Below are 54,897 nucleotides of genomic sequence, written 5' to 3' on the forward strand. Positions count from 1 at the left end.
AAAAATTGTGTGAAACAATATCCTTTGCATTTGTCGCAGTGATTCCTTTTGCTTTTTTTGCATCTTCAATACAAGCATCCCACTGAAAAAAACACAACAAATTGACATGAGACTACTGAATGTTGAACATGTCCTCAGTCCAGAGTTATCAAAAATCAAGCAATGTTAAATCATAATAAATACACACATGAATGATCGTCTCGGTTACGTATGTAACCCTTGTTCCCTGAAGGAAGGGAACGGAGACGTCACGCTGTGACCGACGAAGTAGGAATCCCTACCAAAGCGCCACTGGAGCTGACCCTTCCGGTGTCTGCATAAAGCCATCCAAATCCACTAAGGAGACGGAGAATTAGGTTTTAAGGCAGAAGGCCGGTCACTACCTGTTCCATTACCACAATAGTGACAGCAACTGGGAAGCAACCTACCTGAGTGGAATAGGAACACTAACACGTAGGTTCGCGAGAATGCAGCTAGTGAGAGGCTGGCAGCCGATGCTCCGCAACATCAACTGCCAAGGCAGCGGAGGAGGGTCAAATCAAACCTTTACACATTTTTGACCGGATGGCCTTCCATACTGGTACTACGGTGTAGCGTCAGTAGGAGGCTGCAAGCCGACACGCGAGCTAGTGCTCCCCCAGATGAGGAGAGAACACAAGAGGAGACCGGCTCGATACGAACACTGTAAAATCTAATGAACGTATAGGTGTCGCCCAACCAGCAGCTCTGCAGATGTGTGTCAGTGAGGAACCACGAGCAAGTGCCCAAGATGAGGCAACACTTCTGATGGAGTGCACTCTCAAATTAAATGGACATGGGTTGCCCTGCAGTTTATATGCAAGGGCAATAGTGTCTACAATCCAATGAGACATCCTCTGCTTGGTGACAGCTTTTCCTCTCTGCTGCCCACCGTAATAGGATCTGAGGTCCTGAAACTTTGAGTTCTGTCGACATACAACCGCAACGCGTGTACGGGACATAACAAAACCATGGCTGGGTCTGCCTCCTCCGGTGGCAGCACTTGCAAGCTCATCACCTGATCTCTGAAAGGAGTGGTGGGAACTTTGGGCACATAGCCTGGCCTGGGTCTCAATGTTACAGCAGGTCCAAACTGAAGGCACGACTCGTCGACTGAAAATGCATGGAGGTCCCCTACCCTCTTAACCGAAGCCAGTGCGAGCATGGTCAGAGTTTTCACTGTGAGAAACTTCAGACTCACAGACTGCAGCGGCTCAAAAGGGGCAGCCTGCAGGGCTTTCAGGACCATGGACAGGTCCCAGGGAGGAATAACGGGAGGGCGCGAAGGATTCAGCCTTCAGGCTCCTCTTAAAAACCTAATAACCAGGTCGTGCTGACCCACTGATCTACCGTTTATCGGGGTATGATGAGCGGAAATCGCAGCAATATCAACTTTAATGGTGGAGGGTGACAGCCTACCATCCAACCGATACTGAAGATACGAAAGCACGACACTGACGGGGCATTCTCGGGGGTTCTCTCGTTTAGAGGAACACCAATTGACAAACAGGTTCCAGTTGAGCATGTAAGTGTGTCTCGTAGACGGCGCTCCTGCAGCAGCAATAGTGTTAGATACCGCTTGCGGTAAATCACTTAAAACCTCTGCGTGTCAAGGGACCAAACGTGGAGATTCCACAGGTCAGGGCGTGGGTGCCATAACGTGCCCCCTCTTTGAGAAAGAAGGTCCTTCCTCAGGGGAATCTGCCAGGGAGGGGCTGTCGCGTGGAGCATGAGTTTAGGAAACCAGTTCCTTATGGGCCAATAAGGAGCAACCAGTAAAAGTTTCTCTCCGTCCTCCCTGACTTTGCACAGGGTCTGTGTGATAAGGCTCACTGGGGGGAATGCGTATTTGCGCACACCCCGTGGCCAGCTGTGTGCCAGAGCATCCACGCTGAGGTTGCCCTCGGTTAGTGAATAGAACAGGCCAAAACGCCGAAATGCTTCCAAATCAGCTGAACCGTCTGGGGGTGGAGTCTGCATTCACCAGGGCGGGCTGCTTGTAAAAGTGCGTCTGCCGCTGCGTTGAGCGAGCCCAGGATGTGAATGGCACGAAGAGACCTCAGATTCTTCTGACTCCAAAAGAGGAGAAGACGGACGAGATGCGACAGGTGACAAGAGCACAAACCACCTTGGCGATCGATATACACAACGGTCACAATGTTGTCGGTGCAAACAAATACATCCTTTCTTCGCAGCTCTGATCCGAGATGAACGAGTGCTAGATATAACGCCCACAGCTCGCGGCAATTGATATGCCAGGGCAGTTGGGGTGCTGTCCACACCCCTGAGACTGCAAGCCTATCGTACTTGGCCCCCCACCCCGTGTTGGAGGCATCTGTGTGTACTACAGCATGCCAGGAGACCTGTCTCGGGGGCACACCTGCCCTCAGAAATGCTGGATCTGACCACGGAGTGAAAGTGAGACGACACGCAGGTGTAATGGTTACACGGTGTATGCTGGTGTGCCACGCTCTCCTTGGGACTCGATCGTGAAGCGGTGTCATATGGAGCAACCCCAGCGGAGTCCCCACCGCAACTGCAGCCATATGCCCCAGGAGCTTCTGAAATTGTTTCAGCTGGACCACGCGAGTGGAATTAACGGCACTACCGATGTCCCCGCGGTGGGGCAGCCGGGCGGAACAGGTGAAACTGCCAGTGTGTGGGCCATGACAGCACACACATCTACAGTGTGTGGTGTGACATGGACCTGAGACTGTGAGGGGTGAGATGGTCGTTTGGCCTCCGAGACAAAGTGTCCAGACTCTGAAAAACACCCGCTGGCGATAGAGGAAGAGGAGGGTGAGCTGGTGTGTGCACGCTCTCAGTCTGCTTTTGTGCCGCGGAGAACTGCTGGGCGAAGGACTCCACGGACACTGGAGCATCCAGGAACTTATTATTGTCTGCGTCCTTCAGGTCAGCCAGACACAGCCAGAGGTGGCGTTCTTGGACCACCATGGTGGACATCGCACGACCAACTGCCTGCGCTTTGACCTTGGTTGCCCGAAGAGCCAGATCAGTGGCAGCTCGGAGCTCTGAGAAGGTGAGAGTGGAAGGCTGACACGGTCGTAAATGCTTGAGAACGGCGATCACCAAGTTCTAGTCAGCTCTTCGTGCACCTCAGGGAATAATGGCATGGGAGGTGTGGGCTGAGAGGCCCGGGCAGCTCCGAAGTACCAATCATCCAGACGGGACGTTTCGGGAGGAGGGGGGTTAACCCACTCCAGCCCTACCGCCTCAGCCGCTCGAGTGAGCATGGCCGCCATCTCCGGGTCAAACTCCGGCGCCGCAACCCGACCATAGAGAGGAAGGACGTCCGAGTCCGCTTCAGAGGGAGGGGACATTTACATGGACGAAAAGCCATCCTGAAAAGGACGCTGATCTCCGGATATACAAGATAGTGGCTGTCTTTAACAAGACACAAAGCTCTCTCTATCACTCTTTCAGGGAAAATCACTTTTATAGGTGCTCAGTTGATGATGCGCACAGGGAGAGGCAACGCACACACTGGAACTCAAAACAAAAAGAAGAGCAGTGGAAACTGCAAGCTTCTGCTGTGGTACTGCTTGTCCAACCAACCTCAGCAACCGTTCCCAGAAGCGCGGAGTAAGTAGCTTCTCAGTAGGAGATACTGCCGGCTTTTGAAGCGAAAAAGCGAATTTTGGTATTCTGCACCTGCTGCTTATCTACGCACCTGGCGGGATAGCGCCAGCATTATGCAAATACCTGCATGACAAGTTCATTGGCGTTTTAGTAGTTACTCAAAGTAGACTGGTCTCTCTAAGCGAGTGTCCAGTTCATCGGTCACGACGTGACGTCGTAGTGACCGACTGAAAGGGAACATATACAGAGTAAAAATTTAAAGTTCAAAATTGTACCGCTTTCAGTAATGTTATTTTATATTACACATAATTACCAAATTTCCCCGTTTGATTGTGATGTCCTTCTGTTCAATCTTGCCTCCAATATCTGACATGAAAGCAGCATTCACGGTATCTGCACTCAATAGCATCTCCTCATGTAACAACAACGTCAATGAAATGTAAATTGTATTTTAGTTGCTGCATATAGTGAGCTCGTAAGTTTGCACAACATGCAGAAACCTTGTGATTAAATATTGCATTTTGCTTGTTTTTAGCTCACCATGTTTTTTGCACGTTCCCTCTCTGTCTGAAAGTTTTAAAGCTCCACTGGTTTCCTTTGTGCAGGGGATGCAAATTGGTCTGCACAGATAAACAGGATATTTTAATAATATGCACTTTCTCATAAGAGTAAAATCACTTCATCAGCTGTGTTTCTTACCGAATATCAGGACTCATGATTACAGGATCTTCCAGTTGAAGAAGGGCTATGTCAAATTCATAATATTCTGAAATACCCTTGTCACGCTTTGCGGCAACATTATAGCTAGGATGAGGTATGTACTCTTTAACTTTTATTCCTTAGGGTGGAAAAGGAAAACTTAATCAGCTGGGAAAAATACTATTTAAGATACAACTGAAGACATACAGTAGAGTAGGTTACCTTTAGACTTTGATTCCATGTCAACAGTTATCCTATCAGCTGTATCACCAAACTTGAAGCAGTGAGCCGCTGTCAAGATGAAGGTCGATGTGACTAATGACCCAATGCATTTTGAAATTGTTCCATCACTACGCTGCAAAAACAATAAAAAAACCCCACAGTCAAATTAATGTGAACAATAACAAATGATTGAAAGCACTTCATCTGTTCTGCTTTTGTTTAAGACAAAAAGATAAAGAGATGCCCACAGTCACACTGATCTTTGCCAACCAGGGGTATTGACGACGCTTATGGGAATTTGAGCCATCATCATAATCTTTGTAAAGTCCACACAGTTTTACACTGGTACCCTCATCTGTTAAAGAAAGATGGTAAGATTAATTAATATATATTAAAGTTTATAGGGTCACTTACTCATTAATTACATTATTATTTTAGAATAATAGTAAACTTGTCAAATGATGAAATAACACCAGCGTTAATATACATTTTAGCATCTTCAGTGAATTCACCCTGAAATGCTTTTTAAACAGTATTCCCATCTAATCTGGACTCTTACTGGCTGCTTTTTCTTTATTATTTAGTCCAAAATAAAAAAATGTAATGTAGGATTTTTTTCTTTTATATTGCTTTCGGATCAAAGGCTTTTAAGATCATGAAAAACATTTCAGTCTAGTAATCACAAACTTTTGTATATTAACAGAACAAGATAAATTGAGAAATATGATAACATAATACAGTACCAATCATGGTGTCAAACGTCTCCTTTAAATCATGCAGATCTCGAAGTTTGAAAAAAAACTTTTCGTTTCCTCTGTCAGTCTTAAAATGATTTATATCCTCAGCATTTACATCATCACCCATTCCAAACACATAAAGGTCTGTTAAAAAAAAATCGCATGAGTAATGGACAATATAATACTATAAAAATCTTAAAAATCAGTAATTTATGAATAAATTTTTCTCAGTTACTGTGCTGCTGTTTTTTTTTTACAAAAATAGTTTTCTGCTGAGGTGCAAATGCACCAAAATAAAAAGTAGTTCCCTTTCAGTCTGTCACTACGACGTCACGTCGTGACCAACAAATTGGGAACGCGTCTCGCAGGACTAATCTACTTTTGAGAGACAGGTGCAGTTACCAAATTAGCTTTTTTCGCTTTGAAAGCTGGCAGTGATCTGCTCACGAGAAGCTCTCTACCTGAACCAATAGAACTCTGCGTGTTTGACTTGGTTGGACAAAGGCACCACAGCAGAGGCTCGCAAGTGTTTCCACCTTTTCTTTTTTTATAATTCTCTCTCTTTTGAGTTGAGTGTGTGTGTTGCCGCTCCCCTGTGTGCTTCATCAACTTCAGCACAACTAGTGTTTCCTCTAAAAGAGTGTGCAGGTGAATTTGTGTCTTTTTAAAGGCAGCCATTCACCTGCACTGCGGCGGTTAAAGCGTCGTTTAAAAGATGTCTTTCTGTCCGTGTTCAACTTTTGGATGTGGCAAATACGTGGGTCTCCATGATGGCAACGATCACTGCATCTCATGTCTCGGCATCCAACACGCAGAGACAGCGCTTGTGGGAGGTTCATGTTCCACCTGCGAGAACATGACTCTTGTGGATCTGCAAGGTCTGATGGCGTTTCTCCAGGACCATTGCCCTCCTCTTCCATTGCCTAGTGGTACCAAAGGTGCGGCCATGAAGCTCCGGAAGGACAACCTGGGCATCACGGTGCTGAATCGGTCAGCTGGTTTGTCCAGTGGCTCTCAGCACCTCGGATCCACGACCAGCGGGGAGCGTGTGTTCTGCCTCTCTTCCTCTGTCGGGCCTCCCGAGGATTCAGTGTCTGTCGTAGCATCGGAGGGGGGGCGTCCATTTCAGACGTCAACCAAGAACCTCTCCCTCCTTCAGGGAGGGAAGTGGAGCCTGTGTTTGACCCTGAGATGGAGAGTACCTGCCCCACCCGAACCATTCCGCCTAAATGACTGGTACTTCGGAGCTCCGAGCATCTCACAGCCCCTCCACCTGTACCATTCTTTCCCGAGGTGCATGACAAGCTGACTTGGTCGTGGAAAACCATGGTTTCCTCCCAGGATCGATTGCATCAGCTGTCACCCATTACTTCTATCGACGGCAGGGTCACTAGGGGCTACGCTGGTATCCCAACAGAACGGCGGGTGGGGATGCAACTGTGTCCCACCGGTGCTGTCTCCTGGAAGGACCAGCCAACCCTGCCCTTGCAGGCCTGCAGGCACTCATCATCCTTGACGGGGTCTGCATACAGGGCCTGTGGGGAGACGGCCTCTGCCCTGCACGCCATGGTGCTACTGCAGGTCTATCAGGCTAAGGCTCTGAGGAATCTGCACGAGGGAGGTCACGATTCAGCAGTCTTTTCAAACCTGCGTGCGGCCACCGACCTGGCGCTTCGTGCGACCAAGGTCACAGCACAACCCGTCGGTCGTGCCATGTCCACCTTGGTGGTCCAGGAGCTGTCCTCTGTGCCTGGCGGACATGCGGGATGCAGACAAAATCCGGCTCCTGAATGCTCCATTGGCCTAGGCTGGCCTGATTGGCAAGGTCATCGAGAACATTGCACAGCAGTTCTCAGCCACCCAGAAACAGCCTAAGGCCATCGCTCAGATCATGCTGCATTGGAAGAGACCAGTTCCTCGCCCGCAGACGCTGGCCCCTCAGTCTGCCCCTTGCCTAGGGTGTCCTGCTGCAGCAGCCTCCGTTCCTCCCCGGGCAACTTCTTTAAAGAAGAGAGGAACCAGCAGTCAGCAGCCCACCCGCTTACCCCTCTAGCTGTGGTGGAAAATCCAAGACCAAGCGGCCCTAAGACAGCAACCTAGAGGTGGAGAGGATCGCTCTTCAGGAGATGGTGAAGGCACCACTCCCCCCACCGGAGGCGGGCTGGATGGGGAATCCTTGTTTTTTATTTCTGTTCTGCTGGTTTTTCAGCCGGCACCCACAAAACCACAAAAAAAGCGAATTCCTTTTCCTTCTCTAGGTCTACAGAGGTGTTTGGGAGCGATGGATTGGCTTATAACCCTATGTCCTCTCTCTCCTCTATCGCCAGCAGATGTGCCAAACGGCCCGGGATCTCCACAACAGAGTCTTGTCTACTCAGCCATAAAACAGCGAAGCCAGCAGAGTGTTACGTTACACAAAACTTCTGTCGACTCAGCCAAAGAGCGCGCATCGACAAGCACCCTTGGTCCGCTCACCGCGGGTACACCGGTCGTGCCTTTAGTCCCTTTCGCAAGGTCTCTGGAGGCATGGCAACAGCTTCCCAACCCGTCGCGGTGGCGTTTATGCACGATTTGTCTCAGCTATGCGATCCAATTCACCCGGCGACTCCCAAAATATTCGGGCATTTGCTTCACTACGGTGAAAGCTGCTGATGCACACATACTCCATGCAGAGATTGCTGTCCTTCTGGCAAAGGACGCGATTGAGCCTTTCCCTTCAGTCGAGATGAGGTCAGAGTTTTACAGCCATTACTTCATAGTACCCAAAAAGAGCGGTGGGCTGGGACCGATCTTAGATCTGCATGTACTGAATCGAGGACTTCACAGAATGCCACTCAAAATGCTGACGCAGAGGAGCATATTTCAATACATCCGCCCACGAGATTGGTTTGCAGCCATCGACCTGTAGGACGCGTACATTCATGTCTCAATTCTCCCCCGACACAGGCCATTTCTCCGCTTTGCATTCGAGGGGGTGGCCTATCAGTACAATGTCTTACCTTTCAGGCTTTCTCTCTCTCCCTGTGTCTTCACGAAACGGGGCTTTAAAACCCCTGAGAGAGAGCGTTTTGCGCATTTTAGCATATCTCTAGACGATTGGCTCATAATAGCTCAATCACGTCAGACGCTCTGCCAGCACATAGACCGTGTGCTCAAACACCTGCTAGTTTAGGTCTTCAGGTCAATTGGGAGAAGAGCAAACTTTGCACCGTGCAGAGGATCTCTTTTCTTGGTATGGAACTGGATTCGGTTGAATGCACGGCATGGTATATAGAAGTGTGTGCACAGTCAATACTGACTTGCTTGAATAGGAGAGACTTGTCCGAGGAGAGCATGGCACAGCAGTATCCACCGGGTTTGCAGCCTCGGGGGTTTGGTGCTGCACTGGCACATAAATTGCCTCAATGGCTTTATATCTTGCTCTCGTCCATTTCAGCAACAAGCTCTGAGGCAAAGATGTATTAGTTTGCACCGACAACATGTGACTGTTTCGTATATCAATCGCCAAGGTGGTTTGCGCTCTCGTCAACTGTCGCATCTAGCCCGTCATCTCCTCTTATGGAGTCAGAAGAATCTGAGGTCTCTCTGCACCATTCACATCCCAGGGTTGCTCAACACAGCGGCAGACGCACTTCCACGAGCAGCGTGGCCCGGCGAATGCCGACTCCACCCCCAGTCAGTTTTGCTGATTTGGAAATGTTTCAGAAGAGCGCAGATTGATCTGTTCGCATCTCCAGAGACAACCCATTGTCGCCTGTTTTATTCATTAACAGAGAGAACACTCGTGTGGATGCACTGGCTCACAGCTGGCCGGGGGTCCACGCAAATACATATTTCCCCCAGTGAGCCTTCTCGCACAGACACTGTGCAAAATCAGGGAGGACGAGGAGAGCATTCTATTGCGCCATATTGAACCAGAAGTTGGTTTCCAGAATTTAAGCTCCTCTAAAACAGCCCCACCCTGGTGGATTTCCCTAAGGAAGGACCTTCTTTCTCAGGGAGGGGGCACATTATGGCACCCGCGCCGCCAATAAACGATAGATCAGTGGGTCAGCACAACCTTGTCATTAGGTTTTTAAGAGGTGCACAAAGGCTGAATCCTTCGTGCCTATTCCTCCTTGGGAACTGTCCATGGTGCTGAAAGACTTACAGAACACTCCCTTTGAGCCTCTGCATACTGTGAGTATTAAGTTTCTTACAATGAAAACTTTAACGCTCCTTGCATTGGCCTCTGTGGAGAGGATAGGGGACCTTCCTGCATTTCCAGTCAACAATTCGTGCCTTCAGTTTGGGCCTGCTGAATTCAGTGTAACACTGACACCCCGGCCTGACTACATGCCCAAATTTCCCACCACTCCTTTCAGAGACCAGGTGGTGAAACTGCAAGCGCTGCCTTTAGAGGAGGCAAACCCAGCCATGGCTTTGTTATGCCCTGTACGTTCACTATGTGTGTATGTGGATCGAACTCAAAGCTTTAGAACCTCAGACCAGCTTTTTGTCTGTTACGGTGGTCAGCAGAAAGGAAAAGCTGTCACCAAGCAGAGAATGTCTCATTTGATGGTAGACACAATCACCCTTGCTTATGAAAAGCAGAGCACTCCATGCCCCTTTGGTTTGAGAGCCCACTCTACAAGAATTGTGGCATCGTCTTGGGCTTTGGCTTGTGGTTCCTCGCTAATAGACATTTGTAAAGCTGCCATCTGGGCTATATCTAACATGTTCACTATATTCTATAGTGTCCGTATCGAACCGGTCTCCTCTGGGGTTCTCTCCTCAAACTGATGAGAATACCCAGGGTAACCCAGGGCTCCTGTGTCGGCTTGCAGCCTTCTTTTCGGGGCTGTATGACCGCACCATTATGGAAGGCTATTAGTGCAAAAACGTTACAAAAACTGCTTTGTTGTACTCCTCCACTGCTTTGTGGCCGATGTTGCGGAGCATCGGCTGTCAGCCTCTCACTAGATGTATCATTGAGAACCTGGGTTAGGCTAGCACCCACATTGCGTCCCCTTGAGGGTTCCGGTGTGAGTATTCCATGGAAATTTTTCTCTTTACCATGTTTCCCTTAGCGGGGCTCGCTCTGTGCCTCTCTAGGATGAGTTATTACTAAGAGGGTTTCACGTTATGACCTTGAGTCTTCAAGATGTCACCCAAGTGGTACCTTAGAGGATAGTTCCGCAGTGTTCCTAGTCCCGCCTGGCAGGTTCGCTTCCCAGTTCGCTTGCTTCACTATCGTGGGTTTAAGAACAAGTAGTGACCAGCCTTCTGCTCTAACCCCATTTCCCCTCCCTAAAAATGGGAGAGTCGGGGGGTTTACGCAGGCACTGGAACGGTCAGCTTCAGTGGCGCTTTGGTAGAGATTCCCAATTCATCGGTCACGGCGTGACATCGTATTGACCGACTGAAAGGAAACGTCTCTCTTATGTATGTAACCCTCGTTCCCTAAAGGAAGGGAATGGAGATGTCAAGTCCCATCGCCACAGTTTGCTGTTCCACTGCTGATACCAGTCGGGCACTGATGCTCACCTTTCTCAGCAAAAAGAGCTAATTTGGTAACTGCACCTGCCTCTCGTTAAATACTCACACGGGGCGGCGCCGGCAGATGCAAAGACCTGTATGACAAGTTCATTGGCTTTTTTCAAGTTTCTCGAAGTAGATTGGTCCCGCAAGACGCATTCCCAATTCGTTGGTCATGACGTGACGTCTCCGTTTCCTTCCTTGGTCCCTCCCGAGACGCTTAGATGGTAACAGTGATATAACAACAGACTAAAGGTTCCTGTAAAAACAATACATTTCAGATTTATCCTCACCAAGTTTTTCCTCACGTGAAGGATCCTTTTGTATCACAAGATCTTTTATTTGGTCCACCTTAGGTTTGGGATTTCCACCCATGTTGGCTTGACCTACAGTGCGAAATAAGGTGTAAAATACATTGAATATATTATACATAACTTAACATTATTAAATTTGTCAAATTTCCACTTTGCAGATCTGCGGCACAATTTTTTATGATTCCATTTCACATCAAAAGCCCTTAAACACTGCTAACCACTTGGAAAACAAGTCTACATTGAAAAAAGTAAAATATATCCAATACCATCAGAGAACAAGATGACAATATGTTGAGTCTCAAGAAAGCTCTTTTTATCAATTTCCTTCTCAATTAGCATACTCTCATAAATGCTCCAGTAAGCTTTGGCGATATTAGTCCCGGTTCGTTTCCCTTTACCTGTTAGGTACAAAAACACAGGGAGATTAAATAACGATACATACAGCATCACTCTTAAAACTCATTTAAGTGCTTATCCAAACAAAACACTTACTGCTATATTTAAAATCTCCTAGTTTATTAAGAATTTGTAAGAGGTTATCTTTTTGACCAATCTTAAAGTCTCGCATAGTGACAATCCTGGTAACATCTGTGGCAAAAATCAGGATCTCATAATTTGGGGAGACCTCATAGTAACTGATCTGTGGGTAAAGAATGAAGTCAAATTAATTTTAATTAGGTCCATGTACAGTTGCACGTTACTATAATAAGAATATACAGTAGTACACAATTATGCAATGTTACATGAGTGCTGTTATACTAAAATCTTAGCACAATTTATCATGAGATATGTGGTAAAGAACAGAAATGCAGGAAATACCTTTTCTATGAGTTTACTAATGACACCTTTCGCCTTTTCAAACTCCTTTTCATCTATGCTATCAGATACATCCAAGGCAATGTAGATATCAAGCTTTCCACCTTTATTCACTGTTATTCTCTTTCCTTGCTGAACTGAAGAAATGAAGAATAGGTTTCATGCAATGTGCGGTGATAAAATCTCTCATTCTGTCAAAACAAACTTGCAGAGGAAGATAACAGTACACACCTATTTCTTCATCCTGTTGAGAAACCTGTAGATTTGTCTTGAGAGAAGAGCTGAAACTCTCGGATGCTTCCTCTGGGGTGTCATATGTGAAATCAGCTGTATTTACAAAACAACAACAACAGCATTTGAGTCCCAGCACAGACAGCCCATGTTCATTTTTAGGAACATTTACAGTCAATGTGGTACAAAGGTCACACGCATGTACAGTTTTTGTGAAGGAAGTAAGAAGGTTTACCGTAACATTCCGGTTCTGTCCCTGACCACAGGCCACTTTCCTGACAGACTCGCTCACGGGAACCAATCAAGATCAGTTTACTCTCACAGTTGTATGTAACTTTGTCATCAATATTAAACATATTGCCTGACCTTGTAGTGCCAGGGGGAACACCAGGATCAGGACAGTGATCCGCTGTGAGAAACACATATGACACAACTTATTATTGACATGATTTTGTCAAGCAAAGTAAATTCAGTATCGTCATTCACAGCTCCCACTATCTTGTTTTTTGAACTCCAAATCCCAATTTACAAAAAGACTAGTTTAAAAGCTAACATGTAAAAAACATGTTTAAACATTTGCAGCATCAGCAGCATGCAAATAGTTATAAAACAGAGCTCAAGTATTGCAAGTTTTCATTCATTCGTGTTTTCTCAAAATGTAGGATATATTTAGGATTCTCATCTAAATTGCATTATTTATTTATTAGCACTATTCCAGTATCCAGGGCTATATTCATGGCGAGAACTGATTGATCCATACACCAGGAAATTCACAGACAAGTCAGGAAATTTGGCATCGCCAATCCACCCTGCTTGTCTTTGGACTGCAAAGATACACAGGGAGAACATGCAAATTCCACACAAGGCCTCTCAACCCAGCCGAGCCTCGAACCGGGGAGCCTTTAGTGCTACCCACTGAGCCCCTAAATTGCATTACTTGTTACTTACAGTTTCTTCCACAGATTGGTGTGCCACCACTCCACTTCCCATTAGGTTGGCAGATTCGGGACACTGAGCCACTGAATGTGTAGCCAGATTGACACGAGTAGCTGGTTGTGTTGTTCACAAAATATCTCTGCTGATAAGGATAGACCTCCCCGTTTTCAAAACCACGAGGATCGGGGCATGTGACCACTAAGATACATAGACACAAATGCAGAATATATAACTCGAATGATGTTTTTGTTAGTTTTTAATGAATAAGAATGGATTATAGAGGGATACAGATGTCATACTCTATTGCTTACTCTTGCACTGTGTTTTCCTTGTTGGTTTTGGGTCCCATCTTCCATTTTTACACTGCCGACTCTTAACAGATGGGTAATAGCCTTCTGGACAAGTATATCTCAGAATGCTACCTTCAGAAAAACCATTTGAGAGAGAAAATCTCCCCATACTAATGTCCAGATTCTCATTAGAGCACAAGGTGGAAGTCGGAGCACCTGTAGGAAATATAAAAATTCAATACAGACAAGTATACATTGAAATAAAAAATCATCATAATGTGATGTAAAGTGTATCTTTACATACTTTTGTCATTTGCAAATGTTGAAGTTTCAAGACACTTCATGTGTATAGAACTTGACCCAAAATTTAAATGTTTCTGAATTTTTATATATTTGAGTAAATTAAATATATAACATAAAGTGTAAATGTTTTTAAAATAAAATGTTGTAAAATAAAACATAAAATTATATAGTTAATAATAAAAATATAGTTATGATTAATAATTAACTTAATTTAAATCATTCAGTTACAAGACTTTCTGTTGTTTTAAGAGATAACTCGATGTTTTGGATTATAAAGCAGTGCAAGAAGACCTACCGGTTATAAGAGCACATAAATTTGCAAGTATGAATAGATGAAGTGCTTCATACTCCATGATGCTCTTTTTTGTCTCAACAGTAAACGAAACAACAGAGGACGTTCATCGACATATTTATACACCAGTGAAAGGAAGTGACTGTAGGCTGTGGACATATTTAGCATGTAACAAAGAAAACATCCAACCTAAGCAATAATCATTGTCAAAGTTATTACTTTGTACTAGTTTGACATTACTTTTGTTTATAGATTATTTAAAATGGTCAACCGTAAAAACACAGTCAATTATGAAAATGCTTTTATTAAAAAATTTTAAAACTTTTAGTTTACACTGTCTGCTTTCTTCTGGTGTGTTTTCGTAGTCCTCATCAGTATTTTATTCATATATTTATCTCATCAGAATAACCACCACAAATAATAATCACAAAACCATCTTGAAAGTTCATTTTAGGAGGAGTTTGAGGCAAAAGGGAGTTGGCTGTTGATCAGATGATGTTGAAATGTGTGTGCCAATACTGTAGGTCAACTCAAATTAAACGCTGATGTTATCTCAGTCACATTTTTACATTAATTGGTATACAAAATTATGAGATAATTCCATTAGAGTGAACTATGAAATTGACCTTATAAACTGCCTGTAAGGATCCCTGGATCTATATTAAGTAATCCAAACTAATCTTTTGCAAATACATCTTACATCAGCAATACAGAGAATTGGTTCCTTTATTTAAGAAATATAAAAAACCCAGATGACCAAGTTATATCAACTGGGAAAGCCCAGCATGTCCACTTTTTTTAAAATGAATGCAAACATATACTGTTGACTGTAGGCCTACACAAAAAAATTAAACAGATCTAATCCATCTTACTAAAAGATACAAATATTTAGCGTAAAAACAAAGACAAGCTTGTATTTTACAATATGTGATGTGGAAGACGAGTTTTCTATGCAAAGATGTGTTTTGGTCTTTGATTCAGTATATGTTAATTGTCATGTTTTGGGAAATAAAAAAGGTTCACAACCAAAGCGCTGTGATGAAATCATGTAAAAGCCCGTGTGTCGCAATTTTCAAAAAGTTATGAAATACTATAAAAAGACTCTAAAAAACTTGAATCATTTTATAGCTAATTATGTGAATAAAAAATTCTAATATGTGTGACATTTTTGGCACATTTTAAGCATTATAATTTAGAATGACAACGGTCTACCAATGTACCGCTTTTCCTGGATATGATTTGTCATTCTTTTATTTACTGTTTTGGTTCATTTAAACAACATATTTAGTTTGACGTCCTGAAGTTGAGTAACACTTTCTTAAAGTTAAGCGCAGTGACTGCTCTTCCGAGGGGCGCTGATTAAAAATAAGGTGTTTGGAGTGTCATGAAAAAAATTAAAGAAAATCATAATAACCCACGTTTCCTCTTTAGTACAGTTGCGAAACTGACTAGAAACAAAGAACAAACAGAAACCGATACTGTAAATAGAACTACAGTCAAACAGGCCTAGGAGATAGAATTAGGGCTTGAGATTGATCCAGATAGTTGGGAGGAAGGGTATGGGGGTAATATGATGCCAATATTATTGAAAATGGACAGACTAAAAGTCACAAATAGATATTACAACTTGTAAACACAAAACCCAATCTACAAATAAATTAAAAATCCACACACACGTTCCTCGTGATCCACAAATGTAAAACAAGATCTACGAATTGTCTTTGTGATCCACAAATATAAAGCATGATTTACAAAAAGAAATCAGTGACTTGTATTTGAAAACCAGAATTTGAATGAATGTAAAGTGACTTTTTTGCAGACGAAAATCATTTTCTATTTGTAGATTGTGTCACATTTGTTTTCAGAATTCTGACACTATTGTTTCGCTTTTGTGACAAAACAACGCCATAATCGTCGAAAATGAAGAGACCACAACCTGCAAACACGAAACAAATCCGCAAATGGGCTCCAAATCTGCAAACAAACTCCTCACGATCCGCAAATGCAAAACGAGATCTACAAATACATAAAAATCCACGAACAGACTCTTCATGACATACAAATATAAAATGCGATTTACAAATAGATTTAAAATCCGTAAACCAACTCTTTATGATTCACAAATAGAAATCATCGACTTGTACTTGACAACCAGAACTCAAATGAATGCAAAGTGATCTGTCTGCGCATGAGGGTCATTATTTGTTTGTAGATTGTGTTGCATTTGTTTTCAGAATTTTGGCACAACCGTTTCGCTGTTTTCCATTAAAAAAATCTACAAATGCCCTCCTCACAAATTTGCAAACAAACACAGTCTAAGTTGTATTTTCCAACCATTGTAAAAAGACATTCTTACACATTCTGTGCAAAGTTCAGAATGCAAGTGTTGAATCTGTGTTTGCAGATAACAGGGCATTCACGGATCCTTTTGCACACGTCCACAGATCTTTTTGGCACTATCTTTCCGCAGAGTTTGTCACTACGATCCACGCGTGTCGTCAGCCAATCAGGAGTATTGCTTCAAATTGATGCCACGCCCCCTCAATAAGCTCTTTTCAAAATAAAAGCTGGGCTCGCTGCCATTTACCGTTGCCGGTGTCACAGCGCTGAAAGGCGGCCAGACCGGGTTATCGATATTATATTAATGATATCAAAGCATTTAGTATAGCATGGCAAATATGCAGCAGCAACGCAAACCAGAACAAGCCCTCGTTTAAGTCATTATCAGTGCCTGACAATTCAGCTGGTTAACTGTACGCAAGTCTATTATATTTCCACGAAATTGCTCCTGTGAACAACAAATCCGTGTTGGAAACAACACAGCCAGCAAGCGGCGTGCAGCTAATGTAGTGTGTGTTTACAACTAAAAGCGTTACCTCCGGCTGGTGCCCAGTGCCTTTAGTTTAGGAGGCTTCCACCGGGAGACGAATCAACACCGAGGTCACGTCCAAAACACACGGACCCGGCCATCAAATCGCCAAAAACACTGCATGAAGCGGCCCTACTCCCAAAACATCTGTGTCTCCCCAACGAACATTTGCCGAGCGTCAGCGAGCCACAAGCTGGATGGAGTGGAGCTGCTAAGGTGACGCAGCTAAAATAAAGCAAACGGGTGCACCGATAATGTTGGATGTAACTTGCAGTAATTAACAAAAACATGAGCCTTATTTGACAGCTGCACTAATTGAACTATTTGACCATATGCATTTGATATACAGACCGTGGCCGGAATGCACTCACAAATCGCGCTGTTATTAGAAACATTTAACTGTTCCAGACTGAGCATGGACACAAACAAGCACAAGACCGTTTATAAAAGCAGCTGCCTTAGCGTGCACGGAACGAAGTCAAAACGGTCTCGGCTCCCAGACCGGCGGTCCGCCCGTGCCACCCCACCCCAATCCCGACTGCAAATGACACGTCAATACCATATCCACCATTTACAATCCTTCCTTTCGGGTCTGTTCTGCTTTTAACAGCTCAAAGCTATTACTCTCTGTAGCTTTTGAGTCCGTAGGCTACAGGTAAATTTTGCAGTTGTTTTAGTTAACTTTGCAGCGCATTTTATTGTCGGAAATGGTCCTGGGCTGGGTTTTCCTATAACGATTGAACTTAGCTCTTAAGAGCGCTTTCTACGAGCTACTTAAAATGATCGCTCGCAGCTGGGTTTAAGTGCTACTAACGAGTCGCTATCCGTTTGTCAAGTGCTGAAATGTCACCTAGAATGACTCGAATTTGTAGCAGAAGCTTGTTTAGGCTAATGATCTTCAGCTGATGTGCACTAGTGTTTTTTTATAATATTATTAATCATTTTTCAATGAATGTTTTAATAATTTGTGCATCATGAAATGATATATGTATATGAATAATAGCAGCAGTTAGGAACCATTTATCAATTTGCTGGTGCCAACTTTTGCCAAAATTGTACCCAGGACATGTTCCTTCTTTGTTAATTTATGTTTAGTCATTTATATTTGATTTCTCATTTGAATTTTAAATATGTTATATGAAAGTAATTTAAACAAAGAAGAACCCAATGGATAGGTATACATTTGGAGCATTGCATTGTCGTCATTGCAGGAGTGCGGGTTGCTGGTTGTCCTGCGGGTGACCTTGTGGCTCTGTTGTCTTGCAATGCACTTGTGGATTGGCGATTGCTTCAGAGCACTCGTAGATTAGCCTAATATTATTTAAATAAATTAATAAAAGATATACAATTATGAATTATTGTTGAATTATCCCTTTTTCCAAGTATGTCATTCTGCACAATGTATCAAACTTTGAAAATGAAACAAATACAATAACTTAAAAGTTCTTTTAAAAGCAGTAGTTATTAATGACATAACTGCATATACTGTACATTGTATATTTTGCACGTTTCTCATCCTGTTTTTAATCCTGCTTAACTGAAGGCTTCTGTTAGACCGTTTCTCGTTTGTCGTACGGTTTTTGTACATTAAAGCTGTAGAGTTTCTCCCGCGGACTGTCCCCCCTCGCGCACGGGCACGCTGTCTGCACGCACGCTGTATATGAACTTGAACGCACCACCTAAAGTCGAGGTGGCAGGGCGAACACTTCTAGTTCTAAACAGGTTTACTGAAAGCACAATCACATTAAATGAGCTGTCGCTTATGTCTTTTTTTTTTTTTTTCGCAGACGCGCACATCTCCAGTCAGGACACATTAGCCAGTTTTGTATATCAGGAGGTTCCAAACTATTGCAACCCAATACGTATTTACAAGACCTACATTTTTTTTATAGAAATATAGGGGAAAACACATTTGTTCCCTTTTAGTAGTTTTTTTAACAAGTTTACTTGAATAATATTAAAATATAGGGCTGAACGATTATGGCAAAATCATAATTGTTTAGGCTACTGTATTTGCACTGAATTGGAAATGATATATTTGAAAAAATGCCTTTCTCCCTTATATGATTAAAGGCTTAAATGTCATTTTTAAAACGAAAGCACATGCTTGTCAAATTTATCCTGGCTGGATAAATGCAGAATCAACAATATCTTAAGGCATTTTCATAAAATGTCATGTCATGAAATATTTGATTTATTTGTTCGTATTCATCGACACTTTTTTCCTTTTTTTTTCTTGTGCCAATTAGCACGATTGTCTTTTTCCTGTCACTCAGCACGAATTTTTATAGCCTATATTGTTTTCCATGAACACAAATACATATATCAAATACTGCCTGACGAAATTTTGTGACCGAGCCAGCATAAATTTGACAAGCATAAACAATCCGCTTTCGGTTTAAAATTGTTTTTAAATTAAAGATTTTTAAAAATTACATTTAGCTTATGTTCCCCATGATTAATCTCCTCATCGCAAGGTAGAGAGGCGTGTCGCCTATGTTCTACACGTTCCTTGTTGTTCTGCATTTGCCAATAAATAAACATATTTGCTAGATAATAATGGCAAAAAAACGTATTTATTTATCACTAAAGGAAAGTTCCTTCAACGCCACAGCCATAATTTTGGTTAAATTCAGAATATGCCTGCCTATTCTACTTTTTGTAAAATGCAAAAGGGATTAACTGAAAATAATTAATCAATACTTGATACATGGCTAATGAGTCCTTACTAGAGCTGTGTGCCAGGCACATTTCAAACGAACAGGGCAGGGCCGGGTTTTTTCAAAAGCATCGTAACTTAAGTAGCACTTGAAAATCATCGTAGATCTACGAGTGCTCTGGAGTAATCGTTCATTCGTGGGTGCATCGTGGGACAGCGGAGTTGCAATTTCGCCGGCGGGACGGCCAGCGAGTTGCGCTCCTGCAATGACGATGGTGTAATGTTTTAGGTGTCTATTTATTTATTGGGTTCTTCTTTGTTTATTTGTTTGAATTATTTTACTGTGGTATATTTGAGATTAAAATGAGAAATTTAAATTACTAAGCATAAATTAATAAAGAAGGATAACATGTTTGGTAGGTGTTGGTGGAGGTTGGTGCTAGCAAATTGATAAATGGTTCCTACAAATTGCTTCTATAATTAGTCTACAGTAAAAATAATTGTTTTGAAGTGAAATGGCATCTGATTAAGGAAACCAAATAAACATGTACGGTACAATGCAATAATCCCTAATAATAAATAAACATAGATAATAAAAAACAAATAATAATACTAATCTAAACTATTACATAAAATACAGAAGGCATTTCGCAGTGGGACGAGTCCTATACATACGGAAAAGAATATTTCATTATGCACAAATTATTAACACATTTAAATAATTTTAAACAAATAATTGTTTAATGACTAAATTTTATAATATTTATTCATTAAACAATAATGAAAAATATTATAAAAAGACATTGGTGCGCATCAGCTGAAGATCATTAGCCTAAACAAGCTTCTGCTACAAATTCGAGTCATTCTAGGTGACATTTCAGCACTTGACAAACGGATAGCGACTCGTTAGTAGCACTTAAACCCAGCTGCGAGCGATCATTTTAAGTAGCTCGTAGAAAGCGCTCTTAAGAGCTAAGTTCAATCGTTATAGGAAAACCCAGCCCAGGACCACCCCCGACAACAAAATGCGCCGCAAAGTCAACCAAAACAACTGCAAAATTCACCCGCAGCCCACGGACCCAAAAGCCACAGAGAGTAATAGCTTTGAGCTGTTAAAAGCAGAACAGACCTGAAAGGAAGGATTGTAAATGGTGGATATAATATTAACATGTCGTTTGCGGTCGGGATTGGGGTGGAGTGGCGCAGGCAGACCGCCGGTCTGGGGGCCGGGACCGTTTTGACTTCGTTCCGTGCACGCTAGGGCAGCTGCTTTTGTAGGCGGTCTTGTGCTTGTTTGTGTCCGTGCTCGGTCTGGAGCAGTTGGATGTTTCTGGTGGCAGCGCGGTTTGTGAGTGCATTCCGGCCACGGTCTGTGTGTCAAGTGCATGTGGTCGGGTGGTTCAATTGGTGCAGCTGTCAAATAAGGCTCATGTTTTTGCTAATTACTGCAAGTTACATCCAACATTATCGGTGCACCCGTTTGCTTTATTTTAGCTGCGTCACCTTAGCAGCTCCACTCCATCCAGCTTGTGGCTCGCTGACGCTCGGCAAATGTTCGTTGAAGAGACACAGATGTTTTAAGAATAAAACCGCTTCATGCAGTGTTTTTAACGATTTAATGGCCAGGTCCGTATGTTTTGGACATGACCTCGGTGTTAATTCGTCTCCCGGTAGAAACCTCCCAAACCAAAAACACTGAGCACCAACCGGAGGCAACGCCCAGTTGCAAACACACACTACATTAGCTGCACGCCGCTTGCTAGCTATGTTGTTTCCAACACGGATTTGTTGTTCGCAGAAGCAATTTCATGGAGGTGTGGTAGACTTGCATGCGGTTGGCCGGCTGAATTGTCAGGCGCTGATGATGGCTTGGGCGAGGGCTTGTTCTGGTTTGCGTTGCTGCTGCATATTTGCCGTGCTGTACTAAATGCTTTAATATCATTAATACAATGTGTCGGTGGCCCGGTCTGGCCGCCTTTCGGCGCTGTGGCGCCGGCGGCGGTGGGTGGCAGCGAGCCCAGCTTTTATTTTGAGGGGAGCTTGTTGAGGGGGCGTGGCATCAATTTGAAGCAATACTCCTGATTGGCTGACAACACGCGTGGATCGTAGTGACAAACTCTGCGGAAAGATAGTGCCAAAAAGATCTGTAGACTTGTGCAAAAGGATCCGTGAATGCCCTGTTATCTGCAAACACAGATTCAACACTTGCATTCTGAACTTTGCACAGAATGTGTAAGAATGTCTTTTTACAATGGTTGGAAAATACAACTTAGACTGTGTTTGTTTGCAAATTTGTGAGGAGGGCATTTGTAGATTTTTTTAATGGAAAACAGCGAAACGGTTGTGCCAAAATTCTGAAAACAAATGCAACACAATCTACAAACAAATAATGACCCTCATGCGCAGACAAATCACTTTGCATTCATTTAAATTCTGGTTGTCAAGTACAAGTCGATGATTTCTATTTGTGAATCATAAAGAGTTGGTTTACGGATTTTAAATCTATTTGTAAATCGCATTTTATATTTGTATGTCATGAAGAGTCTGTTCGTGGATTTTTATATATTTGTAGATCTCGTTTTACATTTGCGGATCATGAGGAGTTTGTTTGCAGATTTAGAACCCATTTACAGATTTGTTTCGTGTTTACAAATTGTAGTCTCTTCATTTTCAACGATTATGGCATTATTTTGTCACAAAAGCGAAACAACAGCGTCAGAACCCTGAAAACAAACGTGACACAATCCACAAATAGAAAACGATTTTCGTCTGCAAAAAAGTCACTCTACATTCATTCAAACCCTGGTCCTCAAATACAAGTCACTGATTTCTTTCTGCAAATCATGCCCTATATCTGTGGATCACAAAGACAATTCGCAGATCTTGTTTTACATTTGTGGACCAAGAGGAACGTGTGTGTGGATTTTTAATTTATTTGTAGATTGGGTTTTGTGTTTACAAGTTGTAATATCTATTTGTGACTTTTAGTCTGTCCATTTTCAATAATATTGGCATCATATTACCCCCATAGAAGGGCTTGAGAATATACACACTTGTTCAATTAATGTAAGGCATAATTTAATTTAGTTTAAAACTTTGCATAGAATATATTTTTCTAAGGTGAAACTGCACAGCATTTTCCAGAGGTTTCACCACTCTGCCAGATGTAAAGTAGCAGAAGGTACTTTGACCCACACATGGCTGTGCCCTAAATTACAGGATTATTGGGAAAGCATATTTAAATGTTTTTCTAAAGCATTTATAAAAAATCTTGAACCATGTCCACTATTGGCTATTCTTGGGATATCTAGCAATTCTCTGGAAATGCCTGATATACATAAAAGACAAGCTCTTTTATTTGGTATGACAATTGCTAAGAGGCTGATTTTAAGAATGTGGAAGCATGAATCTGTGCCTAAGTTTGAAATGTGGGGTAGAGATTGTGTTAACATGCTTGCATTAGAGAGATACATTAATAATGATAAACCTGAGGTATTTGATAAAGTCTAGGGACAGATTTTAGAAAATCTTCAGATAAATGATATAGTAAATTCATAGCAAATAACCCCTGTTGATGTCAAAGTTATTAGTATGGAGTAATCTCTTTGTACATATTGGTAATCTGTGTAAAGTAGTGTCCAAAGTTTTATTAGGCAGCTGGCATAGTCAGAAGAATGCATTTTATTTTTCTTGTTATAATGTATTAATCATAAGGTTAAAAGTGCAATTTGTAAAATATTTGCAGTAAAATATCCAAAAACCACTAGGCCAGTGTTATATATTTTGTCCAACTGATTACTATCAATATCTGTAATGTTTTCAACTACATGTAAATCGTGAGAAAATTGCCATTCAAAAAATGGACACGGGGCAGCCCAGTCTCCTTTCAATGACGTTAATATCCAAATGACCCTTTGTTACCCCCTTTACTGATGTAAAAACCACATAACAACAGTATTGTGGACAAATATGCGGAAGTATGCGTTAGCGCCTGTCAGGCTACGCGCTTGTTTATGGACTAAGATTACTCTTTACCGTCTGCCGCTGGTTGTGTCAGCAAAGACAGCTCCCGTAAGCGTACGGGCCAACCAAACGACCCAAGACGAGTTTGGAACAAGACGAGAGAAAGAATGAGGATCAATAGAGGGTTTTCACCGACGTCACGATCTGGGGGGTAACCCGGATGCGCGGCCATTGTGGAGGCACTCGGTGTAAAGAACTGAACAGAGTACAATGGATTATTGTGCGCTTTGAAAGCTTTAAACAACAGAAAACGCGTCCAAGATACAAAGGCATATAGGGAAGGACTTGGAGCACAAGAAAAGGCACGATAATTCAAGAAATTACAATTTATAGGCGGTGCAGATACGAGTTAGCTCCCTCTTCTTGGATCCGTGACGACCCGGCGATTCTTTCTTCAGTTGCATATCCCAATATAAGTTATATGTGATAAATATATAACATTTATTTATTTATATAAATATGTCAGCTTTATTTATATAGCAAATTTAAAATAGCCAGTGTCCTACCAAAGTGCTTTACAGTAAAATAAGCACACAGTAAAACAATAAAAGCAATAATTGTTTTTACCATTTACTATTAAAAATATTATTTTCATTACAATAGAAAATTTGTTGTGAGCAATTAAGCACACTGGCATTAAGGCATTGCAACGCAATTTTAGTTTTGTTTAAGTAGATTTTGTGCAAACACTAAAAGTACATATTAAATACTCTTTAAATAAGGCACAACAATTAGAAGCATACTTGTTTTATACTTTATGTACTTCAATCATATTTCTATTATACAATACTACTCTTTTTCTTGAGCTTTGCCAACCACAAGCGCCTCCTCTGATAACTTCTTGCATCCCTTTCCCTGGTTTTTAATAACTTTTAAAAGTCGATAATATTCCAAACGTTTTTCTCAAACTGTCCTAATGGTACAATCTCAAACACGGCAATAATTAGCCATTTTCCTTGACGACGTTCGGGATATAGGGAATGTGGAGTTGACGTCACGCGCTGTTGCATTATGGGTAATCCGCCATATTTGCAGGATCGCGTCCTGTCCCGCTGTATTTGAGTTCATGTGTTGGAGGTTGTTTTTGTATTTTCTGTCGAGATTTTAATAAACTTCAATATGTTTGGTCAGTACTGCTCGATCAAGCAGATCACGCGATTGCTCAGGAAGGAAACTGGACAACGGAATACGTTTTTTCAGCTTTTATTCGTGGAAAAAACAAGGGAAGTCGGTGCAGGAGCTGACGAAAAGACGCCGGATCGCGTGGTTTGCCTGCTGCAATTAGGAGAAAAACGTCTACTTTTCAAAAAAAAATCCTACATCAGCGAGAGTGTGTTCGCTGCATTTTCAGTCATTCAGTAATTTGTGATTAATAAAAGCAGAACCACTTAAATTGTCTTGTTTTTATGCTAACACTGTAAAACTAACTTGTAAATGTAAGTTATTGATTGATTCATTCATTCATTTCTGATCAACATAACCACATGAGTTATAAAAGTAAATATTTAGACCATTTTGAAGATTGTAACAAATATTTTTTTATTAAATGCAACTGCTCAAACCCACTGCTTGTGAGTCTTTAAATAACATAACGTTAGCTAAATATTTAGCATTTTGTTTGTTTTAATAACTTGGCCAAAACAGAAGTGCCATTATGAACATGTGTTGATTCATCGCACAGAATACAACGGAGAAAGTCTTTTATAGAAGCATTAAGATACGTAGGTATTAACACATTGTCAGTAAATAGCTGGTTTGCCAACCGTCATAAGACTTCAAAAGAAGAAATGTCATCTTACTATAAGTTTGAAGGGATTTATAGCTCTTAAACTCCTGCAAAGTGTAAATAAAGTCCTGCAAAAACAAGGTAATTGGCCAGATATGTAAGCGGAGGTAGTGCGTCTGGAGCCGTAATCCAGTCTTGGGCTGCTAAATTATGGATCTATGTTGTTTAATTGTCCAAATAAAGTTTTTTGGCAGTAGCATTTAGTTTCTCCCGATAGGGTCCCTTCTCTTTTTCTTTCAACTTCTCGATTTCTTCCGTTCTTCTTCAATTTTACCTAGTTTTTAACTGAACACACGCACAATTAAATGGCATAGCGGTTGGCGGTGCCTCTAAACATGGCGCCCGCGTCCCATAATGCAACACTGCGGTGACGTACATTAACATTCAGTGCCTGTGCTCTGTTGTAATGCGGAGTGCCTCCATTTTGGAGAACTTTTAGTAAATATATTAAATGATTTGTTGGAGGAAATGTCAACACTGTGGCCCTGTGACACTTTCAACATTGTTTTGTTTGTTTGCTAACATAGCAACAATGACTCAGAACAGTTCTCAGAATCAGTTTTTGCAATTTCGTTTAGTGGCACATTACACACTACACGACACCACAAACAAAACATTTTGTTAATAATAAACTGGATTTATTGCAGAGTGGCAAGGATCACAATTACCAGCAATCTGACACAAAATTGTCCTATTAAAGCAAAATATTTACTCACAATTGAGCACACAGTCAATATAAATGTATAGTTTTAAACTGGCAAGAATGTGAGAGGCGTTCCTTTTCTCTCCTCTTCTGGTCCTAGGTATTGTGCAAGAAATGAGCGTACTTCTGGACTGAACAGATTTGTGTGATAATCTCTAGTATGTGGTTTAGAAAGAACATTGTCCTTATTTTCATTGCACATCTCCTTTGAACCCCAGCTTACGACACCAACCTATGAAAGATTATTTTAATGTAAAAAATGCTGCTGAAATTAGAACAAAGTATGCATGGGCGTCAGAAGCAGAAAATGTAGGTGGATCCAAAATATTTACTGGAGCAGATGCCATTTTCTGTTGGTATTCTGGTGCCTTTTAATTAAACAATTGCTTTTATAGCCTAAAAACTCTTAATGAGGCAAGTGGAATGGATTTGAGGAACCAGCAGTGTGGAAGTCAAGGCTGTAACTAAAATGCGGAATGGAGTTTAATTTATTAGGGCATTGTTCTACTGGAATGGATTTGACTGACGGCGCTCTGACAAGTGAATAGACATATGTGCTAAATTAGGAAAAAAGTGAGTGGGTCCAATATCATTGGTCTTAAAGTGGGTGGGTCTTGTCCCACCCACGTATAATGGTCCGACGCCCATGAATATATGGTATACAGTACCATTAGATTTGTTATTTTTATAATTGATAGTGATCATAATTTCATAAATAATTTCTCAGTCTCTTTATTAGAATACAACCAGAAAATTTTATTAAAAACAGTAAAAAAGTATAAGCTGAGGTGTCAAGTATTTAGGGTAAACTCCCCTTCCACTTGAGCAATAGCAGCCAGCTGCAGGATCTCTTAAACCTAAATGAAATTAAATCCTAATTTCTAATTCTAATCGAATGACTTCAGGACTTCAGTCTCCTAAAAAAAGCTCAAGATGTGTTTAGTGCCAAGAGATGTCACACTAAATACTGACTGAAGAAGACATTTAGTTCTGAATTTATTTTTTTTTAATTTTGTGTACACATTTGCTGTATTTTCTGTTTGTATCTTAAAAAATAAATAAATATGGATGGACATTAAAACTTTGCTAAAACAACAAAACTGGTAATGGTGGCCTAATGGTGCATTCACACCAGCCACAGTAGAGGTGGCAAAAACACCCTATTAGGGCGTAGTTGGACGCTTCAAAATTTGAGTTTAATCGCTTCATTCGCGTGTGAAATTCTAGTCATTCAAGACATTCACACGTAAATTCGCGTCATGGGAGGGGCTTCTGTGACTCCGCTGAGACTCCGCTCACTTCCTGTAATCACGTCACTACTACAGCAAGGTCCTGATTGGTTAACGCGGTGCGGAAATCCGCCGGATTTCAGATTTTTCAACTTACGCGTTTCCCGCGGCAACGCTCAATTCGCTCGCTCCCGCTCCCTCCTGTAATCACGTCACTACTACAGCACGGTCCTGATTGGTTAACGCGATGCGGAAATCTGCCAAAGTTCAGATTTTTCAACTCGCACGTTTCCCATGGCAACGCTCAATTCGCTCGCTGCCGCTCGCTTCCTGTAATCATGTCACTACTACAGCAAGGTCCTGATTGGTTAAAGGAACACGCTCACATTTGGGGAATTCAGCTTATTCACCATATCCCCCAGAGTTAGATAAGTCCATACATACCTTTCTCATCTCCGTGCGTGCTGTAACTGTCTGTCTGACGCAGCCCCCGCCAGCTTAGCTTAGCACAAAGACTGGAAGTGAATGGCTCCAGCCAGCACACTGCTCCCAATAAGTGACAAAATAATGCAAACATTTTCCTATTTAGGTGCTGTGATTTGTATAGTCACAGTGTATACAAATAACAAGGTGATATGAGACACAGACATCTTTTAACAGTATATATACTGGGAACTATATTTTCAGAAGGTGAAGCACTGCTACTGGGCGGAGTGATTTGCTCGAGTCGCAGCACCTGAGAAGCCCCCTGGTGAGGAGCAGAGAGTTCGGTCAGAGTTGTGCAAATCACTCCAACCAGTAGCAGTGCTTCGCCTTCTGAGAATATAGTTCCCAGTATGTATACTGTTAAAAGATAGCTGTGTCTCATATGACTTTGTTATTTGTACACGGTGTGATTATACAAATCACAACACATAAATATGAAAATGTTCGCGTTATTTTGTCACTTATTGGGAGCAGTTTGCTAGCTGGAGCCATTCTCTTCCAGTCTTTGTGCTAAGCTAAGCTAGCAGGGGCTGCGTCAGACAGAGTTACAGCACGCACGGAGATGAGAAAGGTATGTATGGACTTATCTAACTCTGGGGGATACGGTGAATAAGCTAAATTCCCAAAATCTGGGCATGTTCCTTTAACACGGCGCGGAAATCCGCCGAAGTTCAGATTTCTCAACTCGCGCATTTCTCATGGCAACGCTCAATTCGCTCGCTACCGCTCGCTTCCTGTAATCACGTCACTACTACAGCAAGGTCCTGATTTGTTAACGCGGTGCGGAAATCTGCCGAAGTTCAGATTTTTCAACTCGCGCGTTTCCCGTGGCAACGCTCATTTCCTACCGCGCCGTGGGATGCCTAATCGCATCTGTGCATTGACTTAACATGTAAATCACTCGTGCTTGCTGCCTCTACCTCGTCTGGTGTGAACCCTGTATAAGACTTTTGCACAATATTGTATATAGACTTTTTGCATTTTGGCGCCAACAGAATAAACAAACGGCTTTTGTGGCCCAAACTCAACTTCTGGTAGACCTCTCCAAAGAATTAATAATAACAAAGTCCCTCTAAAGGGGGTCGCACACGCAGCTCAGCGCAGCGCTGTGCCATTCTAAAAAAATCGAACACATTGTTTTCTATGAGTATACGCACACCGGCGCTGACAGGTGGCGCCTGTCTGCGGCCCCCAGTTACGACTCAGGAAGTTGCTCAAATCCCTGTCGCGCAACAAAGCACCACTCACATAGTTAAACATTAAATAACATCATATTTGTCCCAAATCATTAACGATTAACATTGGCTGCTAACGTATATTTTGCATTTCGAAGTAGACGCTATCTGACTAAGCTAGCGCTATTTAATGTGCACTTCCGGTGTACGATACCTCCGAGTTGTCCTTGACGCGACTCGCCACATCGCTGTGCACGTGGTGTGTGACCCCCTTAACAAGTGAAATATATAACCTAATAATAATTAATAAAGTAAAGTAAGCTGAAGTTAATCTCAGGCCAGGCACGAAACCGGGGCAAAGCGTGTGTTCGTCCGATGAAACCGTCTATACAGTACTTCATATTAGATGACTTGTCAGATTAATACTGCTAATGTCAATCAGCTGACAACAATAGATCAGTGATTTAAAATCTCACCTGAATTACTCGATTATTTTTATGCAGGTAAGTGGCCCCACCAGAGTCACCTGTTACAAAATGAGATGCAGAACAATGTAAATGCTTTAATATATAGTTCATCAAACACTATTACCAGCAACTGCATGCCAATTATGCTTTTTATGTTATTATAACTCAAAATGATCAAAACTGAAACATACCTTTGCAAGCAATGTTATCAGTGGTTGTTGTAGTTGTACCACCACTGCACAAGAAATTGTCTGTAACTATGTCTTTTGCATTTAGTGTTGCATTTGTTGAATCCTTGAGGAGATCTGCTTTCTTTGCATCTTCAACACAAGCATCCCGCTAAAGAGAAAGCACATCAATTTGTGTCTTTTCTGTTGTGAAGATGGTTAAGACAAGAGTAAATCTGTTTCGAGATACAGATTGCATGGTCTGTAGAGCGATGATATGTTGTTTGCTAAAAAATTAAATCATTACATTAAAAAACATTACGTTTATTTTGGCTAGAAGTGGGTTACTCAGCTGGACTATATGGGGTCGGTGAAATGATGGCTAGTACTAGCTAGGGTGTGATGGTTTCTATCGTACTGTTAAAAAGAGGAAGAGGAAAACCGATAATACTCGAATGTATTCCTTATGTCTACGTATATGCATTTAAAGTCTCTTTGTATCTTCACATGTCATATAATGTAAATTCTACCATTCCTCTTTGCTTGATCGTGATGGTTCTTATGGCTTTTGGAGTATAATCATTGCTTTTTATTTCTGATGTGAAATTAGCGTTCACAAGATCAGTACCCATTATAATTTCCTCATGTAACAAATGCATGGAGAAAAATGTATGAACTGGATTTTCATGTTTGCATATATTAAAAACATATATGTTATAAACATATAACACACACATATTATACTATTTAATATTTGTTCCTAATATGCACACACAGCATATCTGACAGATATTTTATTTGAAAGAGTTGCTATCTCACCATGTTTTTTGCATGTTACTTCGTGGTCTGCAAGTTTTAAAGCTGCACTGGTTTCAACGGTGCAGGGGATACAGATTGTCCTGTACAGATACACAGAATAATTCATAATTTCTTGAATTTTCTAACATTGTTTTAATTCTTTAAATCATGTTTTGATGAGCTTTGCTCCTCACCGAAGAGCTCGATCCAGTTCAACCGCTTTTGTCAGCTGTATGAGAGCTACATCAAATTCATAATATTCCTGTATTCCAATGTGTCGTTTTGCCGTAATGTTATATAGAGGATGAATCAAGAATCGCTCCACCTTTACAGCTGAAGAGAATAAAGTAAAGCTGTTACAATTTTCTCCATTGTTTATAGATTTGATCAATAAGTAAAAGAAGTGTCAGTTAAGAACACAATATTACAGACAGGTGCCTTTTTAGATCAATGCTGATAGCATCTGGGATGTCTCCAAATTTGAAGCAGTGAGCTGCTGTTAAGATGTAACTCGATGTGACTAATGATCCCATGCAATTTGTCATCCCTGAAGAACGCTACATAAAAAACGAAAACAAAGCAGAAACATGACATACTTTATTCCTGTGATCATACCGAATTCTCTTATGTCGAATTAATTTGTGTCTCTTCCCTACTTCCCACATGATTATATCATAAGTCATAAGATTCCAAAACAGGGTTTAGGTCAATTAAAGCAATAGTTCAGCCAAAAATAAAATTCTGTCATCATTTACTCACCCTCATGTTGTTTTAAACCTATATGAGTTTCTTTATTGTGTTAAACACAATTTTGATAAATGATGATAACTACACAATTGACGGCACCCATTGTATTTTTCCTACCTATTACTTTTATGGTAGGATTCAATGGATACCATCAACTCTGTGCTTACCATCATTTATCAAAATGGTGTTCAGCAGAATAAAGAAACTCATACAGGTTTAAAACAACATGAGGGTGGGTATTTTTGGATATCCCTTTAAGGTTCAAATAAATAAACTGAATGCATCGGCATATATGTAAGGAATAACTGATGACGGGCCGTTGAATTGTTCAAAATGAATGCACACACAAGGTGGTAATGTGGCACGACAGGAAGCAAAGACATTTGACAGGTCAGGTGGGCATTTATCGAAAATAATGTACAGTATACCCGTAGAACATTTCTTAACCAATCAGAATAAAGCATTCAACAGACCACTGATATAAGAAAATATAACATAGCCTTTGATAAAAAAAGTTCTGCTTACTAAAATTTTAATTTGGGCCAACCAGGGAAATGCGTGCCGTCTGTTACTGGTGTAATCATGTTGAATCCCACACAGTTCAACACTAGTGCTATCATCTGTAAAAACAGGTACATAAGTACAATCAACCTCATGACAAACTCAATAAGTTCATTTTCAATGCATAAATTAACAGATTACAGCACACTGTTATTTATTTCTGTGAATCAAAAAAGGAAGCATTGGTTATTTCAGTTCCTTACTCAAAATGCTTACGAAATCTTTAGGATTCCTATATTTATAGTTGTCACATGCAAGGTTTTTCATGCACTCTACAAAGGGCTGGGTTATTTTTTTTACGGGCAATGGGTAAATATTGGACAGAAAACACAGCTGGGTTAAAATTGACCCAATGCTGTGTTGTTTTAACCCAACTGTTGGGTTATTATAATCCATGGTTGCATAACAACAACCCAACATTGGGTAATTTTTTAACCCAGCATGTGTTCTGTCCAATATTTACCCATTATGGGTCAAAAATAACCCACATTAGAGTGTGAGTTTAATGAAATATTATCCATGTGAGTTTCACAGATAAAATAATAGTATGCCAACTGGAACAAAATAAACAAATAAATGATGAGAGAATTTTTATTTTGAGTTTTTACTAAAATCCCCTTATGTAAGACATGATCTCTATATTATATGGAATGATCTCTTTTCAGTATGCATCAATAGACTAATAAGAAGATTAATGCTTATTCAACCTCTATCAATGAAACATGTATTTACATACATGTAGTAGTAACAAAATACCTATCATCTGGTCAAATGTCTCTTGAACTTCTTGCAAGTTTGGAAGATTGAAGAAAAACTTTTCATTATCCCTTTTTGTCACCCAGTCATTTATGTCCTCTTTATTTATATCATTTCCAACTCCAAACACATAAACCTCTGGAAAGACAAAAGGCAGATTCATAGCGATATCAAATCTGGACAGCATTCATTCATTTTACTAGTGGTAAAGACCTAAACAAATACTAACTAAATATTTAAACGCATACAAAATCCACAAAACGAAACACAAAGGTTAACCAAATGTTTCTTACTTCATCAACATGTCAAAAAGATATCACAAAAATCCAAACAATCTGAAATTATAAGATTATTAACATGTTAATAATAAACAATTACTCACCCAGTTTATTATCTCTTGATGGATCTTTTTGGGTGACAAGATGTTTGATATTTTCCACTTTAGGTTTGGGATTACCCCCCATGTTTGCATGACCTATAAAGTAGGATAAAATCTAGATTAATGTGCATGAAAACAAATAAAGTCCACTTTGGATTCCTTTTCTTTGTTTTACCACTACAGCCTCAAATCAGATGTGTTTGTTTTTAGGCCTAACAACTATTTTTTAACATAAAGCTAATGCAGTTTAGAACGAGGCTTTAAAAAAAAAAAAAAGATATCTATATCCCTGCCCCTCTTAAAAATCAGCATTTTGATGTCATTGTGACACTTTTGAAAAAAATTTATTGAACTGATATGAAATTTATTGCAACCAAAAGCTGTGTGCCACATTGTAAACTCATGATTTTTCCTCCATTACAAAAATACACAGTCAACATATTTCTTTTCATTTGTTCTTATAAGACCCTTACAGTAAATTGGTTAATAGCATAATGTCAGTATTCTTTTTACTTAGTACTTTTACTCAAGTGTTTAGGTATAATTTTAGCAAAAATGAAAGTCAGTACCATCAGTGAACATGATGACAATATGTTGAGTCTCAAGGAATCGTGTTTTATTGTTCTGCTTTTCAACTCCCATACTCTCCAAAATGGTGTGAAAGGCTTTGGCAATATTACTCCCTGATCGTTCACCTTTACCTGTTTGTCACAAAAACACTACAATATTAAAATAAACACAACACTGAGCAACAATATGTTACATTGTAAAGCCAAGTAATAGTACACTTATTATATTTAAATTCAGTATAAAGTGAAACAATAAAGAAATTTAAATTGTCCAAATTTTTACTCAACCTCAAGTTACAGTTATATTAAATTTCCCGGCTCTTTGAGTTTTGTAATTGAATAATGTTCATTTTTTAAAGCTCCAAAAAGCTCATCCATACAGTCATTAAATGTCTTCTAAAGGGAAGTGACAAGTCTTTGTAATGTTGGGTCAGAGGTCAGGCGTAAGGCCAGGCAACTCTTTTGTGAAGACGAGTACTGCCGTAATTTATAAATTTGAAATATAAACATTATTTTGTCTCGGAAGACAAATTAATAACAGTATGGGTTCATTTTTGATAAATAAATGCATTTCTTGGAACTTTTAAAATTGGGCACTATCCAACGCCATTATAAAGCTGAAAAGAACAAGTACATTATTTAATATAACTCTAATTATGTTTGGCTGAAATAAGAAAGTCATACACATCTATAGCTTGAGGATAAGTAAAGTGTGGGTTAATTTTATTATAGGGTGAACTATTCATTTAATTAAGATTTTACTTTTTGTTTTAAAAAGTAAAAAATAGTTATTTAGTGTTTAATGGCATGACTAAGTCTCAGCACTCACCCAGACAAATACTTACTTTCATATGTAAAATTGTCCAGCCTTTCAAAAATCTCTAACAGGTTTCTTTCAGAACTAACAGTCTTGTAGTTTCTCATACTGATTATGGGTGTAACATCTGAAGCAAACATCAGGATCTCATAGTTTGGGGAGACCTGATAATAACTAATCTTTTGGAGAGAAAAAATCAGAAAATGTGTAATCAGTTTAAAAATGTTAGATTTCAAGGCAGTTGGATACAGAAAGAGTTAACTTCAGACAGTGGCGGCCGGTGACTTCTTTTTCAAGGGCGCATAATGCGAAGTTCGTCACAACATGTATGTAGCTTGTCATGTGTGTGGTTCATAATTTCAAAATATGGCGTGTCGAGTGATCATATGTGCATCATGTGTCTTGTCGAGGTAGGTGCCTGCTGCAGACACATCTAAGGGGTTTGTGATGAGGGGGACGCTCGCGTTTGGCAGATGCTCACATAATCTCATGCATAATCAGAGTTTAGTGTTAAGGGAGTGTCTTGTGTGAATTTTGTGAACGTGAGCGCGTCTCTTTTATCATTAACGGTTTTGACGCGTGTGCAGAAGGCACTTATTTTGACAAAACACATGATGCACATGGTTTACATGATGCAACAAACACATATTTTAAAAACACGAGCAACACACATGACACTCCAAACACTTATTTTGAATTTGCAACCCTCGGAAGAGCAGTCACGAGCCGCCACTGACTTCAACATTCGTGTTATTTTATTTCCATAATTTGAAAAAAAATGTAGAAAGTAAAACAATATATTGAATAGCCCAGAAGAGTCTTGTGTTGTTTTAAAGAACATTTTTATCATGAAATTGACATTGTGAATTTTTATATAACGAAAGACACCTTTTCTGAATACTCAAAAATATATTTTACCTATACCTTATCTATAAGTGTTTTGATGACTTTCTTTGCTGTGTCAAAATCAGTTTTTTCTATGCTGTCAGATGCATCAAGAGCAATATAGATGTCAAGTTTTCCCCCCTGATCCAATCTTATTTTCTTCCCCTCTTGATCTTTAGACACAAAGTGCATTTTATTTAAATGTGTTGATTGATCACTGCAAGTCACTAGTTTATTAGCACATGTAGTAGCTAGAATTTTTTTTTTTTAAACATGCTTACTAATGATTTTATATAATAAATGTAGGTCAAATATCGGTACCTGTTTCTTCATATTGTTTATAAAACTCCAGGTTTGTCTTCAGAGAACTGCTGAACGATTGTGATGCTTCCTCTGGTGTGTCATATGTAAAATCAGCTGTATTGACACATCAGAAATGTTAAAAGTGCATTATTCATTAAAGCTTTTTATCATTTGCTAAATGTTGTGACTGATATCCAGAGCTGGGTAGTAACAGATTACATGTAATCTGGATTATGTAAGTAGATTCCAAAAATCAAGTACTTGTAATTAGATTGAACTACATTTTAAAATATTCGTAGTCAGACTACTTTTACTTTTTTATGGATTACATGATTACATTTTATTCACACTATGGCAGTATGATGTTCACAATTTACTAACTCTCCTATTTTTTTTTACATTTTTCATAATAAATGTACCTACCGCTTATATACACTTGTTTGAGTTTTTCTGGGAAGAGGGGGAAGGATGTGAAAACGCACAGGAGATAAGCAACGACAAGACAAGATGCAAAAAAGAGCAGCACTCAGCGTTTGATCACTGGATGCAAAGGCGTTGATTTGGGTAGGGACGCTAGGTACATGTCCCTACCAATATCCAGGGAACACGGAATTGTCCCTAGCAATAATTTCGACCAAACAATGAATCTATATGTACATATAACCACTGGTGTCCGTCTGTGACTTTTTTACGTATTACTTTTTTTACGTATTACCCATTTTATTTAACATTTATTTACCCATATATCATTTAAACGAGATTAAAATCTTTTACAACTGCGTTCTGTAAAAATATTGCTACAGGTGGTACACAAACGGTTAATAAATCTCGTTCTCTCCAACAAGTCCCGCCTCTGTAACTCAAGTCACTAATAGGGTTGGCTTTGCCTTTCTTGAGTCCCGCCTCTTTAACCCACATCGCTTTATGATTGGCTTTGTCTTTTTATTTATTTTCCCACCAATGTCAAAATCAAACGTATGCCCTTGACACCATTTCATTTGTAAAGAAACTCGTGGTTTAAAGAAACACTTCAGTTTTAATTGTGAGGTGAAATATTAGATCTAGCAGTGTTGTTGCAGTGAATTTCGTGGAATTCAATATTGTTTTTTGCAATGTTGCTGTTTTGTTTTTAATTTACTAAATATTAAGTAAATATGTTTTAAATAGTTTTAATGTGAATTTGGACTGAACAGCACACTTTTGTTTTATGTCTAAAACAATGTTTGTAAAATAAATGATTGTTAAATAAAATGTAATAATTTTACCCTTTTCTGTCATTATTTTTATACTAATGTTTTTCTGATCTTATGTAACTTAATTAATTTGAGTTAAATCAACTTAAACCATTTAAGGCAATCGGTTTCCTCAAACCATTTGAGTAGCTAGGTTGTGTGAACTTATTCATTTGAGTTAAGTCAACTTAAACCATTTAAGGCAATCAGTTTCCTCAAACCATTTGAGTAGCTATATAGTTGTATGAACTTAATATATTTGAGTAAGGGTAACATTTTTAGTCATATGCACTTATAATTTATAGTTTACAGTACTCATATGTATGAGTTTTTTAAAACTTAAATGGTTTAAGGCAATCGGTTTCCTCTAACGGTTTAAGTTGAGTTAATTTATCAGGTTTTACAGTGCAGAGTAATTTTTTTATTCAGTGTGTTACTATAAGTTGACACTAATAGCAAAGTAAATCAATGTTAGTATTGTGAAGTATTAACTTTCCGTACATTGCACTTCAACAAGGCTCTTGTTGGTGAAACAGAATTGAATATATTTCCACTCTTTATATATTTGAAATTAAATAACATTTGTCAAAAGTAATCTAAATGTAATCCAAAAGTAGTCACATTACGTTACCAACCAACGATGTGTAATCTAAGGGATTATATTACTGACTACAAATTTTGTCATGTAATTCGTAATCAGTAACGGATTACAATTTATAAGTAATCTACCCAGCTCTGCTGATATCTTTATTTAAGAACAGTACGTTCATCCACATAAGTTTGTAACCGATAATAGGCAAGAAAGCTTACCGTAACATTGCGGTTCTGTCCCTGACCATTGGCCGCCTTCCTGGCAGATTCGCTCACTGGAACCAATCAGAGTCAGTTTACTGTCACAGCGGTACGTGACTTTGTCATCAATATTGAACTCTTGGCCTGTTCTTTGGGTACCAGGAGGAACGCCCGGATCAGGACAGTGATCAGCTGTGAGTGAAATTGACAAAGACGCATGTAGGTGTGATATAAAGGTCAAGGAAGCACTAATAGTTTGTTATGAGGTGCATTATTTCTAAATCCCAAAATTCTGTTTAATGAAATTTGTCAAGGTCTCACATGACATCAAATGCAAACAGACTAGAAAATACATCAGTACAAACCTTCCAGTACCTCCACTGAATTCTATATGATTTTAGTATTCACATTCTTGAGTTAGTTGTTACTTAAATATGTTAATTTACAAATTCTTAAAAAGGAGCACTTACAGTCACGTCCACAAACAGGTGTGTCTCCACTCCACTTCCCATTAGATTTGCAAATACGGCTTTTTGACCCACGGAATGTAAAATCGGAATGGCACGTGTAAGTGGTCGTGTCATTGACAAAGTATCTATCTTTATATGGAGCTATCTCTCCGTTCTCCAAAACACGAGGATTAGGACACATGATCTCTAAGATACAAACATGCATGAAAACAGAAAGAGTTTCTCGGAAGCAAAATTGATTTCTAATACGATGCGAAACAATGTTTCTAATAGTTTGTCTTACTTTTGCACTCTGCCGGTTTTTTTGTGGTTGCTGGTGGATTCCATTTTGTATTTTGACAAACACGTGTCTTTTCACTTGGGTAAAAGCCTTTTGGACATCTGTATTTTAGAATACTTCCATTAGAGTAATCATTAGAAAGAACAAAGCTCCCTCCAGTAATAGACAGATTCTCTGTGGGACAAGACCCGAGTTCTGTGGAAGATGGAGCACCTAAGGAACAAAGAGCCATAGCAAATCACATACAAATATAAAAACAGTAAAATTTCAGTTAAAAATAGTCATGAGGTGTCAGTTCATGCATCTTCAACAAGCTTACATACAAATAAAAAAACACTTCATTAACAACAACACTGAATTTTAGACAGCATATAAGGAGGATTATTTCTGTGTATGGAATGCTATTGGTGAAGACACAAATCAAAGCCACCGTTGACCCTAAACTGCATCTTAAAGATTCTTTTCTGAAGACCTACCTGTGATCAGAGGACAAATCAAAGCAAGCATTAACCAGTTCAGCCACCGCTTACACGCCATCATGCTTCTCCAAGTCTTTTGAGATCAAATACAAATAATCAAATGGACAGGGGGATGTTTTTATAGTGGGGTCACCCAGATTATGTTGTGGACATTCCATAGACAATGTTTAACCTCAAGTCAAATAAAGAGGGTCAATGTTCAAATAAAAACAATCAATTTCCCGGCACACGCTGCAAAGTCATCAATGCATAAATATGCAATGCAAAAAAATCAGGAATAATCACTGTAAACTTTAAATAAATGATGCGTTGGTACAGTATATGGTTGAGTTAAATATGGACAACAACGAACATTGGATTTAAATTAAACTAGAAAATGTTCATATGTAGACACAACCCAGAGTTTTGATTGTGTTTTTTAAGAAACATGGAAAACATCCGAATCATGTCCATATGCATCTGAATATTTTTATGTTAAACACCACAATAATTTTGATCTTTGGGTCAAACTTGTTCCTAATCTCATCATTAGATTGTTAGACTTTAGCCTGGATTTCACAGACTGTAGGAAATAATTTAAAATCATGTACTGTTAATTTTCTCCCAAGACAATATTAATATGGACTTTTCAGTAACCCTAAAGCACACCGCAATGCAGTAAAAACTCTAAATATAGGTACAACAGAATTAAAATAAAAACTCGCTTATGTTAATACAACATATTGTTGCTTATTTTTATAGTTTTGTTTTGAGTGCAGTGTCACATTTTGTAGAGGATAGGAATAGAGCTGTGGACAAACTCATCTTTGGAACCAATCAATAAATTTGTTATTGACTTTGTGGATGATCTCAATAAACACATGGCTTGTTTCCTGGTAACTCTTTTAACACAAAGAAAGAGAAACACATTTTATTTTTGGTAAATTTTTTTTATAGTAGACCATAAGCAGGCTAAAGCATGCACATCAATCTAAATTGGGTGCTCGACAAAAAAGACGTAATTACTTTGTTATACTAAGTCAGCAACACCAAAGCTCCAAAAGCATCAAAAATACCCACCGTTCAAAACTAGTGCATGGCAACAAGGCTACGTTTCGAGCACGCAGGCTCTTCATCAGACGATGAAGAGCCTGTTATTTTTGATAACCTTGATGCCATGCACTAGTTTTAAACAATAAATATTTTTGATACTTTTGGAGCTTTGGTGTTGCCGACTTTGCATTGTTATAGTAGACCAACAATGTCTTTATAGGGTCTAAAGCTATTTCATGCATTCTGACTTATTAACACTGTTAAAAAGATGGATTCCTCATGCTAAACATAGGCAAAGTGTCAAAAAAGCACCTGGGTATATGACAGAGTATTTCTGTGTCGAATGCACAGGTTCGTACAATTTTTGGAAAGTTTTTTTTAACATGAAAGATCTGTATGCAACAATCCTGCTTTATTTCTTTTATAGGCAATTTCAGTGCTGGAAGTACAGTGGAAGTCCTTATATGGGCACTTTAACCAGAATAGTGCACACACGCACACACTAACTAAGAGATGACAAGAAATCAACATCACCAGCAGTTGGCGGCTGGTGACTTCTTTAGGGGCGAGAATTTAAAATATGTGTTTGGAGTCTCGTGTGTGTTGCTTGTCACTCCAAAATATGTGTTTGTTACGTCATGTGTACCATGTGCATCAAGCGTCCCGCCAAAATAACTGGCCGCTGCACACGCGTCGAAACGTTTTTTTGATAAAAGAGATGCTCACGTTCACAAAATACTAGCAAGACACTCATTTAACACTAAACTCTGATTACACATGAGATTAAGTGAGTAGCTGGCAATTGCGAGCGTCACTTTTATCATAAACCCTGTAGACGCATCTGCAGCAGGCACTTATTTTGACGAGACGCATGATGATGAACATAGGATAACTTGAAATGAAGAGCCACACACGAGACAGGCTAAATGCATGTTGTGACAAGCTTCGCATTGTGAGCTCTCGAAAAAGCATCTTAATTTAATAATTTTGAGATACTGAAAACAAGACAAAAATACTAAGTAAGAAAGTCATTTTTTGCGGTGTGTTGTAACAAGTGTGATGATGTTTGTGAGGGAGATTAAAGCTTGTTCAGCTTCTTAAAGAACCCAGCATTATGTAAACAATGGACAGAGTTTGTTTATCCGGTAGCAGTGAAGTTATGCGTGTGTGTTTGTTTAAAGCTGGACTTCATTGAAATGGGGCAGTCCCAACCAGGTCATTAGTCATAGGTGGTTAAAGGTGCTGTGTGTAATTTTTAGAAGGATCTCTTAACAGAAATGCAAAATAATATACAAAACTATATTATCAGGGGTGTATAAAGACCGTTTTATAATGAACCAATATGTTTTATTACCTTAGAATGAGACGTTTCTAATCTATACACCGAGGGTCCCCTTACATGGAAGTCGCCATTTTGTGCCGCCATGTTTGTACAGAAGCCCTTAGCGAACAAACTTTTTTTACTAAGTTGTCTCAGAGGATGACATGTTTGTCCGGTGGCGGCTACCGTAGCTTCTCTATGCGTTTCAAAAGTGAGGGGTGAGCAGTGGACTGAACTGTTGGTTGCAATTCACAACCTCACCAATAGATGCCGCTAAAATTTACACACTGCACCTTTAAGTAAAACTGCATCAGATGTCTGTGTTTTGTTGGAAATCGGCACATATAAAGTGCATATAATGTAAACAATATGAACATGTAGGGAATCATAAATTGTTCAAAGTGCGATGTTTTGTGTGTGTTGCCTGCTTATGAATCACTCCACCCACAGTATGCCTCGAGCGGTCGGGTTTATTCGAAAAAAATTGGTAAAGCTGATCTGTCATTTATAAATCTGATAAAGCTTAAGACTCTTTGGAGATATGAAGGATGCAAAACTACTGTATAGGTACTCAACATTAACATGAGCAGAAACACTGTGTGTTATGTGACCTTTAATTGTATATAGTATTAAAAATATACCTAAAGTTATTTTGAAAAAACTATATTTCACAAGATTTTAAACACTAAAATTCTAAGTAATGTTAAACCATGGTAAAAGTATGCCATCAGCATCTTTTGACTAGCATCTTATGGCTATTGATGTTATTTATCATCTAACAATTAAACATTAACTTATTTAAAATACGTCAAACTACTTATAAAATATTAATAGTATCAAAAACACTGTTGAAACATTTCACATTTACATTTATACATGCTTTTATCCAAAGCAACTTACAGATGCATTCAAGGGAACATTTTATCAATATGTGATTGTGTCTTCCCTGGGAATCAAACTAATGCAATGGCCAACCTGTTAAGCTAAAGGGCACATTTTTTTAGCTCAATAATACTTTAGATTTAGGCAATAGGCTTTATGCCCAGCTGCACTACTTCCTGAACTTCAGCCAGCTCCTTGTTTCCTGTCTGCCATTATTGGACAAACTGATTAATCCAGGTGTGTCTGATTATTGTTGCGACTACTGAGGTCAGGCACACCTGGATCAATCAGCCCGTCCAACAATGGCAGACAGGAAACAAGGAGCTGGCTGAAGTTCAGGAAGCAGTGCGCTGCGTCCGAAACCGCCCACCCCCACACCACACAGTATGCAAAAAGCACTACCTTGCCCACTACATAGTATGGAAGTAGGCGGCCTCGGACGCAGCTGTGCCGCTGGGCACAAAGCCCACTGGCAAATGCATTTATCCACACCATTTTACAGTGTGTTACAAATTATGCACTTGATCAATATGTTGAAGGAGCATGCTTCCTAAACTGATTTTAATCCTTGACATGGCCTTATTCAGTCGATACTTAAGATATCAAGCTTGTATTTTCACACAGTGCTATCTGTGTCACATTTTGTCATTTTTAGATGTATATTTAGATTGTACTATTAACAGTTAAGATGTCCATTGTAATAACCGTATAATAATGTCGCCATCTGGAGGACAGTGAGTTTTACAGCAGTCCAAAATAAAAATTTCTGAACTAGACTACTTTACTGTAGGGGTTCAATCTTCAGCTGGCTGGCAGGAGCGGCCGCTGGCGGGTCACGTGACCTGCCACTCAACCACTGACGGGTCGCGTGACCTGCCACTCAACCACTGGTGGGTCACGTGGCCTGCCACTCAACCACTGGTGGCTGCCACTGGCAGCCGCCATCCCTGTCACTGGCAGCCGCTATCCCTGCCACTGGCAGCAATTGCTTGGAAGTAGTTTGGCGTATTTGGAAGTGATATGCTTTCATTCAGTGTGTTTAATGTCTAACTATTTTTCATGCTTTCACAACCGGTAGGAGGAGCAGTAACCTACAGCCAGCGGCAGAGTGATGAAGCGCCTGGTTTATTGCTTTTCTTTTCTGTTCAAAACCGGATTTGTTTGCTTTGTAATATGGATTTTTTTGTATGTGTCTGTCAGATGGTTATTAGGGCTTGGAGTTGAAGCTCCCGCTTGCGTTATTATATCAAACAAAATATTTTCAACATGCAGCTCACCACTGTTTTGTGCAAACTTTAATGCACACCCAAACAAAAGGAATTGTATTGTTTTTGCTCTGCATCTGTGCTTATGGATGTCTTCCAATAATCAATCATCATTTTGTAAAGATTTTCCGCATTTGAGGTGCTTAAATACAAATGATCTGAACTGTATGCATTACAGCCAGCTCAGTCACTGTTTTGCTATCCACAAAAGGAATATATCATATTTTTTTGATCTTCATTTGTGCTTCTTGATGTCTTCTAGAAATCAATCGTGGTTTTGTGGACATTTGTCACGTTGAATGCGCTTAGAAACAGGTGATCTAAACTGGATGGACCACACCTCAGTCAGCTACTATTTTGCGCCAACTTTAACGCACGGCCTCCTGCTCTTCACAAAAGGAATTATATGATTTTTTTATTCTGCATTTGTCCTTATGGATGTCTTCCAATAATCAGTCATCGTTTTGTGAACATTTGTCGTGTTTGTGGTGTTTAGAGGCGAAGTGATCTGAACTGGTTGGATTTACAGCCACCTCAGTCAGCCACTATATTGCGCGAACTTTAAAGCACAAACTCCTGCTCTTCACAAAAGGAATTATATAATTTTTTTTACTCTGCATTTGTCCTTATGAATGTCTTCCAATAATCAATCATCGTTTTGTAAACATTTATCGTGTTTATGGTGCTTAAAAACGAAATGATCTGAACTGGTGGGATTTACAGCCACCTCAGTCAGCCACTATATTGCACGAACTTTAAAGCACAACCTCCTGCTCTTCACAAAAGGAATTATATTATTTTTTTACTCTGCATTTGTCCTTATGGATGTCTTCCAATAATCAATCATCGTTTTGTAAACATTTATCGTGTTTATGGTGCTTAAAATAGAAATGATCTGAAGTGGTTGGATTTACAGCCACCTCAGTCAGCAACTATTTTGCGCGAACTTTAACGCACGACCTCCTGCTCTTCACAAAAGGAATTGTATTGTTTTTTACTCTGCATTTGTCCTTGTGGATGTCTTTCATTAATCAATCATCGTTTTGTAAACATTTATCACGATTAAGATGCTTAAAAGCAAATGATCTCAACTGGATGCACAGCTCAACCAGCCACTTTCTTGCTCTGATATATATCTTTAACTCTGCTGTAATAATTCTGAACATATTTTAGATGACAGTATAGATTCAAAATTATATAGTGCATTAATAAAATCACAGACCACATAATGTATTGGTTTTCAACAACGATTGTATTTTGTAAATGTTTACAAACCCACATAGAATAAAGACATTTTCTTAAAGATATTAAGTTTCTAAAATGTTCAACATATGCTTTGAATGGGTGTAATCCATCTGTACTGTAAACTCTTAATAATAAAAATAATTACTGAAAGATAACAGAAATATATTTTTTTTCGCAGTAACGCATTTAAGTGCTACTCCAATATAAATAATAAGATAAATAACCCTATAAATAATAAAATACAATACTTGCAGCAATATCGAAACATATATCCAAATTGTACATATGTAATCACAATCTCAATTTCTATTCTAATTTAGGGAATGCACAGAGTTAAGGGGTTGAAGAGTCGTCCAATCTTCAGCTATCACAATCCCCACTGGCACATCGAGAATCATACAGACAGCATCTTAGTCGTGATTAATGTTTACAAGGTGATGATGTTTTGTTGGAAGGCATCCATAAGCACAAATGAAGAATAAAAATAATATAATTGCTTTTGTGAAGAGCAGTCAAAAGTTTGCACAAAACGGTGGTGGCTGTGAATGCATCCAGTACAGATGATTTCTCTCACTGGCTGGCTGTGAATGCATCCATTACAGAGCATTTGATTTTGGGCACCTTGGGCGTGGTGGATGTTTACAAAATGATGGTGTTTTATCGGAGGACATCCATGGGCACAAATGAGGAGTAGAAGTAGTGTAGTTGCTTTTGTGAAGAGCAGTCAAAAGTTTGCGCAAAATGGTGGCGGCTGAATGCATCCAGTACAGATCATTTCTCTCACTGGCTGGCTGTGAATGCATCCATTACAGAGCATTTGATTTTAAGCACCTTAAACGTGATAAATGTTTACAAAATGATGATGTTTTATTGGAAGACATCCATAACCACAAAATCAGAATAAAAATAATATAATTCCTTGTGTGAAGAGCAGTCAAAAGTTTGCGCAAAATGGTGGCGGCTGAATGCATCCAGTACAGATCATTTCTCTCACTGGCTGGCTGTGAATGCATCCATTACAGAACATTTGATTTTAGGCACCTTAAACATGATAAATGTTTACAAAATGATGATGTTTTATCGGAAGACATCCATAAGCACAAATGAAGAGTAAAAGTAATATAATTGCTTTTGTGAAGAGCAGTCAAAAGTTTGCGCAAAATGATGGCGGCTGAATGCATCCAGTACAGATCATTTCTCTCACTGGCTGGCTGCATGCATCCATCACAGAGCATTTGATTTTAAGCACCTTAAATGTGATAAATGTTTACAAAGTGATGATTGTTTATCGGAAGACATCCATAAGCACAAATGCAGAGTAAAAAATAATATAAATCCTTTTGTTGAGAGCAGGAGGGTGCGCGTCAAAGTTCACTGGTTGTGAATGCATACATATAATTTTATATAATTATATAATTCCTTTTGCGGAAGGCAGGAGTGTGCCCGTCAAAAGTCCGCCCACAATAGTGGCTGGTCAGCTGCCTGTTGGAAGTCTTTCATTTGATATTAAGCTTGTTCGACTTCGTGCGGCTCCGTGGGAGCCTTCAGCCGGATGGCGTCAAAGCACCGCGAGAGCGATTTAAAGGAGATTCCTCCGGATGCGTTCGCAAGTCGCTCTCGCGGGGCGTTGACGTCATCCGGCTGGGGGTTTTTGCGGCGCCGCGTGAAGTCGAGCAAGCCTACTATGTAAGCGGGAGCAGGCGGGTAGCATCTATATGCACTGAGCTTCCAATTCAGGCCTTAATGGCCATTTGACTGACACATAGAACGGATTCATTAGACAGGGCAGGTGGGTCCGGTTTTGAACAGAGAAGAGGGGTGCTACATTGGGAGCTTTGTCACTCTGCTGCTGGCTGTGCTGCTCGTCCTAGTGAATGCATGAAAATACATTTTAATCCAAGTACATATTCAAATAACTAACACGCATAGACATTAAACATACTAAATGAATAAAAAACAAAGCATATCACTGCCAAATACGTTAAACGATCACTTTTGGGAGATCGCTGCCACTGGCAGGGATGGCAGGTGACGTGACCTGCCAGTGGCGGGGATGGCAGGTGACGTGATCTGACCCGTCACGTGACCAACCATCCCCGCTATAGGCAGCTTCCAATCAGCAACTGGCGGGTCGCGTGGCCCGCCAGTGGCTGCCCCTGCCAGCCAGCTGAAGATTGAACCCCCTCTCCTACTTTATGTCATACAGTAATGATGAAACAACACTACACAATATGCTCTTTATACGATACTATGAGTTATTGTCACCAAAGTGATTCACGAATAAATAATTAAGTAAGTGTAGCTGTAAATGTACATGTGATAAAAAATAACTAAAGTTAACAAAAGACACTTTACCCCCTAACCTTACACGTCTGCTAACGATACTACAGTATACTATTTACAGAAGTATCTAATCATTCTGAATTAAGTCAATCTAAATGCTGTTTAGTCCCAGTGCTAATTTCGGATTACCAAAACTTCACATTTTTCATGATGATGTAGTAGCCTGTACCGTAATACCATGTAGTCTCCTCTACGATGGTCGCTTTCGAAACACTGCATGCACGGTGATGCTTGGAAATCTTTATAAATCTTTTGTTTGAATCAGTGGTTCAAACAGGCCAAGTCCCGTGGTTTTAGTGAGTTTTAGCAAATGAAGCTTCATTGCGTCATAACCCTGTTCATAACCATTTCGAAACTCTTATGGTTCACCATTAGGGGGTGTTAATTTAAAATGAACTCATGAATCAGTGTCTTAATGCTTCACTAATTTCGGATCCGTTTAATTATTATAAATGTTAATAAAATAAAATGTGTGTATTGTGTTTGCTGGCCATTTGGCATTTTTTGGCATTCAAGTATTTTGTATGAGTGACGTAAAAAACCAAGGCCGATTGTTTGGGAACTTTTTGAGAATTGAAAAAAAACATTTTGAGAATTTGGAAGACTGTAAAGTCTATGTAATCACCTGGCATACCACCATAATACCAATATTTAGTGAAATGTAATGATTTGTAAATTGTATTGAAAGCATTACACTGTTGTGGACATATTTGCAATTGTTTGTAGAAGGTGATTATGTTGCGACCTCGTTGCCTTACAAATTTTGACCAGCAGGTGTCGCCAGCGTGTATGGTGTTTCGAAAGCTTCAAAACATTGAATCATTTTGCCAGTCAATTGGTTCAATTGATTCGAAGCTTCGAAAAGCTTCGTTTCCCCATCGCTAGTCACATCAGCATGATTTGTTTTGATTGTAGTCCACGACCACCCCATTTCATTTGACGTAGCAATCACGTGTATCCGCCCGCTCTGAAAGCAGAATGTTTTGAAATTACCCGCGCTGTGTGTCAGTGTCAGTGTGTGGTGTGAGAAGACGACGTAGGTTAACTGCAACTATCAATGTGAGTAAATACTTCAGTTTACTCTTTTTAAGTTTTTAAAGGAACTAAAGTGTTTGCCTATAGTTTTAGAACAAAACAACAGTTCTAAATGTTTCCACTGTCAAAATGTTTGTAGTGTAAATAACATTTTCTACTTACGATCAGCTTGAAAATATCTATTTATATCAGTAACTGCTCATTTGATTGCCGAATTACTCTTTGTTGTCTTTTGTCTAAAATCGTTAGTAACAAACGACGAGAAAAGTATAAGTTTATAAACGTCTACATTCCTTTTTATTTAGCAGTTTGTCATGTAACTTACAAATAGCATGGCAACGATACTATACAGTCAGTGTATATTTATATTGCAATGTAGGACTTATTTTTAATGTACGGGAACTCTAATTTCGCTATACTTCGTGTAACTTCGTGACAATAAAAATGCTGAAACAGGTGCAAACATCAAATTAAAACAATAAGATAAACACATTAAAATATTCGAAACGTTTACATTACTGTTATAATAATGTTATACACAAACAGTGTTAATGTAATTAAAGAGTCAAATGTTTATTTGATCTTTGAAAACGCGCCAAAAATATTGCACGCTGCCAGCATTGTTACCAGATTGGACTAAAGATTTTCCCGCCCAACTACATCTTAAAACCCGCCCATTTAAAAAAAACAGCCCAAAATACATAACGTTTTTTCTCATTAAACAACCAGACTAACAAATCGCACCGTACAGTAATAAAAAACAATTTTATAGTCAAAAATTAAAAAAACAGCCCAAATGTAAAAGAATCTGGCAACACTGCTGTAGATGTACACGGAAAACTTCAAAGCGGGAAGTGGCACGTCATGCCCAATCACTTCCCGTTTTGAAGGTAGCATTCCTCCACTGAAACTCCGCTTTTACGTCATACTTGGACCACGTGTAGGCAGAGCGTGTACAGTTAACCTATTCATACTGTATATTTTAATAGTAATTAGACTTATTTATCTGTCTGTAACTCTATTTCGGTGTATATTTGATTTTGTGAGATTTCTCTGAAAATGTGAGTATATGTATTTTCATTTGAGCAACATTTTTCAGACCAGTAATATGAACTCATGAAATGTTACTTAAGTTATTTTAATTTACTTGTCAAGTATTGTGAAATAATTTTGCGAAACGATTTTTATGTAAACATTGAAGCTCTATTAGCAGTTACAACTGACGGTTAAAATAACATTATGACGCTATTACCAGGAACGTGGACAATTACATTGCTTTATGTTCAAAGAAAAATATTTGGTTATTATATTTTTTAGTTCTTTCTAACCCCAAATAGCTGGAAAAATCTGGGGGGGAAAAGACAAACCAAAGGGTCTTAGGACGTAAAAATTTTGTATCCAATGACTTTCTTTTCAATTCTATATATCACTTGGAATCAATAAGTGCTGTAATAGTAGTTAAATGTAATAAAGCTATTATCTATTTGTAAAGAGACATCACGCTAATAATGCCTACCCTAGCCAGCTAGAACACGTGCTTATGAACCGGTTTCAGTTTCTATTGACTTTTTAATAGCCGGAGAATACGCCTTTAAATACAACATGCCTAAATGTAAACAAGGAGCCCCACAGGACATCATCATCCAAAAAAAGTCAGTAATAAATGCTACTGGCTATACCTAATGTATAATTTTCTCTTTTGCAGATATTTTCAAAATGAGACCTTGTAACGGAACGTCTGGTAACAGGTGAGAGAAGAATATTGTAAATGTACTTATACACACACACACACAACCATGAAAAATGTAGGGTCACATGACTACATTGTTTCTTGTGATTTTAAAAGTCTTTAAATATAAATGTCTATGCCTTAATGTTAGTATTTTCTTTTCTTTCACTCTCTAATCCTGACAGTGGCCTTGCAGCTGCTATTATTTTCTTGCTGGGCATGGGAACTCTACTTCCCTGGAATTTCTTCATAACTGCCATGCAAGTAAGATGCACTTCATTTTGTGGTTAAGGTTTTGATTTTCTATCATGTTCATGTACAACATTTATGTTTGTTTGCAATATTTCACTGACCGTTTGAATAACATGAAAGGCACAAATGGGACTGAGCAGGAAGATAAAGACCCCTACATGTTTGGCAACCTGAGTGTGTTGTTGGCCCAACTTCCCTTGTTATTGTTCACACTTCTCAATTCCTTCCTTTACCAGCAGTGAGTGTCTGATTGTAGGAAAATGTCCTTTTTCAAGTCTTAGCATCAATACTGTTTTATGAATATTGGCTACATAGAGATGTTATGATCATGAGAGATTTTGTTGTCCTTTGCTTTTGTAGCATTGCAGAGAGGGTGAGGATTGCTGGCAGCATGATCATAATATTACTCCTCTTCATTCTTACGACCTCAATAGTGAAGATTGAAATGACCCCGGACCACTTCTTCTCCGTTACCATGGCAACAATCTGGTTTATTAACAGTATGTTTCTTACATGATGTGTCATCTACTTTCCCTTTTTACTTGATGTTGAATACAATAAGTCCACACTTTTGTGTGAACAAATCACGATGCATTTTTCTTTATATAATACCGCTCTGTTTTTCTTAATTTTTCTGTAGTGTTTGGAGCAGTGTTGCAAGGGAGTTTGTTCGGTCTGGTTGGTAAACAATCCCCGAAACTTAACTCGCTGTTTATGAGCGGACAGGCTGTGGCAGGCATTTTCTCGGGTCTCGCCATGCTGTTATCAAATATCTGTAAGTACCAGTGATGTTTTACTGAATAATAAATGGATAGTCTTTTTTATGGCAGTTTCACTAAAAAATAATAATTTATTCTTAAATCTGTGTTTCTAAACACTTTCTATAGTGAATTCTGACCCGCGCACTTCAGCCCTGGGATATTTCATAACTCCATGTGTTGCCACACTTCTTACATTGTGCTGTTACTTCATATTGCCATATGTGGTGAGTACCACAAGTCGCTGTGATTTCTGTGATTAAACGTGTATAAAGTATAGAGTATTCAACTTTATGATGTCAAGGACCCCCAAATATGATGAAATCATGAACCTTTTTTGAGAGACCCCCTATTCAAAATAAATCAAATTATTTTATGTATAACAAATCGGCTACACTTAGAGTAATGCTACATTTTCAATTTGTAATTCAGCAACTTTGACTATTGTTTCATAGCAGCTTCAAAAGGAATAGTGCCTTACAAACCCCTGCGAGTGAGACAGAGGTGACTGAAATAACGAAAACACACTAGAACGATACTTAAATTGATAGTTCAGGAATTCTGCCATAAATTGTCAGTGGACAACCATTTAGGTTTTAATTTTAGGTTTTGAAATAAGGTTTATCTCTCATTTCTTACAACATATATTCCAAAATTGCTTATAACAGCATTTGCTTAAAGGGATATTTCACCTAAAAATAAAAAAGTTGTTATCATTTATTTACCCTTATGTTGTTACAAACCTGTATAAATGTCTTTGTTCTGATAAAAATGAAGCAGGAAAGAAAAGCGCCATTGACTTCCATAAGAGGAAATATTTTGAATTTTTGGGTGAATGTATGTAGTAAGAAGTGAAAGATAAACCTTATTCTAATACCTAAAATTAAAACCTAAATTTAACTTTTTGTCTTTTTCTCTGAAATTTTCTGGGAACCCCTTAGATCCTCCTGGAGGCCCCATGGGGGTCCCCTGACCCCAGTTTGAAAGAGAGTGACCCCTGATCTAGAGAGTGTGTTTGTATTAGGGATGCATTTCAATTAATCGTGATGAATCTATAGCAGAATAAAAGTTTTTGTTTACATCATATATGTGTGTGTAAACTGTGTATAATAATTATGTATATATAAATATGCACACATGCATGTATAATTTTAAGAAAAAAAGATATTTATAAATTAAGTATTTATATATAATATAAATTATACATAAATATACGAATGTATATACACATGTAAACATTTCTTAAATATATACATGCATGTGTGTGCATTTATATATACAAAGTTATTATATACAGTTCACACACATATATGATGTAAACAAAAACTTTTATTCTGCTATAGATTAATCACGACTAATCGGTTATAAATGATAACAATGTTATGACATTCCTTCCTATATTTCAGATTCCTGCTCCAGAAAATGGTTCCACTGATAAATCAGAGACAAAGAATGAGACAAATATATGTGGTATGTGTCAGACTACACTATCACTTGTTCTAGTGTTTGGTCAAATCACAATATTTTAAACAATCTCAAAATGTGATCCCGAATTTAACATATGGAGGCCGCCATTACCGTTTACAACCCAGTGCATTCCGGGTTAAAAATGTCATATTTGGCCGGGCAAGCGACAGTTGTTTTGTTACAATGACACATTGCGCCGCCTTTGGCTGTTTTCTTTTTCAGCGTATTCTCATAATACATTTTTTTATTTTTATAATACCTTTTAATGTTTTTGTCTCACATTTATATAGGCAATCTCAGTGTAAATCCATTAAGCCATACAAGTCTTTATAGGCAGGGTACCTTTTAAAGATGTTTATGTTGTTGTTTCAGAGAGCGTGACATTAGTTAAAGTGAAATTCAATGATGACAGTGGATTAGATACCAATGGCAAAGCTGATTTTACTAAGTCTGATTCTGAAGCCTGTGAAAAGCTGGATGAGTTTAAACAGGAATCCACTGAAGAGAAGTCAACTGTGCCTCAAGTCTTCAAACAGGTAAAGTATTTAATATTCCCTTCATACGCTTGTTTTGCACAGCAGATAAAATCCACTACTAATAATGGGGTCTATCATCAGCATAACAGTTTAAATGTAACTATTAAACCTGTTTTCATTTGTAAGTTATAATGCATTTCATTTTAAATCCCAGAATTAACAAATACTTGTATTGTTTTTGTAGATTCGAGTGATGGCATTTTGCGTGACCTGCGTGTTTGCTGTCACATTGTCAGTTTTCCCAGCAATTACAGTCATGACACAACCTACAGGCTTCTTCAAGGGGAAAGGTGAGTCTGTGCAAAATTGTAGCTCATGCGTTGTCATCCACAATTGCATACTTTTTTTTAAAACCTTTTTTTATTTTAGAACACATCTTTGTACCCCTGTGCTCATTCATCGTTTTTAATGTCATGGACTGGATTGGCAGATACATCCCTTCCCATATTCAGTGGGTGAGTCTGCTTAAAATGAATACACAATGCGTAACAACTCGAATTGTTTTTGTCTAACATCCAATTTTATTCGTTATACTCTCAGCCTTCAAAGAACAGTTATTTATTCCCTCTCTTGGTGGTACTACGAGCGATTTTCATTCCTGCCCTCATGCTGTGCAACATTCAGTCTCGCAACCTCCCGGCTGTATTCAGTCACGATGCAGCCTATGTACTCATCATGTCATTGTTTGCCATGTCAAGTGGATATTTTGCCTGCCTCTCCATGAGCTATGCTACACAGTAAGTACTCCAGAAGGAAATATCAAACGATTATTTATTGACATAATCAACTATAGACAATCTGTGGAAGTCTCCGAATGTCTTTTTGTTTCAGACTGGTAAAGCCGAAAGACGCAGAGACAGCAGGGGCATTGATGACCTTCTTCCTGGCATTGGGACTCTCTCTGGGTGCTGGACTCTCATTTGGCCTTAAAATGATTATTTAAGGAAAGTCAAATGAGCCTGCAATGCTGTATTTTATTTTCGCTTGACATAAACGCGTTCTGAATCAGTGCTGTAAATAGATTATGGTCTCATCCCGTTAAGGAATGGAAGCAATACTTATTCATCCAGTTGTCATGAAGGTTACCTTTTTCCAAATTCGTATTTATTTGACTGTAGTTCCTTTTGTATTTCAATGGGATTTTAAAAAGGGAAATCGCAGAGGATTTTAAAAAAAGGTTTTAATGTTTTTTACTGTTTTACATTAAGTTTCCCGGACAGGGATTAGACTAGTCCTAGACTAAAGTAAATGTAAGAGCTGTCCAAACTGAAAATAACTTATAAAATACATGAGTGATCTTTGTTTTGCCTCAAAATGCACACAAGTAATGTTTTAACATGTTTGTATTTATATTTCCTAATTAAACTAAGGCCCAGTCCTGGTTTAAGCTAATCCCTGTCTGGGAAACATCCCCTAAGGGGTGGTTTCCCAGACAGGGTTTAGAATAAGCCAGGACTAGGCCTTAGTTAAATTAGGATATTTAAGTCATTTTTAAAGCATCATTTATAAAGAAACATTAATGGTGTGCATCTTCAGACACAACACTCGCACTGATATATTTTAAGATATGACAGAGCAAGTTGTTTTCGGTCAGGACAACACTAACATTTAAGTTAGTCTGGGACTAGGCTTAGGTGCTGTCTGGGAAACATCCCCTAAGTGTCCTTTACATGAAGTATTTTTATACAAGAAGTAAATTTTTTACCTTTTTAAAATTGGTGTTATTTATTATTTTTTACGCTTTTTAATGTTTTTATTATTTTTCACGCTTTGTATTATATTTTACGCTTTTTAATGTTTGTATTCATGTTTTTTCTAAGGGTTTTTAATGGGATTTTTTATGTTTGTATTCATGTTTTTCTAAGGGATTTTTTGCTAAATGGGATTTTGGCAAGGGATTCATGCCGTCAAATGTTTTTTAATAAAAGTATTAATTAAACTATAACAAAAGGTGGCTGGTTTAATAATGTCTTTTATTAATCTTTTACTTGATTGATTTTGGCTTAATGGCAGAAATGAATAATTGTGTGAATTAAATGGAACAAAATTATTGATCTCTATGATTCAGGGTTCCCACGAGTCCTTGAAATCCTTGAAAGTTTGTGAATCTGGGGGAAAAAATTCAAGGCTCTGCCTGGGAAGTTTTTGAAAATATGCATACATAGATACAGGTCATTGAAAGTGCTTGAATCTATTTTTCCAGAAGTTTTCTGGAAAAAAATCCATATTTCCTGTGTAGTGTAGGATAATATCATAAAAATTCTAGACTTTTTAAGCACACGTGCTAAACTGTTCGCTTTAAATGCTTATATCTTCTGTATACAAATGTTGATTCATACCAAAATGCTTTTTTGCATAGTTGTGTTTGACACATGAAAACGTGTCGTGGTTACATGTTGTTCCCTATGAAGGGAATGCGACGCTG

The 54,897-nt window shown here is 39.1% G+C and overlaps 3 protein-coding genes across 6 annotated transcripts in view; 1 reads left to right on the top strand and 2 right to left on the bottom strand.

Moving 5' to 3' along the window:
• The window catches only part of LOC129423420 (complement factor B), a 105,074-nt gene extending 90,435 nt beyond the window's left edge, over nucleotides 1-14,639 (bottom strand). The window contains exons 1-16 of one of the 3 annotated variants that reach the window (XM_055179683.2): nucleotides 13,979-14,137; nucleotides 13,402-13,596; nucleotides 13,103-13,288; nucleotides 12,390-12,563; nucleotides 12,155-12,250; nucleotides 11,927-12,060; nucleotides 11,600-11,747; nucleotides 11,374-11,505; nucleotides 11,087-11,179; nucleotides 5,283-5,420; nucleotides 4,788-4,894; nucleotides 4,540-4,672; nucleotides 4,318-4,456; nucleotides 4,159-4,238; nucleotides 3,932-4,032; nucleotides 1-82 (exon numbers count right to left, since the gene is read on the bottom strand). The exon at nucleotides 1-82 is cut by the window's left edge and continues 48 nt beyond it. In XM_055179683.2, coding sequence (XP_055035658.2) covers nucleotides 1-82; nucleotides 3,932-4,032; nucleotides 4,159-4,238; nucleotides 4,318-4,456; nucleotides 4,540-4,672; nucleotides 4,788-4,894; nucleotides 5,283-5,420; nucleotides 11,087-11,179; nucleotides 11,374-11,505; nucleotides 11,600-11,747; nucleotides 11,927-12,060; nucleotides 12,155-12,250; nucleotides 12,390-12,563; nucleotides 13,103-13,288; nucleotides 13,402-13,596; nucleotides 13,979-14,036 — 1,996 coding nt within the window. In that variant the 5' untranslated portion in view covers nucleotides 14,037-14,137. Of the gene's footprint in view, nucleotides 83-3,931; nucleotides 4,038-4,158; nucleotides 4,239-4,317; nucleotides 4,457-4,539; nucleotides 4,673-4,787; nucleotides 4,895-5,282; nucleotides 5,421-11,086; nucleotides 11,180-11,373; nucleotides 11,506-11,599; nucleotides 11,748-11,926; nucleotides 12,061-12,154; nucleotides 12,251-12,389; nucleotides 12,564-13,102; nucleotides 13,289-13,401; nucleotides 13,597-13,978 lie in introns of those variants that run through there. The other 2 variants (XM_073871207.1, XM_073871206.1) reach the window with 2 other exon arrangements.
• Nucleotides 14,640-25,867: 11,228 nt separating this feature from the next.
• LOC129423417 (complement factor B) lies at nucleotides 25,868-38,760 on the bottom strand. The gene is made up of 18 exons (XM_073871205.1): nucleotides 38,605-38,760; nucleotides 38,132-38,341; nucleotides 37,849-38,034; nucleotides 37,397-37,570; nucleotides 35,373-35,468; nucleotides 35,091-35,224; nucleotides 34,195-34,345; nucleotides 33,350-33,481; nucleotides 32,784-32,876; nucleotides 32,402-32,539; nucleotides 31,610-31,704; nucleotides 30,762-30,894; nucleotides 30,532-30,664; nucleotides 30,359-30,438; nucleotides 30,070-30,182; nucleotides 29,564-29,711; nucleotides 29,382-29,431; nucleotides 25,868-26,247 (listed from the first exon to the last, which is right to left on the bottom strand). The coding sequence occupies exons 1-18, from the start codon at nucleotides 38,666-38,668 to the stop codon at nucleotides 26,062-26,064; spliced, it is 2,316 nt and encodes a 771-aa protein (XP_073727306.1). The 5' UTR covers nucleotides 38,669-38,760; the 3' UTR covers nucleotides 25,868-26,061.
• Nucleotides 38,761-47,650: 8,890 nt separating this feature from the next.
• Nucleotides 47,651-53,904, top strand: slc29a2 (solute carrier family 29 member 2). 2 transcript variants are annotated; one of them, XM_073871210.1, is made up of 13 exons: nucleotides 47,651-47,754; nucleotides 49,436-49,478; nucleotides 49,645-49,718; nucleotides 49,796-49,949; nucleotides 50,072-50,211; nucleotides 50,352-50,486; nucleotides 50,599-50,696; nucleotides 51,876-51,939; nucleotides 52,309-52,472; nucleotides 52,657-52,762; nucleotides 52,842-52,927; nucleotides 53,013-53,209; nucleotides 53,304-53,904. In XM_073871210.1, exons 2-13 carry the CDS (start codon nucleotides 49,447-49,449, stop codon nucleotides 53,413-53,415), a joined length of 1,362 nt encoding a protein of 453 aa, XP_073727311.1. In that variant the 5' UTR covers nucleotides 47,651-47,754; nucleotides 49,436-49,446; the 3' UTR covers nucleotides 53,416-53,904. The 2 variants fall into 2 exon arrangements, with proteins under 2 accessions (XP_073727311.1, XP_073727312.1); XM_073871211.1 differs by lacking the exon at nucleotides 47,651-47,754 and adding an exon at nucleotides 48,638-48,791.
• The last annotated feature ends 993 nt before the right edge of the window (nucleotides 53,905-54,897 follow it).

The sequence above is a fragment of the Misgurnus anguillicaudatus genome, chromosome 9, assembly GCF_027580225.2.
Source record: "Misgurnus anguillicaudatus chromosome 9, ASM2758022v2, whole genome shotgun sequence".
NCBI classification, from domain to species: Eukaryota; Metazoa; Chordata; class Actinopteri; order Cypriniformes; family Cobitidae; genus Misgurnus; species Misgurnus anguillicaudatus.

Coding starts and splice junctions, on each gene's coding strand:
- slc29a2 (XM_073871210.1), top strand. CDS start 49,447: ATGAGACCTTGTAACGGAACGTCTGGTAACAG. Junction 50,212..50,351: donor AACAATCTGGTTTATTAACA/GTATGTTTCTTA, acceptor ATTTTTCTGTAG/TGTTTGGAGCAGTGTTGCAA. Junction 50,697..51,875: donor ACTTCATATTGCCATATGTG/GTGAGTACCACA, acceptor CCTATATTTCAG/ATTCCTGCTCCAGAAAATGG.
- LOC129423417 (XM_073871205.1), bottom strand. CDS start 38,668: ATGATGGCGTGTAAGCGGTGGCTGAACTGGTTAATGCTTGCTTTGATT. Junction 32,877..33,349: donor TGTCATCATGTTCACTGATG/GTACTGACTTTC, acceptor CCTACTTTATAG/GTCATGCAAACATGGGGGGT. Junction 30,183..30,358: donor AGTAACATGCAAAAAACATG/GTGAGATAGCAA, acceptor ATTTGTTACATG/AGGAAATTATAATGGGTACT.